This window comes from Ylistrum balloti, unplaced genomic scaffold (assembly GCF_031769215.1).
Source record: "Ylistrum balloti isolate Yb309-2 unplaced genomic scaffold, AGI_CSIRO_Ybal_v1 Utg369988, whole genome shotgun sequence".
Lineage (NCBI taxonomy): Eukaryota > Metazoa > Mollusca > Bivalvia > Pectinida > Pectinidae > Ylistrum > Ylistrum balloti.
Genome location: NW_026782072.1, coordinates 1,039,462 through 1,111,550, shown reverse-complemented (window position 1 = coordinate 1,111,550; position 72,089 = coordinate 1,039,462). Strand labels below are relative to the sequence as shown.

Here is a 72,089-nt window from a genome sequence, read left to right as displayed (position 1 = left end):
ATATTGTCGTTGGTCTATAAATATCCGTACATATTGTCGTTGGTCTATAAACATCCGTACATATTGTCGTTGGTCTATAAACATCCGTACATATTGTCGTTGGTCTATAAACATCCGTACATATTGTCGTGGGTCTATAAACATTCATACATATTGTCGTTGGTCTATAAACATTCATACATATTGTCGTGGGTCTATAAACATCCGTACATATTGTCGTGGGTCTATAAACATCCGTACATATTGTCGTTGGTCTATAAACATCCGTACATATTGTCGTTGGTCTATAAACATCCGTACATACTGTCGTTGGTCTATAAACATTCATACATATTGTTGTGGGTCTATAAACATTCATACATATTGTCGTTGGTCTATAAACATCCGTACATATTGTCGTTGGTCTATAAACATCCGTACATATTGTCGTGAGTCTGTAAACATTCGTTCATATTGCCAGACTCGGTTAAATATTTCAACATTTTATATAGTATTATGGTTCTACCCTATGTCATGACATATATATCCTTATAAAGACCTGTGCAGCCATCTTTTTTTTCTATTACAGTGTGCTTTTGATGCTGTTAATGCTGTTACACAAACGTTGCTATTTTGGTGTTATTCGTGTTAACATTGAACTTTCTGTGGTTCTTGTTCTGGTCATTATAACGGTCATCCGTTTCATTTCTCACGTAACTGACAACGTTCGAAGTAGGTTTCACGATGTTGCTTGTTCTTTAAAGCGTTAAGGTGTAAACAGTAAAATGTATCCATCAGTACGCTATATCTTGCTGAGTCCAATACCACCTACATTAAGTTTTTCCCTATTTTCTCGCTACGTGCTGTTTTCAGATTTTGACTTGACGACGTTTTTATTCTAGCTCCATGGAATAAAACAGAATCATTCAGTGCTTTATATTAACCTTCTATTTAATGTCTAGGAGTTATACATTTACCCTCTATTTAGTGTCTCGGAGTTAAACATTTACCCTCTATTTAGTGTCTCGGAGTTAAACATTTACCCTCTATTTAGTGTCACGGAGTTATACATTTACCCTCTATTTAATGTCTAGGAGTTATACATTTAGCCTCTATTTAGTGTCTCGGAGTTATACATTTACCCTCTATTTAGTGTCACGGAATACATTTACCCTCTATTTAGTGTCAAGGAGTTATACATTTACCCTCTATTTAGTGTCACGGAGTCATACATTTACCCTCTATTTAGTGTCTCGGAGTTATACATTTACCCGCTATTTAGTGTCTCGGAGTTATACATTTACCCTCTATTTAGTGTCTCGGAGTTATACATTTACCCTCTATTTAGTGTCTCGGAGTTATATATTTACCCTCTATTTAGTGTCACGGAGTTATACATTTACCCTCTATTTAATGTCTCGGAGTTATACATTTACCCTCTATTTAGGTTCTCGGAGTTATACATTTACCCTCTATTTAGTGTCTCAGAGTTATACATTTACCCTCTATTTAGTGTCACGGAGTTATACATTTACCCTCTATTTAGTGTCACGGAGTTATACATTTACCCTCTATTTAATGTCTAGGATCAATACATTTACCCTCTATTTAGTGTCACGGAGTTATACATTTACCCTCTATTTAGTGTCACGGAGTTATACATTTACCCTCTATTTAGTGTCTCGGAGTTATACATTTACCCTCTATTTAGTGTCTATAGGAGTTATACATTTACCCTCTATTTAGGTTCTCGGAGTTATACATTTACCCTCTATTTAGTGTCTCGGAGTTATACATTTACCCTCTATTTAGTGTCTAGGAGTTATACATTTACCCTCTATTTAGTGTCTCGGAGTTATACATTTACCCTCTATTTAGTGTCACGGAGTTATACATTTACCCTCTATTTAATGTCTAGGAGTTATACATTTACCCTCTATTTAGTGTCTATAGGAGTTATATATTTACCCTCTATTTAGTGTCTCGGAGTTATACATTTACCCTCTATTTAGTGTCTCGGAGTTATACATTTACCCTCTATTTAGTGTCTATAGGATTTATATATTTACCCTCTATTTAGTGTCTCGGAGTAATACATTTACCCGCTATTTAGTGTCTCGGAGTTATACATTTACCCTCTATTTAGTGTCTATAGGAGTTACATATTTACCCTCTATTTAGTGTCTCGGAGTTATACATTTACCCTCTATTTAGTGTCTCGGAGTTATACATTTACCCTCTATTTAGTGTCACGGAGTTATACATTTACCCTCTATTTAGTGTCTCGGAGTTATACATTTACCCTCTATTTAGTGTCTCGGAGTTATACATTTACCCTCTATTTAGTGTCACGGAGTTATACATTTACCCTCTATTTAGTGTCTCGGAGTTATATATTTACCCTCTATTTAGTGTCTCGGAGTTATACATTTACCCTCTATTTAGGTTCTCGGAGTTATACATTTACCCTCTATTTAGTGTCTCGGAGTTATATATTTACCCTCTATTTAGTGTCACGGAGTTATACATTTACCCTCTATTTAATGTCTCGGAGTTATACATTTACCCTCTATTTAGGTTCTCGGAGTTATACATTTACCCTCTATTTAGTGTCTCAGAGTTATACATTTACCCTCTATTTAGTGTCACGGAGTTATACATTTACCCTCTATTTAGTGTCACGGAGTTATACATTTACCCTCTATTTAATGTCTAGGATCAATACATTTACCCTCTATTTAGTGTCACGGAGTTATACATTTACCCTCTATTTAGTGTCACGGAGTTATACATTTACCCTCTATTTAGTGTCTCGGAGTTATACATTTACCCTCTATTTAGTGTCTATAGGAGTTATACATTTACCCTCTATTTAGGTTCTCGGAGTTATACATTTACCCTCTATTTAGTGTCTCGGAGTTATACATTTACCCTCTATTTAGTGTCTAGGAGTTATACATTTACCCTCTATTTAGTGTCTCGGAGTTATACATTTACCCTCTATTTAGTGTCACGGAGTTATACATTTACCCTCTATTTAATGTCTAGGAGTTATACATTTACCCTCTATTTAGTGTCTATAGGAGTTATATATTTACCCTCTATTTAGTGTCTCGGAGTTATACATTTACCCTCTATTTAGTGTCTCGGAGTTATACATTTACCCTCTATTTAGTGTCTATAGGATTTATATATTTACCCTCTATTTAGTGTCTCGGAGTTATACATTTACCCTCTATTTAGGTTCTCGGAGTTATACATTTACCCTCTATTTAGTGTCTATAGGAGTTATATATTTACCCTCTATTTAGTGTCTCGGAGTTATACATTTACCCTCTATTTAGTGTCTATAGGAGTTATATATTTACCCTCTATTTAGTGTCACGGAGTCATACATTTACCCTCTATTTAGTGTCTCGGAGTTATACATTTACCCTCTATTTAGTGTCTCGGAGTTATACATTTACCCTCTATTTAGTGTCTCGGAGTTATACATTTACCCTCTATTTAGTGTCACGGAGTTATACATTTACCCTCTATTTAGTGTCTCGGAGTTATATATTTACCCTCTATTTAGTGTCTCAGAGTTATATATTTACCCTCTATTTAGTGTCTAGGAGTTATACATTTACCCTCTATTTAGTGTCTAGGAGTTATACATTTACCCTCTATTTAGTGTCTCAGAGTTATATATTTACCCTCTATTTAGTGTCTCGGAGTTATACATTTACCCTCTATTTAGGTTCTCGGAGTTATACATTTACCCTCTATTTAGTGTCTCGGAGTTATACATTTACCCTCTATTTAGTGTCTCGGAGTTATACATTTACCCTCTATTTAGTGTCTCGGAGTTATACATTTACCCTCTATTTAGTGTCACGGAGTTATACATTTACCCTCTATTTAGTGTCTCGGAGTTATATATTTACCCTCTATTTAGTGTCTCGGAGTTATACATTTACCCTCTATTTAGGTTCTCGGAGTTATACATTTACCCTCTATTTAGTGTCTATAGGAGTTATATATTTACCCTCTATTTAATGTCTCGGAGTTATACATTTACCCTCTATTTAGTGTCTCGGAGTTATACATTTACCCTCTATTTAGTGTCTCGGAGTTATACATTTACCCTCTATTTAGGTTCTCGGAGTTATACATTTACCCTCTATTTAGTGTCTATAGGAGTTATATATTTACCCTCTATTTAATGTCTCGGAGTTATACATTTACCCTCTATTTAGGTTCTCGGAGTTATACATTTACCCTCTATTTAGTGTCTCAGAGTTATACATTTACCCTCTATTTAGTGTCTCGGAGTTATATATTTACCCTCTATTTAGTGTCACGGAGTTATACATTTACCCTCTATTTAGTGTCACGGAGTTATACATTTACCCTCTATTTAGTGTCACGGAGTTATACATTTACCCTCTATTTAATGTCTAGGATCAATACATTTACCCTCTATTTAGTGTCACGGAGTTATACATTTACCCTCTATTTAGTGTCACGGAGTTATACATTTACCCTCTATTTAATGTCTAGGATCAATACATTTACCCTCTATTTAGTGTCACGGAGTTATACATTTACCCTCTATTTAGTGTCACGGAGTTATACATTTACCCTCTATTTAGTGTCTCGGAGTTATACATTTACCCTCTATTTAGTGTCTAGGAGTTATACATTTACCCTCTATTTAGTGTCTCGGAGTTATACATTTACCCTCTATTTAGTGTCACGGAGTTATACATTTACCCTCTATTTAATATCTAGGAGTTATACATTTACCCTCTATTTAGTGTCTATAGGAGTTATATATTTACCCTCTATTTAGTGTCTCGGAGTTATACATTTACCCTCTATTTAATGTCTAGGAGTTATACATTTACCCTCTATTTAGTGTCTATAGGAGTTATATATTTACCCTCTATTTAGTGTCTCGGAGTTATACATTTACCCTCTATTTAATGTCTAGGAGTTATACATTTACCCTCTATTTAGTGTCTATAGGAGTTATATATTTACCCTCTATTTAGTGTCTCGGAGTTAAACATTTACCCTCTATTTAGTGTCTCGGAGTTATACATTTACCTTCTATTTAGTGTCTCGGAGTTATACATTTACCCTCTATTTAGTGTCTAGGAGTTATACAATTACCCTCTATTTAGTGTCTAGGAGTTACACACTTACCTTCTATTTAGTGTCTAGGATTAATACATTTACTATTTAGTGTCACGGAGTCATACATTTACCCTCTATTTAGTGTCTCGGAGTTAAACATTTACCCTCTATTTAGTGCCTCGGATTAATACATTTACCCTCTATTTAGTGTCACGGAGTTATACATTTACCCTCTATTTAGTGTCTCGGAGTTAAACATTTACCCTCTATTTAGTGCCTTGGAACTATACATTTACCTTATGCACTGACAAATTAACATTACCTTAAATACAACTTTTGAATTTGAGTAGTGCTAATTACTAAATTTAAGAAACTACATCAGCTGTTTCCTGGAGATGTACCTTGACCTTCTACGTTTGTGTAATGAATTAATACTACGTTTACAAGGATATTACTGTATCAGAGTCTGAGCTAATCCGCGGTGGCATTGTCCTCTCTGTTACCTTCTTCATTAGTGTTATCCAATTTTCGCTTCCTGGTCATTCTGTAAATAATACACTGTTGTCTTTTTCCCTGTTAACATGGTAACTCTACGTTATCCTACAACAGTCTGTCGAGAGTATCTGTCGTGACTTGTCAGCCTATCGTGGTCAATGGTATTAAGGTCTGCTACTTAAAATCAGATTACATTTAGAAAAAAAATGTGGAATGTATCTTTTTGTCTAACTTTTATACCTAACAGTAGTTTTTTGTAATCAAAACTAGCATAAGCCCATTGTCATGATACCGACCTATGTATTCTGTATACAACTTGAAATGAACATACTGGCTTGGTGATGGACGGTAATTACATTTCTGTATGACCTCTAATTACATTTCACCATTGTATAAGTAGTAAAGGATAGTAGGAAGTGTATTATAGTCACTTAATTACTTTACTTAATCTTCACATCGCTTAGCATCTTTTCAACAGTCCTGGTCATCTGAGGCCGGCCTGTCTATGTATGTGAGGTGAGTACATGTGTTGAGTGCCGGTGTCGGGTGGGAGGGGTCATGGAAGAATCCGTGATGTGGTGGTGTGGTGGTGGAGGAAGTAATGCCAACACACGGTCACATTACACGGAAGACGAACAAACAGGTCGTTACACCTCACCATTGCCAAGCTTTAAACAGTAAATAGTGACAAAGGCGTTGGAACAGAACGCGAAGCTTTCCTCACATGTGCCAAAAGTCCAAAACAGAAACAGTTTCATACATAAAAAAGTCTTTTAGAAAGAAAAGGTAATGTCCCAAACATAACTGTCTCATTCGATAGGGACAATACTGGGATATAGACCCGAGACTTAACATTCACTAGGTATGTACAAATACAACATCAGAGTACAGACATTTCGGGATATAGACCAGATATACAACATCAGAGTACAGACATTTCGGGATATAGACCAGAGATACAACATCAGAGTACAGACATTTCGGGATATAGACCAGAGATACAACATCAGAGTACAGACATTTCGGGATATAGACCAGAGACTTAACATTCACTAGGTATGTACAAATAAAACACCAGAGTACAGACATTTCGGGATATAGACCAGAGATACAACATCAGAGTACAGACATTTCGGGATATAGACCAGAGATACAACATCAGAGTACAGACATTTCGGGATATAGACCAGAGATACAACATCAGAGTACAGACATTTCGGGATATAGACCAGAGATACAACATCAGAGTACAGACATTTCGGGATATAGACCAGAGATACAACATCAGAGTACAGACATTTCGGGATATAGACCAGAGACTTAACATTCACTAGGTATGTACAAATAAAACATCAGAGTACAGACATTTCGGGATATAGACCAGAGACCTAACATTCACTAGGTATGTACAAATAAAACATCAGAGTACAGACATTTCGGGATATAGACCAGAGATACAACATCAGAGTACAGACATTTCGGGATATAGACCAGAGACTTAACATTTATTAGGTATTTACAAATACAACATCAGAGTACAGACATTTCAGTCTCAATTTCTGTATCAACCTTATTGTCGGTCATCTTATCAGTCAATAGAAAAGTCATAAAAACATATAAGTCACAATATCTCTTCTCTACCATCAAGAAAAATGTCCTGTCTGTTTTATCTATGACATTAATATTCCACTTGCTCGCGCCAATATAAAAGCAAATATGTATGACGTCTAGCAGTAAATAAGGTTTGCTTGGTGAATTAATGGCGAGAAAGCAGATTTGTATCATTTGTTAGTATACCTCTAGTCTCTATCTTAACTATCTGTTCATTATACGATAACAAATTGGTACGCCTCCCGGTAATTAATAGTCTAGTCCTCAGCTTTGGTGTGAAATCTTGCTTTCAGACCGAAACAAATAGTATAATGTACCACAGTATGATACTTTTGTTCAGTAGCGTTTATGACAATGCAGACATCACGACAACAAATCTGTATGACGTAGTTACGACCCAGCAGGTGCTTGTATACAAAAAATGGTGTTAACCTATTACTGACCGATATATCGTATTACGAGAGCTCAAACCATTTAACAAGTATTAAAATAATGAGCAGATTTACATGATACGGCTGTGTCTGACACGACTGACTTTTGCCAGCGATGTTATCATTAAAAGTGCTTCTTGCTCGAGAAATTCCAAACTATCAAAAACACAAAGCATAACTGGAGTTGTAATTGCGAGCAGTAGCGGAAGTCATCCGAACCCCTACAACCCATCAGGACCTTTTTTAAAAGTTTGTAAAATTACAGTATACCTACATACTAAACAAGATTTGGGCATTTTTTGTGAAAAGTCTACCCTCTTGACTTTAAGATGAGCGCTTCCTTGCTAGAGCTCCTTCAGTCGTGTTTTATTGTTCTTAATCAGGCAAAACAAAAATTATTTGTGGGAAGTTGGAACGAAAAAATAATTTTCAAAAGGTACGCAACCAATTGTGTGAGAATCCCCGTCGTAGTTTCTGAGATTAACAGCAGAAAAAGTCGCTAAACAACAATAGAAATAATAACTAAAATTCCAATTGCATGTAATAACGAAAGTGATCCCTACCCCAGATATGTATTTAGCCATCTTTGTCGTGTAGAATAAAAGCAAGTAAATCACTCTCTTCACTATATAGATATAAACATGAAAATAAGTTAATCAGTTAAATGTATTTAAGAATGACATGGAACCCGACTATAACTGTTGTTAATATAAAAAGTTCAGAGCGTATAAACATACCTTTACCTCCAGTTGGCTGGTGGTGAAAAGCCTATAGAGTGCAAAATGTTGGTATCCTTTCTGATTACTAACCCAGTACTCCTGTACAGAATCTGTATTGATTCCAGCATCAGTAGCTGTCTAGGTGGTGACCAAGCTGATTGGTACTCTACTCCCAGGAGAAAGAATCAGCAATGATCACGTGTCATTTTACCTGGGCGGATGATGCTGTCGTCTCGATCCCTCAGACTTACAAAGGATAAAGTGACGGGCGAGAGAAGTGAGAATGATGATGTTCCTAAAATACATTGGACAAGTCAGTTCCGTTTTATCCGGTCACGTCCACTTACTTTCCTTATCACACACGCCAATAAATTGAAATCTTGTGTAATGTTACCTAGAATCGTGACCAATACCAGACCTATGCACGAATGGAGGGTATTCTGACTTCGTTTCTGTTGGTGACATTTGATCATGTCGGACAGTTTGAAACCTTAATTATACAAACACTAGTTTCCTTTTGCACATCGTCCTCGTAAGTCAAAAGCGTTCGTCCAAATAAGATTGCATGCACGACTGAGTGTTGTGGAGTCAGCTGGTATGTCCTTGACAATATAATCATTTTTTTTAATCTGTCGACACATCTTTTCAACATCAGAATTACAGAATTGTCCATAATAACTCACTTCTCAATTTAAAGTTATAACAGTTTGCATTGCAATATTAATTATGATCTAGATCACAGTGACGCCCACTATTTACCATCCATCATGAGATCGTATAACTACACACGCTCATGAAACATCCTTGGAGAAAGAATCTTGTGGTTTTTCACATACGTAACCCTGTGGCGAAAGATAGATGTAAATTACTCGGATAAACTTGAAATAATTTCGCCATGACCAGGTAGCTACGGAATTCATTTTTTTATTCATTTTTTGATAAATCTTAAAAATTACCTTTGTTTACCAGGTGCTCATGGTCTTACTTTCTATGTACATTTTCAACGGTCCCATGTCAATCGATTTTTGTTAATATTTGCCCTTATTTTGAATTATTAGATTCTGCTGACACATAGGTGTTTACTTTGTTGCTTCTTAAAGTGGATCACAACCATTATCTCAATTCACACGAGCAAATAATGGAATTATGTTGCCCAATTCGTTATGAATTAAGTACATGGACAACTTCGTTACAATCGACGCTAAGTGGCACAAACTCTCCCTAACATAAAATGAAGTAAGTATGTCTCAGCAATGTCATTGTGACGATCCTGGTAATACAGAAGATGAAATACAATACAGGTAAATACAGGAAAGTATTATTACTTATCACAACAACCCCACAGGTGTGGTGCTAGGTGTCAATGACAGCTGTATATAGACGTACACGAAGGATATGTTACACAGAAAGCCACCATATTCTGTATAGGATATGCCATCAATGATTGATGTGGTGATAATTAGCAATTTCGCTTTCACTTATTCAGGAAAAACCTTAATATGGTTCAATTTTAAAAACTAATTTTCTATGGAAGCCCAGACATCCATTTGAGTACAAAAATGATAACAAATGTAGGTTTAATTTATTTTTTCATTGGTTAAAGTTTATGTGAAAATTTTAGCAATACTCTATTGTACATCACTGAAGTGACTTTATTGTTGAATTTCCTTCACCATCTAATAAAGGTTCTTTATGTGTCAACATTTGTTGGGTTTCTGTTTTTGTTTTTATGGTCTTTTTCCTATTTCTATACTTTTCAACATTTTAAACTTTTGTTTATTTCAAAGTGAAATATATAACTAGAGATTTTAAAAAGATAAAGAAAAGGATGTTTGTTCATTGTAATTCGAAGGAACATTCTGTCCAGAATGAACTAGATTCATTTCTGTCCATCAAGGTAAAATATTCATTATTTTGTCAACTTCTTATCATTTGAAGGAAAAGAAAATGTTTAAATTCCAACCTTTACCAATCAGATTTCATCTCAAGTTTATAAGACTAACAATGACAGCCTTGACATTAAGTAAGTGTAGACTGAATCCTGAAGGAGGCTAGGTAATTCCTAGATCAACCAGAGTAGCCAATCCATTACAACATGCTTACTTCACCACTCACTATAGAAAATATGAATGTACAAAGAAATAAGTATTTCCTTGGATCATTTCAGTTTTACAACAATGTTCATTCCTCTTTATATCACACCATACATGCATTTATCACATATTCCACATGTAATTCAGTGTATTCACCTTAGTAATAGTTTTTATTACATATATTACTATGTAAAACACCTTGAAGTGTTTCTCGGTGGCTGCACAAGATAGAAATTGACTATGATGTCATAATATGGACAACCACGATATGTTTTGAATTGAAAATGGCAACAAAATGACTGCTGCCTTAAATTTTATCCCCCATACTTTCAATTTAAAATCTATCAAAAAGGTGTCTTCTCTGAGTAATGTGATAAAATTTTTCTTTTCAGTTTGTATGAAATGTCATGAAACTCACCTAGGTTTGCAAATATAGAAACTCTGAAGACTTGTTTCATATGATCTTACATGAAATGATGACTCATTTAAGATTCCTTATATACAGGAGTATGTTTATTGCATTTTTAAAAGTAAAACATCATAACAGTGTAATCAAAATATATTTATTCATTTTCAACCAGAAACCCATGGACCAAATGGTTCAGGAGGGTAATGTATGTTAACCTATCATGTGATAACTAAAACATGGTGGGTAGAAGTGTACTCAACATCGACCAGCTTCACAAGGTTAAGTAGGTAGAATACTTTTTATTATTTACCGAACAGATTCGCCAGTTATGGATCATGATGTAATGTTACATGGTTGATCACTGACCTAAATATAAACATCCCTGTACCCAATATCGCACATAAAACATCATCAGGCACCATTTTGTTTTGAGCAATGGGATCAGGTCTACATTAATATGATATATGATTGTAAACTTGGTAGGGACTGGCTTTGTGCCACTCACCTTCATTCGATACATTATACATTTCTGTGACAAGAAAAGTGTGTCAGTTTCCGCCATATGTTGTATTGATATTAGTTTTTCTTAAATACACATATTGAGCTTTGCAGCAATGAGTTGGATTAGGTATAACACTTTATCACTTGCATGGTTTACTACAAGCCAAGGATGGGCAAAAATAAACTTTTCGTGTTGGTTGGCATACATCTTAATTATTCTGTCAGCTGATGTAACAATGTTTTCCATTGGTTTAGATATATTATATCAGCTGACGTAATCATACTCTCACTGATGTACATTGACCTTACCATACTGTAATGTCACCACTCTTATCATGCCATGTGATTTGATCTACATGGTTTTATATGTTTATTTCTTGACATCTGGTTTCCACAGTTACAGTTCGTGTTAGCAAATTTACAATGTTTTCTAGCCCCTAAAATACCTTCAAACTGGTACCCTGATCATATGATTAAATTGTTCTTAGGGGCTAGAAAACTGGCAAGGCGGAACTGGCAAAACCAGTCACAGTCATAACATTAATATGGAATAGAAATGCTGTATAAATTGGCCTTTTATAGTGAGTTAGTACCTACAGATATCCAACTGCATATTGATAAACAAATATGTCAGTTACACTTCCTCAGTGTGGAATGTTTCATCTGCTGCGGCCAATACAATGATGTTCGGACAGTGATGGCACAGACCTCTTAAAGTGAGTGAACCTGGAGCCAGTCAATAGGTGTTGGAGATTGCACTTGAAAGTAACCATCCTATACTATCACCTTTGGAACTGCAGTAATCCTGCATTAACAAGCTTCTGAATCTTTTCCTGTTTGTCTCTGTCAGCCTCTTGAAGAAACCTGTAGAAAAATCATTTATATTTGTACTCATTTTAAAAATAGCTACATTCTGTTAACAATTCACAGGTCCCATTTCCCAAATAATGTCTCAGATTTTCCCATTAATTAAATGTTTTCCTGAAGAAAAAAATCAGAAAGTCATTCTTTCCTGCAAGAAGAAATTAGGTAGTGTGTCATCCCACTGGATAGAAATTTCTATTTCTTTTCTTGATCAAAAAGAAAATGAATCAGCTCTCAATTAGTTTACTCCATTAAATAGATTGGAAAGGGAATTAATCAGATGTAAAAATAATTCACTCCATTAAACAAATCAAAAGTAGTTAAATAAACAGATAGAAAAGAACATAAATTGAATACGAAAAAGTTTATTTAACCGAATAGATCAAAAAGGAGTATAATCGGTTATCAAACTCCACAATACTCCACTAGTTGGAGAAGATAAAGTCATATATTATATGATAATTTTCACTAAGCTGATTAAATGAGCCAATCGCTAACATGTAAGAAGAATGCTGGTCAATATTGTCCATGAAAGCACTTTCTGATGGCAAGCGGACTGACTGTTACACTGATATAAAAAAGTTCACAAAGTCTAGATATTGTATGACATAAAGATCAGTTACAGTATATCAGACCTATATAACCTAAAAAGTCATTATACACACGTGTTACCTAGATATCTCCTACAAACAGTACTACAAAGACAACGTATGTGGTGAAACATGTTCCTATCAATGTTCATATGTATTCTGTGACAAATAGAAAACCAGTCTCTACATTATAGCTTCTGTTTACTTGGATGAATAAAACACCATCACACAATAAGAGTAACACTTGATAAGTAATGTGTTAGTGGTCAAAAGTTCAATGATTGAAGTAACTGTCATGGAAAAAGTTTCTGCTACATTCATTAGGAGTATCTTCCAGTAAGTCATAGGAAATGTTTACACTACATTCATTAGGAGTATCTTCCAGTAAGTCATGGGAAATGTTTACACTACATTCATTAGGAGTATCTTCCAGTAAGTCATGGGAAAAGTTTCTGCTACATTCATTAGGAGTATCTTCCAGTAAGTCATAGGAACAGTGTCCGCTACATTCATGAGGAGTATCTTCCAGTAAGTCATGGGAAAAGTTTCTGCTACATTCATTAGGAGTATCTTCCAGTAAGTCATAGGAACAGTGTCCGCTACATTCATGAGGAGTATCTTCCAGTAAGTCATGGAAAAAATTTCCACTACATTCCTTTCTTTCAGTCAATCATAGAACACATATGACTTTTGCTTTGGAACATGTTTGCTTACACATACAAAGTTATCTAGTACCAATCAATAATCCCTTACTTAATCACTTGCCATAAAAGCATTGAGCCCTTTGTAATTTTTTATCATTAGCTTATTTTCTTTAAAATTTAATCTGAGAGGTAGTGTTAGGGCACCATTTCCATTTTTCATATGAGACTGGTTATAAACAAAGTAAAGACAATTAAGTTAATACCTTTGTCCACTGACAGGATCAAACCTCATTTTCTCAAACAACTTCTGTATCCATGGATCCATCAGGATCTCACGTGTTTCAGGATTGGATAATATCTCTTGCATTTTTTTCTCATCAGCAGCTGTTGGTTGATTTGGGTTAGTAGAACTTCTAACTGACAGGTCAGCTCCACCTCCAGGAGTTTTAGTGTGAATCTCCTGGACCTTAGGTGGCGGGTTTGGTACAGTGGGTGAATTTTCTCCCATTTTGCTAAAATGGTTACCTGCAATAATTTTATAGAAGATGTAAATTTTCATGGATACTTTTATACCAATTTAATATCTCAAATCTGTTACATCTGTGATTTTAACAACAGTGAAGCTTGTTCCTAAATGATATATCAGTATATTGATCATTTTATTTCTCTTCTTACATACATTATTGAAGTTTTGGTTATTGCGTAAATCTGATAAAATGACACCCTGTCTGTTCTTCATATATCATATCTGCCCTACATACATTTCCTCTTCTACACATATCCTGTCTGTCCTACATATACCCTGTCTGTCCTACACACACCCTGCCTGTCATATGCACAGCCTGTCTGTCCTACATACACCCTGCCTGTCCTACCCACACCTTGCCTGTTCTACACACACCCTGTCTGCCCTACCCACACCATGCCTGTTCTACACACACCCTGTCTGCCCTACCCACACCCTGCCTGTTCTACACACACCTGCCCGCCCTACATACACCCTGTCTGCCCTATCCACACCCTGCCTGCCCTATCCACACCCTGCCCGCCCTACATACACCTGCCCGCCCTACATACACCCTGTCTGCCCTACCCACACCCTGCCTGTTCTACACACACCTGCCTGCCCTACATACACCCTGTCTGCCCTACCCACACCTGCCTGCCCTAAACAGATAATATCTGCCCTTCACAAATAGTGTACAAATACTGTTCATGATTATTCAATATTTCAAATTACTTCAATAAACAAAAATAAGATTGAAACAAATACACACCCATTAATCCACAAAAGTCTTTAAAAGTTTCCTGGAATTCTGGATTGTTCTGATATTTTATAGCAGCAGCTTGAGGGTTGGTCTGGAATTCTGCCAAAGCACGAGCAAATGCTGGGTCCTGGAGGCTTCGTGTAAGGCGTTCATTCTTCTGGACGTTCTCCAATAGTTCGTCAGTTACCCACTCTGTAGATCAGGATACAAATCATAGGACATAAATTAAGTATACCAGCTTACCAACTTTATAGAACACAACATCAGACTGATACCACTGTCACCCTCTCTGTAGAGGACAATATCACAGTAAATCACCCATTTTTATGTTTTTTAGAAAAAATGTGTCAAGAGTTTACAAAACTAATTAAATAGTTTGGAAATTTCATTTTTTTATTATATTTCACCTGTATAATGAAACATATTAATGACTTAAGTGAAATCCTTAATGGAAATAAATCTTGATCAAGAATAATTAAGTTTTTAACTCTATTTCAAACCATAAAATGTCTATTACCAACATTTCATCAGAATATATTTTCAAGCTTTGTGTTATATTGAATATGACATCACTTACATATATTACCTTTATTGTCTAGAAGACTAGATGTTTGACTCATTGCCTTCTCTACTTCTGGAAACTGAAACTGTGCTGATGATTCCTTCTCATCCTTTTTTATAAATGTTAAATCATCCGAGTCTGTTTTTGTTTCCTTTTTGTTAACTGCTGTACTTTTTTTTGGCGTTGACTTAGATGAAGTTCCACCAAAAAGAAAGCCTTTTCTCATTCCACCAAATCCCCCTTTATTTTCTCCCCCTGATTTCGCTGCAGCTTTGTCTTTCTGTTCAGAAACAGCTGTGGTTTTGTTGCTGTGTTGTTTTACTTCTGTTATGTTTACATTTGATCCATTCTGTCAAAATAAAACAGGTGTTTTTACTAATGTAGTTGTGGTAATGCACAATACACCAAAACCTTTGAATGCACATAGTGCATACATCATGCACACACTGTATTGTATCATGCTCACAACTATTTGAAAGGATTGCACATTTGTGAAGTTTGGTAAAAATGGTTGGCTAATATTACTGATTGAGAATTACACGGAAAACTTGTGTAGTCATGGCTAAACAGTGATTACAAGCACATTCAAACTGATTAATTAGTCTTACTGTAAAGAGTTTCACACCTAAAAGAGTGGCGAGTGGTGTCGCCCAAAAAAATACTATTTTGTAATAAATGAAAATACCAGGAGAGGGCTAGTCAAAATAAGCAAGTGAAATAAAAACCTGTGTGTGTGATGTTCCATTGTGCTGAGGGTTCTTTTTTTTCTTTTCTCTTTGTTCCCTTAGTTGCTCAACTTGGTGTAACATTTCCGACATATCCTCCAGTGGAGGAACATCATCTAAAATTTTTAAAAAGCAAAATTTTAATTGTCTTTTCACAGCACTTTTTTATGATGAATCATTACCAACAAAACAAAACAAAAAAACAAAAAAAAACACACACACAAACAAAAATAATTGTTTGTGTCATCAGTTCTCATGATAATCCAGGTGACAACTAAAATACTGATGCCTAACCCATAAAGAGGCAATTCCTTAAAATAAGCAAGCAGCATCCATATTTGAGGTGAGGAAATACACCTTTACATTTAGAAATTTTGAATGTTTGGAATGACAATATTCGAGTTTCGGACTAACAGAGAGTATGAAGTCATTTTTTTCCCTCACAGAGAATTGGTCTTTAGACTTCGCCATATTAAGTCTAAAGATTGATTGGCTTTAGTAGATTAAATTTCCTAGTAGATTTAATTTCCATGTAGAATTTTTTTTAAATTTCAGTTATGGTATGAATCTGTTTGTCCCGTTTAAGGTTGGATTGTATATAGTGATGCCTTGGTATTTTTTTCCAAGTCTGCAATTTAAGGGTATGTCCATGTGAAGCTGAGACTTCGATGCAAATCTGCTTTGCCGTCGGTTTAGAACTATCAGGACAATACATTTATCTGGGTGAAAACGCATCAACCAGTTCCCTTCCCATTTACCTGCAGATGTAAGACCGGGCTTGAGTTTACTGGTATCTTCCAGTATTTTGATTGTTTGGCATATATTTGTTTAGCCAGTTACAAAGAGGTCTTCGAAATAGAACTTAATACATTTTGTAAATTTTAAAATACACATTATTCTAGTAACGATATGTCTATAGAGACATTGTATTCATAAACCATATACTATTGTATCCTAATATAACGACATGCATACACATGACCGAATACATGCGAATGATTCAGATATGTTGATGCAACAGTTTAGAAATTAAACGATTTTATATGCAATGGAAACTTCTTCACACTTTGGCTTTTTATTCTTACGCGTATATCTGCTAATAAATCATTTGTTTCATCAAACTATCCTGCTATTTCACTACAAAATAACAAGCTGCGTAGACGCGTCATTAGAAACGTACCTGCTTCAGCCATGTTTTATGGAATGTAAACGATCCTTGAAATGTTTGTTGCGTACGTGGTATAACACATCTACCAAAAGTCAAGCGTCATCGGAACGCTGTTAGAGTCGTAATTCCAACCTCTCCTATACAAATACTTTTTAATGTCTCTTATAATAAAGACTAATATTTTACTATTGTATGTGTTCAATTAGTGTAAAGAAATACCTTTGAATTGTAAATTACCATCCGCAACTATGTAACGACAATTGCTTGCTTTTTGGTATTCAAAAATCCAACATGGCTTCCGGTGAGTTAAAAAGTCTTAAGCACGTGGTGTAACATGCCGTTTTATTTACATTTGTTTTACATTGTGACTGTAATATCTGTCAGGTCTGGAATAAATAATACTGCATATGACATGCTGAAATTAAGAAAGTTTCCATACACGATCGCAGCCATACTATCATATTTACAAGACTGTTTACAGTTGATCAGCTGGTGACTTAGTGATGCTAACTTTGTGAGACTAATATTAATGGCAGGATGCTTTCATTTCCCAATATATTTGTCCATATTGTGAATTACAAAATTGACAAAGTATATGAAATAGGAAGAGTACTTACGCAGACAAACAACATAACGCATTTTACATTTCCTTTTACATTATTTATGTATGAAGTGGTTGAGCGGTTGATAATTAGCCGTACACCCCCCCCCCCCCCCCCCCCCCCCCACCCCACATCTTTCTCTAAAGGCATTGCCCTCTCTCTCCAATCACGCAAAAACCAACAATCAGATCTGCAAAGTCGGTTAGATTACATAGAAGTTCAGAGTACAGGTCACATTATTCATTGATTAGCCTTAGCTGGTGGGAATTTCCCTCAAGTCAAATGGTAGAGTGGCCATTGAAAGACTGAAAGGTGGCATGTCTAAACCCCATTTCGGCCAAGATGACTTTCATTACTCCTTCCTGTTATACTTTACACTCACAGTCAGATGTTGGTAATGATGGTTTATATAGTGATTTGGCATGTAGATGGATTTATTGTTTGAAAATATTAATTCATTGTTTCTGTACATATACATACATCATGTCACTGCTGGCTACATTCTACTGTATAGAAACATGTATGTATCAGTCTACAGGGATAATGCATTTAGCTTTGGGTCGTGGTAAATCTTTGGATTTGATATTTGGACAAACTAAAACATGCTCATACGTTGTAGTCACATGATACATGTATCAAATACAAATACTAGTATCACAATTATGTGTGCTAATAAACTGTAATAGTTACACATACCTGGAATGGCTGTTTCCATTATTCCGTAATAGCTTCACAGCATATATGGTAGTATACGTAACATGTAAGTGTTTATAGCAAATACTGACACCATTCACGAGGCACCTTGATTAAGGTTTCAAACGAAGGATTTGCATGTAAAGTTTTGTCTGTTATTTTACAGAAATGAAGAAGTTGAACAATCTTAAGAAGAAACAGAAGATGAAAGCTAAAAAATCAAAAACACTAAAAGGTAATCAGTAATAGATCCATGTTTTTTTAATAACCTGCTAGTAATGTTATATCATTTATGGGTCTTTCTTCATTTCCATCTGTAGTAAAGCTATTCAGTTAGTTCACTGTTCAACAGTAACAGACCCTCTATAATCTTATGTACTAGCTATCAATATAACAAGCCTTTTCTCTATCAATATTCATGAAATTTTGTACATATGATCAATACCTAAAGTAATTGTATGATTAATGTGAGAGTTAATGTTAGAATTTACTTAAAAATAACTTAATGTCTTGTTTACATGTTTAAATGTCTTTACAGTGACAGATGATTTTGAGGATTCTAATGACACAGAAAACATAGAATCACTGAAAGGCATAACTCATGTTCAACAAAAATTGAAAAAGAAGAAGAAGAAAATGAAAGTAATAAATGGAAGTAAGTGATGCCTAGATATCTGTATTATCACACAGATAGTTCACTCAGTAATCAAATTATAAAATTTCTGATTTTGATTGATACATTATGACGACAATAGAATAGAAGTTCTTGTAACACAACAATGAGATCTTCTGTTCTATTGACCAACCTGAAGAAAATGTTTCGAAATATTACAAGGACAAATTTTCTGATTTCACACCCACATGATCTGTTCTGAAAACAATATCAGGTTACTTTTTTCACAGGTATAATATACTTGTTAACTCAATTTTTTTCAGCAGCAGAAAGTGGAGAAACACACTCAGAGACAGCAGATGAAATATCACAGAAAAAGAAGAAAAAGAAACGGAAACTAGAAGAAACAACAGAGGTTCCGACCAAGAAAGTAAAACAGGAATATATAGAACGTCATAGTGAAGAAAATAGCTCAAGTGGTGAGGACGAAGATGTTTCACAAAATGATGAAGATGACAGTGAAGGGTTTGTAGATGATTCTAGTGAAAAGGATGAGACAACTGAGGATGCTAACAATGTTGAATCCAAATGTAAGTTGAACAATCATGTACTGATCAATGATCTATTGCCTAATGCTAAATTTTATCTTTAAAATCAGACTCATAGACTATTGATGGGCTTATTACAGGGCAGTTAGTTTGCATTTGTTTGTAATTGAACTGAACAGCCATAGATGGAGCTTGTTACCAGGCATTGGCCTAATGCCAGATAATATGTTTTAGTGAGAAATTGTGATGCATAATTACACCTGCTCAGGCATACATCAACATCTACAATGCAATATACATGTATATGATAATGTTAGAACAAGTTAGTGATTCATTAAAGTGATAATGTCTTACTGTGTATTCCAGTGCCTGGGTCAGATTTGGGAGCTGGTATCCTGTCAGACACTTCATTCACATCTTTAGAAGGCAAGGTATCAGAACAGACCATGAAAGGAATACAAGATATGGGTTTTACACATATGACAGAAATACAGGCCCAGACTATACCACATCTGCTGGAGGGCAGGTAAAACTCAGAAACATTATATCACATCTGCTGGAGGGCAGGTAAAACTCTAAGAAGAGTTGGTTAAAATGCAAACTCTTGGATTGCAGGTCATCAAGATCCTACTACACATCTGTAAAGTAATCTAATATAAACCTCTACTTCCCTAGAGTAAAGTTACTTAGTCCAAACCTAGTACAGACCTCTCACAGGGCAAGTTATGCCTCAGGACCTCATTTTCTGCAGGTCAAGTAACCCAGTTTCACATACAGTCTTGGAGGAGCATTAACCCATTCAATATACACTTTACCTCCTGACTTGTAAACCATCCCAAAACCAACCACCTTGAGAGGCAATAAACCAATTTTACAATTCTCCTCCTTCAGTTGCATGTTATCCATTTCACAACCTACCTCTTTGATTGACAAGTGATTGTTCCGGACCCCACTCTCTTATGCAGCAAATAAACCACTGCATAACCTTCAACAACACATTCCACAAGAGGTCCTTCAGAGGCAGTCAGTAAATATTAGTGTTTCCTCCTGGCTCTGAAGGGTGAATGGTACATGGAATGATTGATAAGTTGTGAGCCATGTAGAAGTTAAGCAGGGATGTCCTTTTTCAACCCTAGCTACTATTCCCTGACTTTTAATGTCTGTGTACCGACTGATGTCATTAGATAAAATCATGTCGAAGAGGTGGCACTCTAAAGTAAACAAGGCAAGTGACTTTTGCAAAATGGACAAAATTGCCGAAAGCAGTGATTCAATATTTGCATAAGAAAGGTCTAGCACCTAAGGATATCCATACTGATATGGTAGCTACAGTGAAAAGGTGGGTGGCAGAAAGCCTTAGGAATGACTCCCATCCTGGAAGGCCTGTCACTGTTGCAACCCCAGAAGTGGTTAACAAAGTCTGACATTGTTATGGCTGACAATGAAATTACATAGATATACAGTCAGTACAGTTGGGATTACACAGGAAAGAGTACATTCCGTTCTTACAGAAGATCTTGCAATGAGAAAGCTCTCATCCATTTGGGTACCAAGACTTCTGACAGTTGATCAGAAGCACACTAGGCAGACTTTGTTGCCTGCTAATCTGAACCTTTAAGAGGTAGATCCTGCTAATAATCTGTAGAGGTTTGTGACTATTATTGATACATGGGTCCATCATGTCACCTGAGAGGTCAAAAACACTCAAAATAATGGATACATCCTGGTTTACCCTCGCCAATGAAGGCAAAGACTGTTCCATCAGCTGGAAAAATTATAGCCACGGTTTTCTGGGATGCAGATGGATAAAAATCTCCAAAAGGGACAAACAATCAATGGCACATATTATGCATCACTTCTTAGGTAGTTGAGAGAAAATATTAAACTCAAGCACCATGGAAAACTAAGTAAAGATGTATTGTTCCACCAGGACAATGCCCTTATTCACAAGTCAGCCATTGCCATGACTGCCATTAACAATTTTGGCTTTGAACTGATTGAACATCTGCCTTTTTAATCTGATATCACTCCATCAGACTGTCATCTATTTCCAAAATTGAAAAAGACCATCTCTGGTGCCCACTTTCATTCAGATGATGATGCCATACATGCAGTGGAGATCTTTCTGAACCTACATCATACCCAAATGTGTATTAGAGAATGCAAGTTTCATGATCTCTCGATCTGAATGATGCTTGAAATTTTGTCTTTACCTTCCATGAAATCATCATTTCTAGATTTAGAATGTATAAGAAACAAAGTCCCATCATACAAACCTACTTTTGTAAGAAATCTAGTATTTGTTGTCAAGGTGTGGATTCTTTTTGAGATGTTTTTCTCTTTCAACGTGTGCATTACATGACATGATTTTGGCTACCCGTATTTCCTTTCAATGTGTGCGTTACATGACATGATTTTGGCTACCCGTATTTCCTTTCAATGTGTGCGTTACATGACATGATTTTGGCTACCCGTATTTCCTTTCAATGTGTGCGTTACATGACATGATTTTGGCTACCCGTATTTCCTTTCAATGTGTGCGTTACATGACATGATTTTGGCTACCCGTATTTCCTTTCAATGTGTGCGTTACATGACATGATTTTGGCTACCCGTATTTCCTTTCAATGTGTGCGTTACATGACATGATATCCCGTATTTCCTTTCAATTAATGAATTATGATTTAATCAATTTTGGAAATGGTAGTCAGGCACCCATATGTGCTCTTTTGTTGAGAGTTCCATGTAAAGGAGAATAAGTTGTATAGCTTAAAGTGATGTAGGGCACAGATGTAGGAATAGCATAGTGTACAGGGCAGCATGGCAATGAGTAAAGCAAAATAGAGTTAGCATAGCACTGACGTCATGCTATTCATGCTCCGGTGAACGCTAAAGTCCACATCCATCCTTGAGGAACAAGAGATCTAACTTACACCCTGCTTCCAAGAGGGCAAGTGTGACAGCAATAAACTGTATAAGAATTTTTTACATTTTAGTAATCAAGTATATTCTCAAGGTTTCGTCAGCTGTATAAAATACACATATTTAGTTCATCATTGTGTATTATATGCAAAATTATTCAGCCCAATGCAAAAGATTGTTAAAGTTGTTTAAACACATTGTATCCATAAGCTTTTTGAATCTGCATCATTAGAAACACACTTCCCATCATTATAAACCCATGGGACTCTGCTCTGTGCTTTGAGTCTAAAACTCAAACGACAGAGCAGAGTCTTGTGGGTTTCTGACTTTGTATACATCTCTACATTTGTTGTCTTAAGTTTTGCAATCTGTTTTGTAAGGTGAGACTTTTTATTATTTTAGAGATCTGATGGGAGCAGCTAAGACTGGCAGTGGTAAAACATTAGCATTTCTAATCCCAGCTGTGGAGCTACTCAACAAACTTCGCTTCCTACCCAGAAATGGTATGTACTTTCCCTTGATATGAAAAGATAAAGGCTATTACAGTAAAAGTCTTTTCCACTCCAGGTTTTGTTTAAGGGTATACATGTAAGTACACATTGTAAATTAGATTAAAGTAATAGGCAGGACACTGAACCATAGGTAGAAGTGATGTATTTTGGAGACCTGGGGTCAAGCAGATGATTTACTGATCAACACTAATTGTCAAATCTGTATATTCTTAATTCTATATTGATAGTGGGATATTTCTTAGGTTCATTTCAAAAATTAATATATATATGTTATGGACCCTTGTAATAAAAAATTGATAAAAAATGCTTTTGGTCCCGCAGAATAGAACGTATTAGCAGTTAAACAGCAATCTTACATGGTTAAGTTTTTCTTTCTTGTTTTATTGTAAACATCAGTAGTCGTTGTTTAAGTTTTGTATGTTATAGGTAAAGAATGTATGATTTTCTCTCCCTCTGAAGAGTTTCATGTGTTTTAATTATACGATGTATAGTTATCTCCTCAACACTAGGAGTATAATTATCTCCCCTACTTTGGAGTTTTGTTTGTTACAGACACAGGGTGTATAGTTATCTCCCATACCCGAGGAGTATAATTATCTCCCCCTACTTTGGAGTTTTGTTTGTTACAGACACAGGGTGTATAGTTATCTCCCATACCCGAGGAGTATAATTATCTCCCCCTACTTTGGAGTTTTGTTTGTTACAGACACAGGGTGTATAGTTATCTCCCCTGCCTGAGGAGTATAATTATCTCCCCCTACTTTGGAGTTTTGTTTGTTACAGGCACAATGTGTATAGTTGTCTTTCCTTCCCAGGAGTATAGTTATCTCCCCTAACCGAGGAGTATAATTATCTCCCTCCCCCCTACTTTGGAGTTTTGTTTGTTTCAGGCACAGGGTGTATAGTTATCTCCCCAACACGAGAGCTGTGCATGCAGAGTTTTGGTGTGGTGAAGGAACTACTGAAACACCACTTTCATACATATGGTCTCATCATGGGAGGGACTAACAGGGCTGAAGAAGCCAAAAAACTCTCAAAGGGTGTGAACCTGATTGTGGCTACTCCTGGACGGCTCCTTGACCACTTACAGGTGAGAGGGCAGAGTGAGAAGTTTCTGATTGAGCATTGTTTGACCTACTGATGAAAGCTGACTGAGTTATAACAGACGTCTGGCAGCCTCAGATTAACCCCTTACTGATTATCATCTTGGACAAATTAAGATAACAGATATTCCTCTCTGATACTTGACCATCTTAATTTACTTGACAAACATTTAATTTATTCCAGATTTTCACAACATTAGACTTTGTTTTAACTGACCTCAATACATTTCTGAGGATCCTGACTTTGATGTGATACATACAGTTGTCATCCTGTTTTAATAAAAAAAATATAATTTCATTTGTGGCTGTCACATTCGAAATGTGCAGTGTTTAGCCGAAAACTTGGAAATCACTCGAATATTTTGTCATTTACAGAATACTCCTCACTTCATGTTCAAGAACCTTCAGTGTCTTATAATTGATGAAGCTGACAGAATTTTAGACATCGGTTTTGAAGAAGAGATGAAGCAGATCATCAAACTTTTACCAAGTAAGGACAATACTTTCCTGTTTTATGTAGTACACGTTGTTGATTCACTCACATAGATAAATACAATCCTGTATTTTCTTTATAATTGGTTGACTTTTTATCAAAATAAACTATCATGTTCAATCACAGAAAATGTTTTGGTAAACCTTCATATGGACATGATCACATCTGTATGAAAAAATAGTTGAATTACTTTCAGATTCATGAGAGTGTCCCATGTTTTTGTTAGAAATGATAGAAATGTTAAGGTTGATCACAGTCGTTTAAAAGCTTGCATGGCTTCCTATAAAGTTCTTCATTCATAAAATTAATACATGCTACTGGTTTCCACTTGAGTGTTTCATTTCCCGAGCATGAACTCTTCAGAATCTGACAGGATCCCTCTGCGTCTGGGATCTGAAGTTGATTTAGGGGACAGCAAATTTTTTCTAACAAACTGGATGAATAAACATATAATAGATGACACAACAAAGAGTTTGTAGATTGTTCAGTTTTGAAATCCTAACAGAGATGTAATGGATATTGATCCTCATTCATTTTTGCAATTTACAGAAAAAAGGCAGACCATGCTGTTTTCAGCGACACAAACACGGAAAATTGAGGACCTAGCAAAAGTCTCTCTTAAAAAGGAGCCATTGTATGTTGGTGTGGATGATGGTAAAGAGAAAGCTACAGTGGAAGGCCTTGAGCAGGTGGGTCACCATGGTCATCTCCCTTTGATAATCCACAATAATTGTGATTGTTTTAATATACAAGCTGGGAAATAATTTTCTAGCATATTGTGTATATGTTGTCAATGACCAATTTTTGACACAAAAAGTTACAGAGAAAACCGTGGACCTGACAAAATATTTTTGATAGAAGCAAGCATCATCATATACTTTTGATTTATTTTGAATATAACAAAACAAAAATGATCGCAAAAGAAATTCTTAGGACTTATTCATGAAAAAACAACATTGTTTTAAGATATGTATGACTTTTACGGACTTCTGGTGTATAATGGTAAATATAACTCAATTTGTGAAACTGAGTGGATGTCAATGTTTACCTTGTAGTGGCTTCTGGTGATGTCAAAGTTTACATTGTAGAGATTTCTGATGTCAAAGTTTTAACGTTGTAGTGATTCCTGGTGATGTCAAAGTTTTAACGTTGTAGTGATTCCTGGTGATGTCAAAGTTTAACGTTGTAGTGATTCCTGGTGATGTCAAAGTTCAACATTGTAGTGATTTCTGGTGATGTCAAAGTTCAACATTGTAGTGATTTCTGGTGATGTCAAAGTTTAACATTGTAGTGATTCCTGGTGATGTCAAAGTTTAACATTGTAGTGATTTCTGGTGATGTCAAAGTTCACATTGTAGTGATTTCTGGTGATGTCAAAGTTTAACATTGTAGTGATTCCTGGTGATGTCAAAGTTCACATTGTAGAGATTTCTGGTGATGTCAAAGTTCACATTGTAGTGATTCCTGGTGATGTCAAAGTTTAACATTGTAGTGATTCCTGGTGATGTCAAAGTTTAACATTGTAGTGATTTCTGGTGATGTCAAAGTTCAACATTGTAGTGATTCCTGGTGATGTCAAAGTTTAACGTTGTAGAGATTTCTGGTGATGTCAAAGTTCAACATTATAATGATTCCTGGTAATGTCAAAGTTAACCTTGTTATCAATGTTATTGTTGTATATGTTGATTGTAGTCATTCACGTCTTGATTTTTTTCCTTCTATATCTATGTTATTTTAGTCCCTTCAATTGTAAAGCAGGAAAAAAGTCATGTGTTGTCTTGAATTAATTTTTGTCAAAACATTGGCATGTCTTCTGATGAAATTGGTTAATACATCCACAAAAGTAGAAAGTCACCTTTGCATAAGACATGGCTAATCACAGTGTATCTGTCCATTGTACACACAACACTTAATCTCTGGTGATTAATTACCAGTTTAATTATCCAATTAAAGGTTGACTTCTTAGTTAGTGTAACCATTCTGTAGCAGTCACTTACAAGTATGTTAAAAAAGTAGCGTGTTTACACAAAACATGAAAACATTTAGTTTGAGTTTGTTTACTATAGGACTGTGATTAGGCACTTTGCCAGATTTATTTTTTGGAAAAATAAGCGCTGAAAGTATTTTTTCATTGATAGAGTCTACATCTGTGCATTATTTGTTAGGTCTAGTGCTTGTATAATGCTTTTCCAGGGATATGTGGGTTGTCTGTCAGATGTCAGACAAAAGGTTTTTACTTCTGTTTACTTTTCCAGGGATATGTGGTGTGTCCGTCAGACAAGAGGTTTTTACTACTGTTTACTTTTCCAGGGATATGTGGTGTGTCCGTCAGACAAAAGGTTTTTACTACTGTTTACTTTTCCAGGGATATGTGGTGTGTCCGTCAGACAAAAGGTTTTTACTACTGTTTACTTTTCCAGGGATATGTGGTGTGTCTGTCAGACAAAAGGTTTTTACTTCTGTTTACTTTTCCAGGGATATGTGGTGTGTCCGTCAGACAAAAGGTTTTTACTACTGTTTACTTTTCCAGGGATATGTGGTGTGTCCGTCAGACAAAAGGTTTTTACTTCTGTTTACTTTTCCAGGTATATGTGGTGTGTCCATCAGACAAAAGGTTTTTACTACTGTTTACTTTTCCAGGGATATGTGGGTTGTCTGTCAGACAAAAGGTTTTTACTACTGTTTACTTTTCCAGGGATATGTGGTGTGTCCGTCAGACAAAAGGTTTTTACTTCTGTTTACTTTTCCAGGGATATGTGGTGTGTCCATCAGACAAAAGGTTTTTACTACTGTTTACTTTTCCAGGGATATGTGGTGTGTCTGTCAGACAAAAGGTTTTTACTTCTGTTTACTTTTCCAGGGATATGTGGTGTGTCCATCAGACAAAAGGTTTTTACTACTGTTTACTTTTCCAGGGATATGTGGTGTGTCCGTCAGACAAAAGGTTTTTACTACTGTTTACTTTTCCAGGGATATGTGGTGTGTCCGTCAGACAAAAGGTTTTTACTACTGTTTACTTTTCCAGGGATATGTGGTGTGTCCGTCAGACAAGAGGTTTTTACTACTGTTTACTTTTCCAGGGATATGTGGTGTGTCCGTCGGACAAAAGGTTTTTACTTCTGTTTACTTTCCTGAAGAAGAACAGAGGGAAGAAAATCATGGTGTTTTTGAGCTCCTGTATGTCCGTCAAATTTCATCACGAACTTCTCAACTATATAGACCTGCCTGTCATGTGTATCCATGTAAGTACCATTGAGCTTGTTTAATTTTACATTGAAGTCAGAAGTTAGTAATGATAAGTATACAGGAATCACACTGTTTGTCTTTCTCTATGAAAAGTGTAATTCTTCCTTTTTGTTTCGGACATCAACATTAAAAAGTGAGGGTACATTAAATTTTGGTTTGCCTGAAGGAAAAAAATTGCACAATCGACTATTCATTCTGTAGATGGCGTGTGACACTAAGAATTTATTCTCAAAAAACAGAGATTATATTCCGTTTAATGGAACAATACTGCACTAAATATAAGGATTTTTATCCTCTGAGAAACACATTTGGGGGGATTTTAATTTGTCCATCCTTGCGTGCATCCATCCGTTAGAGGGCTTTTCCGGGCTATAACTTCAAAACAGTTCAACTCAACTTAACAAAACTTGCTGTATAGTGAAGGCTCTAGTTGTGCCTTTTGCTATGGAAGACATCTCATTTATACATTTTTTCTGTTACTGTGGAAACATGATAAAAAAACCACAAAATTAATATTAACTTTCCTTTTTGGGTTTCAACTTTGAAAACTATTCCATTTTACTACACAAAACTTTCTGCATATATTAGATTAGTGCCCTAGTTGTGGCATATGCTATTGACAACATTTCAATTTTCTATGTTTTTTTTGTTAACATGGAAACATAGTCAAAATCTTTAAAAATTAGTGTGACTTCTTGTATTACTCCAGAGCTTATAGAGTGTTGTATAAATTTGTTCATGGACAATACCAAGCTGTATTCAAACAGTCAAACACTCAGGATCTACATCAAGAAGTAAACTCTTACAATAAGGTTGATAAACAATGTATATATCTATATTATATATCAGATGTTAAGTTCAGGAGATGCAAGGAAATTTAATTGATAATGACAAAAGAAGACGTTACATTTTGCAGTAGCACTTTCACTGATCTTCAGGTGATAGTAGGTAATTGAGTGATATCAAAAACTGTTATAGCAGATATATATCATGTTTGGGTTTTTCACAACAGCTGGGTGCAGGGGGATAATTCCACGATTTGGAGCTCCTTGTTGTATCTCAAGATTACAAATAGCATCATATGTTTATGTAAATGAAGGAAGGTGGGTATGATTTATCGGTTATTGGTGAAGTTATGACCTCTGACAGTTAAAATCTCTGGTCTAAAACCTTGTTACGACAACTCCCTGTCATGATGTATTTGATTTATTGGAACTTGCTACAATGATACTATGTCATATGTGCACTTAGGATTGAAAATACATGACAAATATTCTGATAATGCAATGGTTTATGCTGATCTGACAAGGAAACTCAATGTCTATGTATAATGATGTAATTTTTGAAAACAACAATGATGATGTACACATGTTACACTAAAAGATTTTGCAGAATACTTCGATCTTCACACTGTGATGAGTGTACACAATTACTTTTGTGAGGATGATACTAGTTATAAATTTTCATCGTTTTACTTCAGTCAGATCTGTTTGTAGCACCTGTAACTGGAATACTTTGATATATACATTACATTTCCTTTAGTAACGACTTTCATTTGTTGGCAATCTTAGCACCTTGATAGGTCCTGAGGAATCTCCAAGGCAATCAAAGATCTGTTGTATATTGTATGCAAAGTTTTCGTTTCATTTATCACTGACCTCCATATGAGAAATAATGAGTCAATAATGTCACACCTGAAACATCGAACTTACACATAATGTAATCTAGTCTCTTTTGTTAAACATTTTCAGTCAAATGGCAAATGAGCAACACATATATTACATTGTTAGCAATCGAGGCTTTAAAACTATAGTTTTGGATTTACAGCCATGACTAGGCATTAAAACTATATGTTGGCTCCAGACCTACAGTACTAGCTATGCTTTAAAACTTTATATTTGTTCTTGATCAAAGCCCTAGCTACACTTTTAAACTATACTAAAAGGATAAAGAAACACAGGGTGAACTTTAAACCAGAAATTAAGTATGATATCGGACTTCATTTAAAATGAAATTTTGTATACTTACAGATAAATTAAAGCTTAAAAATTTCCAAAGTCTGTATTTTACATCTGACAATTGGTTTAGAGGTACTAACGATTAAATTGAATGGACCCATAGGATTTTGAAATTGAGTCATCAATATCTTGTGTGTCCGCCATTTGCTGTGGTCACGGCCCTTATTCTTCTGGTCATAGAGTTCATGAGAGCGTTAATCCGTCTTATGGGAATGTTGTCCCACTCTTCAATCAGAGCTCTGGTCAACTGCTCTCGAGTAGCAGGCGGTGGCTGGCGCTTTCGAACCTGTCTATCCAACTGGTCCCAAAGATGCTCGATCGGGGACAAATCAGGGCTATATGGCAGCCAATCTAGTGGTTGAATGTTGTTGTTGGCCAGAAAGACTTGGCAAATCCTTGCTACGTGGGGCTTAGCATTATCTTGCTGGAGGGTTAGATTATGCTGCTGTAAGAAAGGGATAACATGGGGTCGGAGGATCTCATCTCTATACTTAGCTGCTGTTAAATTGCCATCAATAACAACCAATTGTGATTTTAACCCGTGTGAGATTCCTCCCCACACCATTACTGAACCGCCCCCAAACCTCTCCCTCTCTACAACGCAAGCTTCCGTAAAACGTTCGTCACAACGTCAGTAGACACGTTGACAGCCGTCAGATCGAAAAAGACAGAATCAAGACTTGTCCGTGAAGAAAACTTGTCTCCACTGCCTCAGTGGAAACCGTCGTGGAGCATGTGCAGCGACCCAGGCCCATGATTTCCACGAACATTAAGTGCACTCTCAACGGCAGTAAGGTGCCGATTACGCACATGAGAGACAATGATATAGCGATCCTGACGTCGTGACGTTACGTGCGGACGTCCTGACCTAGGTCGATCGGCCAATCGCCCAGTTTCCCGTAGACGTCTTACAAGACGTTCTATGGTGGAAACATTAACACCAAAGTGCCTAGCAACCTGATTTTGCAGCTGTCCTTGCATCAGCATCTGAATGGCCTGACCTCTCTGAACTTCTGTGAGTCATGCCATTCTTAAAACAAATCAAATTCTCAATTAATTTTAGGGAAGCAGTTGGTCTGTATAAAGACTAATGAAGAGTGACTTGACCAACGCTGCATGAGACCAGAACAACACGATGCACAAGATTCTTGTTTTTTCCTTCCTCCATTTACCAGAGCTGCGCACTGTACCGTGACTAAATTTTCGATACATGACAAGGTGTAATATGACCTAATTACTCAATCCACAAAGTTTCACTTTATTTGGAGAACGCCTTTTCAAAATATCGGAATAAATATTACCCTGCATTTCTTTATCCTTTCAGTGTATATATTGGTTCTGGATATGTGGTAATTGCAGTATAGGAGTTATCTCCCTTCAACCAGAATAAATTGGTCAATGTGCTACTTCTGAAGGAAATCTTGTACTCAGACAGGGCTTTTGCTAATGTCAATAAGTTAAATGGATGATCCTGAATAAAATTTTGACCATTGTGGATTTAACAAACCTACTATTTAAACATTTTGTGACTGCTGTTACATAGATGTATTGTGACAGGACTGCCAGTATTGAGTTTTCGATGATCACCATACAGTCAGCCCTAGATAAAATTTGGAACTGTGTGTAAATTCAAGATGGCTGGCTAATGTTGAGCATCTTGAAAATCTTGTAATTGCTACTTCTTCTGAATGTGATATTGAGACAGATCTTGTACCATTGAGTTGTATACAGTTTTACATGTGGTACTAATCAGAATAAGAGCCTGTGCTGTATTCAACATACCCACAGTTTCAAGATGGCATGTGATGTCATGATATGTAGCTAACACATTTTGGAATCAAAATTCTTAACTGGAAAGAAAAGTCGGTTCAAGACCGGATTAAAAAAAAAAACACCTTTAAGAATAAAAATTCAAAAGTCAAAACTATAGATAATTAGGAATATGAAATGCTTGACACCAGTATTTAGTCCATGACAACCACTCATTAAGGAAGTTTAATCTGAGAGGAATATTTTGATTCCCTGTATTACTTTTCAAAAGGTCAAGGTCACTACTCCTTTTTTTGCATTTGATCCCTTGTCCACTGTTGTTGACACAAGGGGCCCAATTCTTTCCCCACCATCCCCTCTCCCCTCCTCCCCACCATCCCCGCCTCCACTCCCCCCTAAAACAGAGACTTTTACAGAAGCATTTGACATTGTATTTATGTGACCTTTGACATATTTAACATAATTCATTGTAGAAATTTGATTGGTCTATCGATTGAGGTACCATATCACTTGTAAAGTAACCATAGTTATGATGATCTCTACCTCTTTGATGCTTTTGTTTCTTCACAGAGTTCAATGTGTTTACCATAGATTGCTTGTTATTTTGATTTCCAGCCCTTTAGCGTAATAAATAACAATATAGGACTGCAGCTATTGTTGTAACTCAAGCTTGCTTAATTTATAGTTCTGAGTAGAGATAGATTTGAACTCTTCATTGTTTTCCGGTACCAAGTGTTAGGTTGTAGAGCTGTGTGAGAAAATGCAGGCCTGCAAATGAGCCAAATCACTTTGTGGATGAACAAACATGTTTTTTGATGGTGTTACAATTAGTCACGTTGTGCTTTTTCAGAAACTCCTGCTTTTTACATTAGACGGATGGATGAGTGTGTTGTTACAGACTTTGTAGATGTAAAACACAGCGTTCCTTTTCGTCAGCTCTATCATCAGTTGGTTATATATGTATCACTCTTTGTACAATAACAGCAATATTTACCAAACACCAGTATATCATGTGTTGATACAAACTGCAGTTGTATTAATGGTCAAAAAATATTGCAGAAGATTGAAACTCCTGCCAAGATAGTTTGTGTCCTTGAAATTGCATTCTTATAATGTAGGACCAATGTTGTTTCAGTGCCATAGTTTGTAGTCACTGTATTTCAGTGTTATGGTTTGTAGTCACTGTATTTCAGTGCTATGGTTTGTAGTCACTGTATTTCAGTGTTATGGTTTGTAGTCACTGTATTTCAGTGTTATGGTTTGTAGTCACTGTATTTCAGTGTTATGGTTTGTAGTCACTGTATTTCAGTGTTATGGTTTGTAGTCACTGTATTTCAGTGTTATGGTTTGTAGTCACTGTATTTCAGTGTTATGGTTTGTAGTCACTGTATTTCAGTGTTATGGTTTGTAGTCACTGTATTTCAGTGCTATGGTTTGTAGTCACTGTAGTTTCAGGGCTATTATTTGTGATCGGTGCTATAGGCTATGGTTTGTAAACTTTGTAGTTACATGCACTAGTTTCAGTGCTTTGGTCAGTTGCCATTGTAGTTTAAGACTTCTTACAATACCAATGCATTGTTTAACAGGTCAAAGGTGAAGGTCACTTTGGGTCATATGTAACAAAATATAGAAGCAAGGGATTGCTCTACTTTTCCGTGTTCTTGTATGATACTAAGATTTATCAGTATAGTTGAGTTCTATCACTTAAGAATGGTGTGTCTAAGGAACCTGTTAGAGAGAAATTTAAGAATAAGGAGGAGACCTTGAGCAGTAACTATATAGGAATTCATGATATTACTATAATTCATTGTAGAATTCCATTACAGTTATCTCCTAACTCAGATCTGATGCTATGTAATTGGTGGCACATGTAATTGTCCTGATAGGGCCCTATAAGTGCTACCATTTATCTCACTGTCTACAGGAACACTACCTTAATTGATTTTAGATAGGGAAACTTGTGGTATAAACTGTAAGTAAGCAGTTAATTAGATGTTTATCGCAGTGTTGTGAAGCTGATGGGGCTGTGTGTGTACAGTACTTTGTGGTACCAATTACTTGTATAACTTTAGATAGTGTTCATACCTACAAGGAACTAACTAGTTCCTTACCAATTTCTCTAGTTTGATGGATAGCTTGAGGGTAATGCAAGTAAAATTTAATTTGGTTACCACACTGTAATCAACTGTATTCCATCAGATGAAGAACTGTATCACTGCCTGTAACACTTACATACATACACATACCTGGTAAAGTGGGCGTTACCTGATTTTCTTAATAAACAGCATCACTTTTAAAGATTAAAGAATGTTTTCTAACTTTATTAACGACTCTCTCATATAAAGCAAGCAGACTGCTAGGAAAGTCATTAGGAGATCGCAGGTTTAATTTTCTGGTTGGCCACAAAGACAGTCTTGGAGATAATGTCCTGGAGAATTGCCACCTTGTATTTACAGCAGCTGAAAGGCAAGATTTCACACCCAACATTGTACTTTACAGAGTAATCATTGTTAAATTAGAAGTGATGACTACAGCTGAAAGCAACACTCTAATATATACATAGTACTAGTTAATAGGTTATTATTACAATATGTATTGTGTCCAGACTTTCTTATCAAAACATGTGAAGTAGGAAGATATTAATTGACTTTGGTAGTATATACATAATATGTTTAAAGTATGGTGATATTAATGAGTAAGCTGTTAATATAAACAGGTGGATTGTCAATATTTTGTAATTATCTAGTGTACATGGAAGTACCCAGCAGGCACGGTCTAAGAGCTGATTTATTGATGTATAGTAAGGTATTATGCTGAAAAAAGCAATGACCTTCTTTCTGTTGTTCTTTGTCTATTAAGATATAAATCTTGGTTACCTTTTGCTTTCCTTAATTTGTAGAGGATGTCACTTATTCTCTACGCCAATCATGATCTTACATCCTTTTAGAAAATCGTTCCTAATTAACACATGCATTCCTAATGACCTTTCACCCCATTGTACAATATTTGTTTACCTACACCTGTTTAAGGTTTATAATTTGCTTTAAAAGTTAGTTGATATAACCATTTTGAAGGACAATATCTTATAATTTTGTTGTTTCTAAAGTTCTCATATGTTAATCAAACTACAATGATGACCTCTTATTATAAATATTTCCTCAAAGTTACGACCAGAAACATAGACATTTTTATGTTTTTGTTTTATACCAAAAATGTGAAAATACAGTTGCATGCAACATTTGGTGAAATCTCACCATAATGGTGAAATGAACCAAGGTTCTTTTTACCACGGGATTCTTGTTATCATGCTACACTGGGTTAAAAATGAGCTTCAGTTGATCTTGGGGAATTTGTATCACTTAAGTTGCTTTTGTTTAAGATTTAAGGTATTTTTACTGTTTGTAAATTGTGATAGAGAATGAACTATTTTGTATACAGACTATAGCTGCTGAAGATCACCACACACACTTATCTAACATCTGTCAGTATGATATAACAATATCACTTGATACTAAGACACACTGGAGTGGGTACATTGTATGTTGGACCTCCCACTGCTCTGCTGTGGCAGTTATCTAAAGCTGATAACATTTGTATCTGATTTCATCATCGTACAATTATTTTGACAATGAAACACAGGTTATGAAATCTCACCTTTGTATTATTATTTTGACAGATTCTGCATTTATATGAATGGTGTATATAGCATTAATTCTGTGTAATCTAAACTGTGGTGTATTTGAGTTTCTCAAAAATTGTCAAGAGAGCAATTTCTGAAAATTATTTGTCTGGGGCAATATTTTGTTTACATATAGACTAGGATAATGAAACTTAGTGAATACATTGGTCATACTAATTAAGGCCATAAACACAGCTATATAGTTATACTGACTTTGTCTGGTGTGATATAAACACAGCTATATAGTTATACTGACTTTGTCTGGTGTGATATAAACACAGCTATATAGTTATACTGACTTTGTCAGGTGTGATATAAACACAGCTATATAGTTATACTGACTTTGTCTGGTGTGATATAAACACAGCTATATAGTTATACTGACTTTGTCAGGTGTGATATAAACACAGCTATATAGTTATACTGACTTGGCCTAAGTGTGATATTAACACAGCTATATAGTTATACTGACTTGGCCTAAGTGTGATATAAACACAGCTATATAATTATACTGACTTTGTCTGGTGTGATATAAACACAGCTATATAGTTATACTGACTTTGTCTGGTGTGATATAAACACAGCTATATAGTTATACTGACTTTGTCAGGTGTGATATAAACACAGCTATATAGTTATACTGACTTGGCCTAAGTGTGATATAAACACAGCTATATAATTATACTGACTTTGTCTGGTGTGATATAAACACAGCTATATAGTTATACTGACTTTGTCTGGTGTGATATAAACACAGCTATATAGTTATACTGACTTGGCCTAAGTGTGATATTAACACAGCTATATAGTTATACTGACTTGGCCTAAGTGTGATATAAACACAGCTATATAATTATACTGACTTTGTCTGGTGTGATATAAACACAGCTATATAGTTATACTGACTTGGCCTAAGTGTGATATTAACACAGCTATATAGTTATACTGACTTGGCCTAAGTGTGATATAAACACAGCTATATAGTTATACTGACTTTGTCTGGTGTGATATAAACACAGCTATATAGTTATACTGACTTTGTCTGGTGTGATATAAACACAGCTATATAGTTATACTGACTTTGTCTGGTGTGATATAAACACAGCTATATAGTTATACTGACTTTGTCTGGTGTGATATAAACACAGCTATATAGTTATACTGACTTTGTCTGGTGTGATATAAACACAGCTATATAGTTATACTGACTTTGTCTGGTGTGATATAAACACAGCTATATAGTTATACTGACTTTGTCAGGTGTGATATAAACACAGCTATATAGTTATACTGACTTGGCCTAAGTGTGATATTAACACAGCTATATAGTTATACTGACTTGGCCTAAGTGTGATATAAACACAGCTATATAATTATATTGACTTGGCCTAAGTGTGATATAAACACAGCTTTATAATTATATTGGCTTGGCCCAAGTGTGATATAAACACAGCTATATGATTATATTGACTTGGCCTAAGTGTGATATAAACACAGCTATATAATTATATTGACTTTGTCTGGTGTGATATAAACACAACTATATAATTATATTGACTTTGTATGGTGTGATATAAACACAACTATATAGTTATATTGGCTTGGCCTAAGTGTGATATAAACACAACTATATAATTATATTGACTTTGTCTGGTGTGATATAAACACAACTATATAGTTATATTGACTTGGCCTAGTGTGGTATAAACACTACTATATAATTATATTGACTTGGCCTAAGTGTGATATAAACACAGCTAGATAATTATATTGACTTTGTCTAGTGTGATATAAACACAGCTATATAATTATATTGACTTGGCCTAAGTGTGATATAAACACAGCTATATAATTATATTGACTTGGCCTAAGTGTGATATAAACACAGCTATATAATTATATTGACTTTGTCTAGTGTGATATAAACACAGCTATATAATTATATTGACTTGGCCTAAGTGTGATATAAACACAGCTATATAATTATATTGACTTGGCCTAAGTGTGATATAAACACAGCTATATAATTATATTGACTTGGCCTAAGTGTGATATAAACACAACTATATAATTATATTGACTTGGCCTAAGTGTGATATAAACACAGCTATATAATTATATTGACTTGGCCTAAGTGTGATATAAACACAGCTATATAATTATATTGACTTTGTCTAGTGTGATATAAACACAGCTACGATATAAACACAGCTATATAATTATGTTGACTTGGCCTAAGTGTGATATTAACACAGCTATATAATTATGTTGACTTGGCCTAAGTGTGATATTAACACAGCTATATAATTATATTGACTTGGCCTAAGTGTGATATAAACACAGCTATATAATTATATTGACTTGGCCTAAGTGTGATGTAAACACAGCTATATAATTATATTGACTTGGCCTAAGTGTGATATAAACACAGCTATGTAATTATATTGACTTGGCCTAAGTGTGATATAAACACATCTATTTTATGATTAATGCACCATTATTGCTTCGATATGAGAATTTATGGAGTACAAAATGAAATATGGATTGAGGCTGGAATAGTGCAGTAATTATTTTATTACATTTCATTTGGTTTTTTCTAACCATCCATCTCATATTTAACAAGCTTCTTCGTTGACATCTTGCCGGCTTTCTGCCTCCATGTTTACAATCAAAAACCACGGGCACTGAAGAAATAATTTTTTTTGATTGGTTAATAAAGATGCATGATTTGAAATAGAAATCCCCTTTTATTAAAAATAGAACAAAGTGGTGCAAATTGATAAATTGATGTGTCCGTTTTACAGTGCAATATCAATAAAAGTCATAGAACACATGACTGTCTCGACAAATAGAAATGCAGAATTATAACAAAACCAAAATAAATAGTAATATTGACTTGGCCTAAGTGTGATTTAAACACAGCTATATAATTATATTGACTTGGCCTAAGTGTGATTTAAACACAGCTATATAATTATATTGACTTGGCCTAAGTGTGATATAAACACAGCTATATAATTATATTGACTTGGCCTTAGTGTGGTATGAACACAAGGCAGAGTTAGCTTTGCCTAATGACTATAATGTATGTCAGTCACAATTTAGTAAAGGGTAATGTGCTAAAGGGTATGTCCTTAATTACATTAGTACTAGAGCTACCTGAATGTGTAGTACCTGATTACCTGAGTAATTGGAATGGGTGTGATGCTGTGACAGCTGTGTTTAAATGAACCTGATAGCTCCATGAATGTTAGACATTACTGAGGTGGTTACAATCATTCAAGTCCTCCACACCATAGTGCGTTATTGTACAATCATAATAGTTTGTTGGCTAAATTTTCAGGGTTTTACAAAAATATGCATTTTTGTTGGCACTTGATTTCTTGGATCATTGTTATGAAATGAAATAAAATCTGTGTTAATTTTCATCAAATCATTGACACATATACAGATGGATTAATATAAATGTGACACATACACATGTGGATTAATATAAACGTGACACATACACAGGTGGATTGATATAAACGTGACACATACACAGGTGGATAAATATAAACGTGTCACATACGCATGAGATTGATATAAAGGTGACACATACACAGGTGGATTAATATAAACGTGTCACATACACATGAGATTGATATAAAGGTGACACATACGCAGGTGGATTAATATAAACGTTACACATAGGTGGATTAATATAAACGTGATACATACACAGGTGGATTAATATAAACGTGACACATACATAGGTGGATTAATATAAACGTGACACATACACAGGTGGATTAATATAAACGTGACACATACACAGGTGGATTGATATAAACGTTACACATAGGTGGATTAATATAAACGTGATACATACACAGGTGGATTAATATAAACGTGACACATACATAGGTGGATTAATATAAACGTGACACATACACAGGTGGATTAATATAAACGTGACACATACACAGGTGGATTGATATAAACGTTACACATAGGTGGATTAATATAAACGTGACACATACACAGGTGGATTGATATAAACGTTACACATAGGTGGATTAATATAAACGTGATACATACACAGGTGGATTAATATAAACGTGACACATACATAGGTGGATAAATATAAACGTGACACATACACAGGTGGATTAATATAAACGTGACACATACACAGGTGGATTGATATAAACGTTACACATAGGTGGATTAATATAAACGTGATACATACACAGGTGGATTAATATAAACGTGACACATACACGGGTGGATTAATATAAACGTGACACATACACAGGTGGATTAATATAAACGTGACACATACACAGGTGGATTGATATAAACGTGACACATACACAGGTGGATTGATATAAACGTGACACATACACAGGTGGATTAATATAAACGTGACACATACACAGGTGGATTGATATAAACGTGACACATACACAGGTGGATTAATATAAACGTGACACATACACAGGTGGATTGATATAAACGTGACACATACACAGGTGGATTGATATAAACGTGACACATACACAGGTGGATTAATATAAACGCTCACAATATCAACAAAAATAAAATCTCCACAAAAATTTCTGATTTTGCAGTTCATGTACTCGAGTACAGTCAGGTTGAAATTCTGTTGTTAATTATACTATTTGTAAAACTCCTGTGTAGTTATAGAATTAAAAAGGATTTCCTGAGGATGAAAGAAAACTTTTTATTCATCAGTTATATTATTTTTGTAAACATTTTTTCCATTAAGACTGACATTAGGCCTGACTACATGTTTTATCTAATTAATTGTCTAGCTTTAATCTGGCTGTTTCTGCTGCCATTAATCTGTAGCTATGACTCTAATAGAGGCATTACTTAGTGTATCATATTGATTTTGTTTGTGTAATCATTTCAGTGTCTGGACTTATACAAACTTTCCATGATTTGATGATCATGGGGGAAAATCACAGATATTAGCTGTCAGGAAATATCTCATAAAAGATATGTTGATATGTTGGAAAGGTTGTCAGAGTTGTTCCAAGTCTGGCAGGCATACTTCATACATTATATAAGTAAACCTAACCTATAAGAGATACTTCAATGAAAGGGAATTCCTGTCTAAATTTAAATGTAAATTTTTCATTTTATACAATACCTCTCCTTGATGTTTATACTTAGCTTGCAGAACTGACCAGAATATTTTATACACTTTATTTTAAGGAAATTAATTACCTCTCCCTGAAGTTTTTACTTAGTCTACAGAACTGACCAGAATGCTGATGTCTGCTTGCCGTGAAATTATTCTTCTTAAATGTAACAGTTTCTATTTGGAGTGTTCACATGACATGAACGCAATATTACTTTCTAGCCATTGAATTAGAACATAATATCTGTAATGCAATAGACTCTATTAATGTTACTAATTTGTTGAGCTGTCAGTGCCACCTGAAAGTTAGACTTAGTAATACTAAAAAGCATCAGGTATTAAGTTTTTGATGGATGGATAATTTACACACACTGGTTATTGGAAATATTCTATAAATTGATGATGATGTTTTGATTTATCTTGTGCCTTTCAATTGTTGTAGGGTAAGCAAAAACAACAGAAGCGCACACAGACATTCTTCCAGTTCTGTAATGCCAAAGAGTCCATCTTATTATGTACGGATGTGGCTGCCCGTGGTCTAGACATTCCACGGGTGGATTGGATTGTGCAGTACGATCCTCCAGATGATCCAAAGGTAAGTTTACAAGTATGAACTATTTTTCCTGAACAAGTAAAGAAAACACCTGTGACATGATTTTTATTTCTTGGACAGATGAGTAAAATGTACGTGACAGCGATTGTGATTTAATGAATAGGTAAGTAAAACATATGTGACAGCGATTGTGATTTCCTGGACAGTGAACTTGATAAGTTGTAACGGCCAGAGATTAGTGGAAGACATGTTGTATTTCTGCTTGTTCTTGGACAAGTAATTAAAACACATGTGACATAATTTTGATTTTCTGAATAGGTAAGTAAAACGCATGTGACATAATTTTGATTTTCTGAATAGGTAAGTAAAACGCATGTGACATAATTTTGATTTTCTGAATAGGTAAGTAAAACGTATGTGACAACAATTGTGGTTTGGTGGACAGTGAATTTGATAAGTTGTAATGTCCCGGGATGAGTGAAAAACATTTGTGTTTTATTTTTAATTCAAAAGCTGTTTTTAACACTTTACAAAGCTAGGTTTAAAATTAACAGGGTTGATATTATCTTACATTTCATTCTTGATAGAATTTTAAAGATTATGCATTGCAGAATTAGAATGCCCTGATTTAGATTGTAAAATTTGTTATGCATTTAAATTTGAAATTACAGTAGTGCATATGTTGGTTTTTGTCACATCCTTGGTCCACTTTGTCAGTGTGATATTGTTTCCAATAACTTGTCTTTATTGAGGACATTGAAACTCCAACCTCGATGCATTGCAGGTCCTCTGTATTCATTGATGTCCCTAGTGATATTCAATTTAGGTGATTTGTAGACAGCATTACAGCTGTTTTATAACATAATGTTCAGTTCCTTTCTTACTTGTTTCTGCAGTGGAAGAAATATTGTGAATGTGGTTCTAATGATATATGAAGTTGTAACCAAAACTGACAAGGTTATGCTATTAAAAACGTTCATTGTACAAGCAAGAAGAGACTTACTGATGGTGTGGAACTGGGTAATTGCAGAGCATAGAAGAACATTATCTCTTCAAATATAACTACTATCAAACTTGTATTAAAGGTGATCTCTATATAACACAAAATACATTTCTGAAAGGTCAGAAAATTTATTTTAATTCCTATTGCAATAACATTGTCCTGTCTAAATAAAGGCAGCTTTACTCTGCTCACATGATAGGCGTAAGGTTTGACTACCTTTATCCTATCTAAAAATACGACAAGTCAGTTGTTGTTTGTGTTACAGCTTGTTCAAGGATATCATTAAACATGTACGCCATTTGTAAGGTCTTCTTTCAATAACTGTTATAAGCAAGTAATTCTTGTTGTTCTTCAATTATAAAACAAAATATAATATCATTCTATGAAACACAAATTACATTCTTTTTCAGGAGCATAATATTCTTCTGTAAACACAACATAATATTCTTCTGTAACACAACCTAATATTCTTCTGTAAACACAACATGATATTCTTCTGTAAACACAACATGATATTCTTCTGTAAACACAACATAATATTCTTCTGTAAACACAACATAATATTCTTCTGTAAACACAACATAATATTCTTCTGTAAACACAACATAATATTCTTCTGTAAACACAACATAATATTCTTCTGTAAACAAAACATAATATTCTTCTGTAAACAAAACATAATATTCTTCTGTGAATACAATAAAATATTCTTCTGTGAAGCACAACAAATAGCACAATTCTCTTATGCCCAAATATTACTGTATTCTTCATTAACATACAAAATTCCATTCTTCTGTTAAACTCCAAATTACATTATCATTTTCCAGTAAAGCCAAAAGATCTCTAGGATACTCGAAAAGGTTTTCTTTGTAAAATTGTAGCAATGGTCCCAGAGGAAGTGTCTTTTTGTACAATAAGTAAATCAGGGGCCTCGGGGAGCATGTGAGGTCAAATGATAGTGTCTGTCTTACAGAATTCAATCAACCAATGTTCTGATTAATACAGCTGTGAGGTAGCCAAGATATTTTAGACAAACTAAGGAAGTATGGTTATAAATATAGCACTTGTAGGAAAATAAGATAAAATGGAGCATATTTTATCACAGGTAGAGCTAGAACCGAATTATTTTCATAAAGATTGACGTAAAAGGGTATTTTATAATTTAGTTGAATTACAAAAATTGCTGAAATGGTTTTAGAAATGAGAAAGAAATGTGATAAGGTTTTTTTACTGATAGGGCATAACTAAGATAAAAATTGCCTTGAAAACAAAAAGAGATGAGATAAATATTGTCCTTGAAAACAAGAAATGGATGGAAAATTCATTATTAAATGTTAGCATTGATCTGAACACTTAGGCTGTCAACAGATGACCTAATAATACCCAACAGAAAGATGATACGAAAGCAAGTAATAAACATCACCAATTTATAATCAGCACACTATCAGGCAGCGTGATATGATATTTAGGGAACACAGGCAGTGTGAGAATCACCATTATACAGAGTACAGATTTGTGTGGAGAGATGAAAACGATGTATAACATTAATATTAGTGATAAAAGGTTTCATGTACACAGAAGCAATTAGTGCCATGTTCCTCTAATAATGCTAATAAGATGGAAAATAATGCAGATTTTCCACAACAAATGAAAACAAGTTTGAAACCTTGCGATGCACCAACAACAACTTCAGATATTCTATAGGTGCCAATAAATGGCAATGTGTTTGGGGAGCAATATCACAATCAAAGTGAATTTCCCTTTGAGATGAAACCATGACCTGCAGTTCTCTGTTAACTAGGAGGAAAAGAATTTTAGATTCTTAATTCTGCAGCTTTGGTCCTCTGAGTGAAGTGTATTGGCATTGTGGGACTGTAATTGGTTTGCCCGGAGTTGACTCCCCTTGCTGTTTTAGTTCAGTACGGAGATGTAACAGAAATGATCTTCCTGTATAAAGTTGTTTGTATTTCAAGGTAGATAACTCTCAATCTCTGTCTTATATCATTTAGAATATCTGGTAAACCAAACTCAACAGCATTCATCTCTTACTCCATACTAACACAGTGGGTGTATCATCATGTGTTACTTCAGTGTCAGATCATGATACACAAATTATGTACCATATCTCAGTTAGACCATCAATGGAAGTTAATATACATGGAACTGGAATGTAAAACTCAACAGAAACTTACTACTGATATTGTCAGTATTGGGTTAGCCTTTCAGTGTTATGGTTCTTACAGGTGTTAGGAGGAACCATTGCTTCAAAAACATTTACTGAACCATTATTAAGTTGTCAACAAGTCTTTATAAAAGCAAGCTCAATAAAACTCTGAATGATATAAATGTAATACAATAAGTTGTTGATGTGAGTGAATCTCCTGCAAGGAAATACCACATGTACTTTATCCTTCTATTTTGGGGTAAATGAATTAACTTAGGGAAGTGTTTTCTCTTTATCATTAATGGGCCTGAGGTTAATGTTGTAAAGGTGTGCCCATCAGGTTTTCAGGCAGCCATCAGTGAAGACATGTCCATTACAAGTTGCTTTAGATTGGTTGATGCACACTTAATGCAGCTTCTGAAACCATTCCACCTGAGACAGAGTGAGAAAGCGAGGCAGCTGTCATGTACGGTTGATTTTAGGACCAGTGATGGACTATATTTGATCTAATTACATAGGCATCGCTGCACTATTCTGCTTTAGCGATCACCGTTCTGAAGTCCATTACTCCTCAATTAGCTTCTTACTGTTACAGAATGTATTAATTGGATAAAATATTTGTTTAGCCTGACACACTGTTTTATAATGATGATTATGTAATAGTCCACTGACATGTGTCACGTGAACACCGATGTTCTATAAAACCACAATAGCATAACATGGAATGTTGAAATCTGTACAATTGTACAATGTTGTTATGCTTAACCACAAAAACAGAACCAGGATGGAAGGTGGATATCTGCCATTGTACAACATTGCTATACAAATAACAATGACAGAACCAGGAAGGTGGGTACCTGTACACTTGTACAACATTGTTATACAAATCACAATAACTGACCCAGGAATGTGGGTACCTGTACACTTGTACAGCATTGTTATACAAATCACAATAACTGACCCAGGAATGTGGGTACCTGTATACTTGTACAACATTGTTATACAAATCACAATAACTGACCCAGGAATGTGGGTACCTGTACACTTGTACAGCATTGTTATACAAATCACAATAACTGACCCAGGAATGTGGGTACCTGTACACTTGTACAGCATTGTTATACAAATCACAATAACTGACCCAGGAATGTGGGTACCTGTATACTTGTACAGCATTTTTATACAAATCACAATGACAGAACCAGGAAGAAGGGTACCTGTACACTTGTACAACATTGTTATACAAATCACAATGACAGAACCAGGAAGGTGGGTACCTGTACACTTGTACAGCATTGTTATACAAATCACAATGACAGAACCAGGAAGGTTGGTACCTGTACACTTGTACAACATTGTTATACAAATCACAATGACAGAACCAGGAAGAAGGGTACCTGTACACTTGTACAACATTGTTATACAAATCACAATGACAGAACCAGGAAGGTGGGTACCTGTACACTTGTACAACATTGTTATACAAATCACAATGACAGAACCAGGAAGGTGGGTACCTGTACACTTGTACAACATTGTTATACAAATCACAATGACAGAACCGAAAAGGTGAGTACCTGTGCAGTAATTGTATAAGGAGTATGTGATAGTGATATACTGAAGGATGTGAATGATAAATGAAAGAAGTCAATGTTGATCCAGTCTTCGAACAATCCTGAAATAGTGTGCTTCTTGAAATATATGGTATGTGGGATAACCATCTAAAATTGTTACAAAATGGCAGGGAAAGAAGTTCTCACAACCAATTTTAAGTTAGGTTAAAGATAGATGGATCACTTAATATTTTAGTGACTTATTTTACCAGAAATCACTCCTCATTGCAGAGATACAACATAAAACTGCCTCATATTATAAACTCAATTTCAACCAAAAATTTTGGTTTATTAAACTGACTCATTGACAACTTGCTAAAACCCAGACTGTGAGGTGTTGAAATACTGTTGTTATGGCTCTGATGTAGCCATCTGTGAAGTCTAATAATGTTAGTCAAGTAGAAACATTGATCATATTCAAAATGATCTCAAAATATTAACACTGAGCAGATGACTTAATGACATGGAGATTGACATGCACCAAAATTTGTTAATACACTGCATCCAGCTCAGATGCGTGCCGGCAAAAATAAAGGAAACCAAATTCAGTCTCCAAAAATCTTAAAATGGAGAAAAATGAGGTCAGCTTATCAACATGAATATTTGAAATGAAATGAATGGTTTTAGGAGCTGAAAACTGTTAATTTAAATTGCATTATGTTACTTTCAAATCTCAGCTGAAAGTGACTCACCATTGTCTTTAGAACCGCCAGGAAATTTCAAAAGAATACATTATAGTCATGTTTCTTGTTCAGAAATAACTGCGATGCTTTTGAAAAATTCTCCAATGCTAGGAAAACTGTACTTTATCATCAGGTTTTGTCACTTTTGAGAATAAGCAGGATTAGAATAGATTTATGGTTGTCATGCTTTCAACTATTACGGTTAATATACAGCCTTTGTATACAGTGATACAAATACTGTGATTTCACATGAAAATGCAATGTGATGTTCTAATATGCAATAGGGATTTAAAAGTTTCAAAGGTGAAGGTTGCTGTTACTGAAAATAGAACAGGAAATGTACAGTCAATAATATATAATTATGAATATGTTACATTGTTCTTGTAAATTATCTTTTTGAACTTTAAGAAACAGCTTGACTGAAGTCAACTGGTAAGATGCCACTCAAGGCCAACTTGTCACAGGGTCAAACGTCAAGGTCAAATATTACATATTTTTACTGAAAAAAACTTTGTGATAATTTAATGAATCAGAAAAATCAATATAGAACAAGAATGTGAATGTGTATTCTGGGATTTTTTTTATTTTCGTTCCATTCAAGTATTCTGATGCACATCTTGGTGCAAGAATTCTGTTAAGAATATGACAGTTTTAGATAAAATATTGTGCACTTTATACACCATTTTAAAAAAACATTGAAGTTCTTCAAAATTCTATTTGGGATTTGTTGAAACCATGTTATTCCGATTTCATTGGCAAGCCAATCCTAAAATTAACAGTATCGACATTGCTGCCAGAGACATGGATTTCCATTTCCTTATTGCATTAACTTCATCAATGTATTACAGACATAACGCTTCCCTACGTGCAGTGCTGTTTTGTTTTGTTAGGTTTTGCTCTCTTTCCATTTCAAAACTTGGTTTAGAACATAGTATTATAGAATTTAATGATACAAATACTTAGATTTTATGATTTACTTCAACTGTGAGATTGAGTAGTGAAGGGCATTCCAAGTAAGGAGAGGAAGGTTAGATAGGAGGTGTGATGGGAATGATGAGAGGTTAGATAGGAGGTGTGATGGGAATGATGAGAGGTTAGATAGGAGGTGTGATGGGAATGATGAGAGGTTAGAAAAGGGGTGTGATGGGAATGATGAGAGGTTAGATAGGGGGTGTGATGGGAATAATGAGAGGTTAGATAGGGGGTGTGATGGGAATGATGAGAGGTTAGGTAGGGGGTGTGATGGGAATGATGAGAGGTTAGATAGGGAGTGTGATGGGAATGATGAGAGGTTAGATAGGGGGTGTGATGGGAATAATGAGAGGTTAGATAGGGGGTGTGATGGGAATGATGAGAGGTTAGGTAGGGGGTGTGATGGGAATGATGAGAGGTTAGATAGGGGGTGTGATGGGAATGATGAGAGGTTAGATAGGGGTGTGATGGGAATGATGAGAGGTTAGATAGGGGGTGTGATGGGAATGATGAGAGGTTAGGTAGGGGGTGTGATGGGAATGATGAGAGGTTAGGTAGGGGGTGTGATGGGAATGATGAGAGGTTAGATAGGGGGTGTGATGATGAGGGGTTAGATAGGGGGTGTGATGGGAATGATGAGAGGTTAGATAGGGGGTGTGATGATGAGAGGTTAGATAGGGGGTGTGATGATGAGGGGTTAGATAGGGGGTGTGATGGGAATGATAAGAGGTTAGATAGGAGGTGTGATGGGAATGATGAGAGGTTAGATGGGGGTGTGATGGGAATGATGAGAGGTTAGATAGTGGGTGTGATGGGAATGATGAGAGGTTAGATAGGGGGTGTGATGGGAATGATGAGAGGTTAGATAGGGGGTGTGATGATGAGGGGTTAGATAGGGGGTGTGATGGGAATGATGAGAGGTTAGGTAGGGGGTGTGATGGGAATGATGAGAGGTTAGAAAAGGGGTGTGATGGGAATGATGAGAGGTTAGGTAGGGGGTGTGATGGGAATGATGAGAGGTTAGATATGGGGTGTGATGATGAGGGGTTAGATAGGGTGTGTGATGGGAATGATAAAAGGTTAGATAGGTGGTGTGATTGGAATGATAAGAGGTTAGATAGGAGGTGTGATGGGAATGATGAGAGGTAAGGTAGGGGGTGTGATGGGAATGATGAGAGGTTAGATATGGGGTGTGATGGGAATGATGAGAGGTTAGGTAGGGGGTGTGATGGGAATGATGAGAGGTTAGATAGGGGGTGTGATGGGAATGATGAGAGGTTAGATAGGGGGTGTGATGGGAATGATGAGAGGTTAGATAGGGGATGTGATGATGAGGGGTTAGATGGGGGTGTGATGGGAATGATGAGAGGTTAGATAGGGGTGTGATGGGAATAATGAGAGGTTAGGTAGGGGGTGTGATGGGAATGATGAGAGGTTAGGTAGGGGGTGTGATGGGAATGATGAGAGGTTAGATAGGGGGTGTGATGGGAATGATGAGAGGTTAGATAGGGGGTGTGATGGGAATGATGAGAGGTTAGATAGGGGGTGTGATGGGAATGATGAGAGGTTAGATAGGGGATGTGATGATGAGGGGTTAGATAGGAGGTGTGATTGGAATGATAAGAGGTTAGATAGGTGGTGTGATTGGAATGATGAGAGGTTAGATAGGAGGTGTGATGATGAGGGGTTAGATAGGGGGTGTGATGGGAATGATGAGAGGTTAGGTAGGGGGTGTGATGGGAATGATGAGAGGTTAGATATGGGGTGTGATGGGAATGATAAGAGGTTAGGTAGGGGGTGTGATGGGAATGATAAGAGGTTAGATAGGAGGTGTGATTGGAATGATAAGAGGTTAGATAGGTGGTGTGATTGGAATGATGAGAGGTTAGATAGGGGGTGTGATGGGAATGATGAGAGGTTAGATAGGGGGTGTGATGGGAATGATGAGAGGTTAGATAGGGGTAGTCAAGGGCATGATGAGAGGTTAACTGTGGATAGCCAAACACCTGACACTAAAGAGCTTTGATAGGAGTTGTCAGGGGTAACCTTTCTCAATATTTCATATAACAATATATACACAGCCAAAACATACATGTTGGAAATGTCAGAACTGGATTTGAGCTATCACTGTTCCTACAGATCACATGGAATAACACTGTGACAGAATATTTGAGATGTGTTTCTTTCACACAATTTGTCGCATCAGAATTTGATCAAATGATGTGAATCATTGAGTCATTCAGTCTGTCATAAAATTTAATTTTGGAGATTCAATTCATTTTGTATTCCTTAGAATGCTTCTGCATGTGAAGTGTAGCATATTAATGCAAGATGTTGAAATCAAATTTTGTTTAGAATGTGTTACACTGGTTTGGACTCATCAGTGATTTTCCTCAGATGAGGAGACGATAGAAAATTTCAAAATTTGGTAGCTTTCATGATCAGAAGGTTAATCACACAGCTCTTGTTTATGTAAACATACCAGAATTTTTGGTAGCTTTCATGATCAGAAGGTTAATCACACAGCTCTTGTTTACGTAAACATACCAGAATTTTTGGTAGCTTTCATGATCAGAAGGTTAATCACACAGCTCTTGTTTACGTAAACATACCAGAATTTTTGGTAGCTTTCATGATCAGAAGGTTAATCACACAGCTCTTGTTTACGTAAACATACCAGAATTTTTGGTAGCTTTCATGATCAGAAGGTTAATCACACAGCTCTTGTTTACGTAAACATACCAGAATTTTTGGTAGCTTTCATGATCAGAAGGTTAATCACACAGCTCTTGTTTACGTAAACATACCAGAATTTTTGGTAGCTTTCATGATCAGAAGGTTAATCACACAGCTCTTGTTTACGTAAACATACCAGAATTTTTGGTAGCTTTCATGATCAGAAGGTTAATCACACAGCTCTTGTTTACGTAAACATACCAGAATTTTTGGTAGCTTTCATGATCAGAAGGTTAATCACACAGCTCTTGTTTACGTAAACATACCAGAATTTTTGGTAGCTATCATGATCAGAAGGTTAATCACACAGCTCTTGTTTACGTAAACATACCAGAATTTTTGGTAGCTTTCATGATCAGAAGGTTAATCACACAGCTCTTGTTTACGTAAACATACCAGAATTTTTGGTAGCTTTCATGATCAGAAGGTTAATCACACAGCTCTTGTTTACGTAAACATACCAGAATTTTTGGTAGCTTTCATGATCAGAAGGTTAATCACACAGCTCTTGTTTACGTAAACATACCAGAATTTTTGGTAGCTTTCATGATCAGAAGGTTAATCACACAGCTCTTGTTTACGTAAACATACCAGAATTTTTGGTAGCTTTCATGATCAGAAGGTTAATCACACAGCTCTTGTTTACGTAAACATACCAGAATTTTTGGTAGCTTTCATGATCAGAAGGTTAATCACACAGCTCTTGTTTACGTAAACATACCAGAATTTTTGGTAGCTTTCATGATCAGAAGGTTAATCACACAGCTCTTGTTTACGTAAACATACCAGAATTTTTGGTAGCTTTCATGATCAGAAGGTTAATCACACAGCTCTTGTTTACGTAAACATACCAGAATTTTTGGTAGCTTTCATGATCAGAAGGTTAATCACACAGCTCTTGTTTACGTAAACATACCAGAATTTTTGGTAGCTTTCATGATCAGAAGGTTAATCACACAGCTCTTGTTTACGTAAACATACCAGAATTTTTGGTAGCTTTCATGATCAGAAGGTTAATCACACAGCTCTTGTTTACGTAAACATACCAGAATTTTTGGTAGCTTTCATGATCAGAAGGTTAATCACACAGCTCTTGTTTACGTAAACATACCAGAATTTTTGGTAGCTTTCATGATCAGAAGGTTAATCACACAGCTCTTGTTTACGTAAACATACCAGAATTTTTGGTAGCTTTCATGATCAGAAGGTTAATCACACAGCTCTTGTTTACGTAAACATACCAGAATTTTTGGTAGCTTTCATGATCAGAAGGTTAATCACACAGCTCTTGTTTACGTAAACATACCAGAATTTTTGGTAGCTTTCATGATCAGAAGGTTAATCACACAGCTCTTGTTTACGTAAACATACCAGAATTTTTGGTAGCTTTCATGATCAGAAGGTTAATCACACAGCTCTTGTTTACGTAAACATACCAGAATTTTTTGGTAGCTTTCATGATCAGAAGGTTAATCACACAGCTCTTGTTTACGTAAACATACCAGAATTTTTGGTAGCTTTCATGATCAGAAGGTTAATCACACAGCTCTTGTTTACGTAAACATACCAGAATTTTTGGTAGCTTTCATGATCAGAAGGTTAATCACACAGCTCTTGTTTACGTAAACATACCAGAATTTTTGGTAGCTTTCATGATCAGAAGGTTAATCACACAGCTCTTGTTTACGTAAACATACCAGAATTTTTGGTAGCTATCATGATCAGAAGGTTAATCACACAGCTCTTGTTTACGTAAACATACCAGAATTTTTGGTAGCTTTCATGATCAGAAGGTTAATCACACAGCTCTTGTTTACGTAAACATACCAGAATTTTTGGTAGCTTTCATGATCAGAAGGTTAATCACACAGCTCTTGTTTACGTAAACATACCAGAATTTTTGGTAGCTTTCATGATCAGAAGGTTAATCACACAGCTCTTGTTTACGTAAACATACCAGAATTTTTGGTAGCTTTCATGATCAGAAGGTTAATCACACAGCTCTTGTTTACGTAAACATACCAGAATTTTTGGTAGCTTTCATGATCAGAAGGTTAATCACACAGCTCTTGTTTACGTAAACATACCAGAATTTTTGGTAGCTTTCATGATCAGAAGGTTAATCACACAGCTCTTGTTTACGTAAACATACCAGAATTTTTGGTAGCTTTCATGATCAGAAGGTTAATCACACAGCTCTTGTTTACGTAAACATACCAGAATTTTTGGTAGCTTTCATGATCAGAAGGTTAATCACACAGCTCTTGTTTACGTAAACATACCAGAATTTTTGGTAGCTTTCATGATCAGAAGGTTAATCACACAGCTCTTGTTTACGTAAACATACCAGAATTTTTGGCTGCAATGTTAACCTGTTGGTTTTAAGGTTTTAGATTTCTTCGTCAATATCACCTGATTGTCTTTGGTTACCATTTCTATGTTTTAAATTGTGGCTAGCGACATTTTCTCTATCCATTTTAATTATTGATCGTATCATTCCATGCAGGAATGCCATTTTATACATGGTAATGTACTTATTTCCTCTAATTTTTGCTGTTCTATATTCAGAAGGTTTTAGTTTGTAAAAGATACGGATTAAAAATTCAGATTTGTTATAAAATTCTCTGACATTCTTTTTCTTTGTGACCTGCAATATGTTTTCACAAAAATGCTAACCTCCTAATTAGAAATAAATGAACAATAGATGATAGAATTTTCTTACTTTAAAAAGGTTTTGATATGTATTCTATAGAATTTAAAAACTGAACATATTGATTTTTTCATGTTGTTATATTGTGCCTCTACATAGGGATGGAGTGGGGGAGGGGGCTGGGGACAAATTGTATCACTCATGTAACATTCTCTGTGGAATCAGTGTTATAACAGCTGGTTCCCAACAAATTTACCTCATATTATCTTCTTCGACATTCTAACTATTGTGTTGGTCATCGGTCAGGGCTAAAGGGTCAAAGGTCATATTTAACAACTATTGCAAGTTATTCAAACAATTCTGTTTATGCCTAGAAGTGATAACATTCATGTCTAACAGAAAGTTTAGTGTAACAAGTGGTAATCTGTTGTGTCCAATTGCTACCTCTTCCATACATTGATTTCCTAACGCTGGCAAATTATTCAATACAATATTCTCTGGGTTCATTTTTTATACTATATGAATATCTGAAAAGGGAAAATCCCCAGATATTTTCGCCGTCTTTGTGTACAGGATAAAGAAATGTTTGTCGTAATGATTCAGCAATTAATGCTCACCTGTTCCTGAATCTATCAAGTCATAATTTTTAAGATAGGGTCAAGTACACTTGTCCCTCTTCACCTCCCCCTCTCTCCAGGGTCAACTACACCTGTCCTTCTTCACCTCCCTCTCTCCAGGGTCAACTACACCTGTCCTTCTTCACCTCCCTCTCTCCAGGGTCAACTACACCTGTCCTTCTTCACCTCCCTCTCTCTCCAGGGTCAACTACACCTGTCCCTCTTCCCCTCTCCCTCAATGCAGGGTCAACTACACCAGTCCCTCTTCCCCTCCCCTCTCATCAGGGTCAACTACACCACTCTCTCTTCACCTCCCCATCTCTCCAGGGTCGACTACACCATTCCCTCTTCACCTCCCCCTCTCTCCAGGGTCAACTACACCATTCACTCTTCCCCTCCCCCTCTCTCCAGGGTCAACTACACCCATCCCTCTTCCTCTCCCCCTCTCTCCAGGGTCAACTACACCCATCCCTCTTCACCGTCCCCTCTCTCCAGGTTCAACTACACCCATCCCTCTTCCTCTCCCCCTCTCTCCAGGGTCAACTCTGTACCATTCCCTCTTCCTCTCCCCCTCTCTCCAGGGTCAACTACACCTGTCCTTCTTCACCTCCCTCTCTCCAGGGTCAACTACACCTGTCCTTCTTCACCTCCCTCTCTCCAGGGTCAACTACACCTGTCCTTCTTCACCTCCCTCTCTCTCCAGGGTCAACTACACCTGTCCCTCTTCCCCTCTCCCTCAATGCAGGGTCAACTACACCAGTCCCTCTTCCCCTCCCCTCTCATCAGGGTCAACTACACCACTCTCTCTTCACCTCCCCATCTCTCCAGGGTCGACTACACCATTCCCTCTTCACCTCCCCCTCTCTCCAGGGTCAACTACACCATTCACTCTTCCCCTCCCCCTCTCTCCAGGGTCAACTACACCCATCCCTCTTCCTCTCCCCCTCTCTCCAGGGTCAACTACACCCATCCCTCTTCACCGTCCCCTCTCTCCAGGGTCAACTACACCCATCCCTCTTCCTCTCCCCCTCTCTCCAGGGTCAACTCTGTACCATTCCCTCTTCCTCTCCCCCTCTCTCCAGGGTCAACTACACCTGTCCCTCTTCACCTCCGCCTCTCTTCAGGGTCAACTACACCATTGCCTCTTCCTCTCCCCCTCTCTCCAGGGTCAACTACACCCATCCCTCTTCCTCTCCCCCTCTCTCCAGGGTCAACTACACCCATCCCTCTTCACCGTCCCCTCTCTCCAGGGTCAACTACACCCATCCCTCTTCCTCTCCCCCTCTCTCCAGGGTCAACTCTGTACCATTCCCTCTTCCTCTCCCCCTCTCTCCAGGGTCAACTACACCTGTCCCTCTTCACCTCCGCCTCTCTTCAGGGTCAACTACACCATTGCCTCTTCCTCTCCCCCTCTCTCCAGGGTCAACTACACCATTCCCTCTTCCTCTCTCCCTCTCTCCAGGGTCAACTCTGTACCATTCCCTCTTCCTCTCCCCCTCTCTCCAGGGTCAACTACACCTGTCCCTCTTCACCTCCGCCTTTCTTCAGGGTCAACTACACCATTGCCTCTTCCTCTCCCCCTCTCTCCAGGGTCAACTACACCTGTCCCTCTTCACCTCCGCCTCTCTTCAGGGTCAACTACACCTTTCCCTCTTCCTCTCCCCCTCTCTCCAGGGTCAACTACACCATTCCCTCTTCCTCTCCCCCTCTCTCCAGGGTCAACTACACCCATCCCTCTTCCCCTCCCCATCTCTCCAGGGTCAATTACACCTTTCCCTCTTCCTCTCCCCCTCTCTCCAGGGTCAACTACATCATTCTCTCTTCCCCTCCCCCTCTCTCCAGGGTCAACTACACCCATCCCTCTTCCTCTCCCCCTCTATCCAGGGTCAACTACACCATTCCCTCTTTTTCTCCCCCTCTCTCCAGGGTCAACTACACCATTCCCTCTTCCCCTCCCCCTCTCTCCAGGGTCAACTACACCCATCCCTCTTCCTCTCCCCCTCTCTCCAGGGTCAACTACACCCATCCCTCTTCACCTCCCCCTCTCTCCAGGGTCAACTACACCCATCCCTCTTCACCGTCCCCTCTCTCCAGGGTCAACTACACCATTCCCTCTTCCCCTCCCCCTCTCTCAAGGGTCAACTACACCAGTCTCTCTTCACCTCCCCCTCTCTCCAGGATCAACTACGCCCATCCCTCTTCACCTTCCCCTCTCTCCAGGGTCAACTACACCATTCCCTCTTCACCTCCCCCTCTCTCAAAGGTCAACTACACCAGTCTCTCTTCACCTCCCCCTCTCTCCAGGGTCAACTACACCCATCCCTCTTCACCTCCCCCTCTCTTCAGGGTCAACTACACTCATCCCTCTTCACCTCCCCCTCTCTCCAGGGTCAACTACACCCATCCCTCTTCACCTCCCCCTTTCTGCAGGGTCAACTACACCCATCCCTCTTCCTCTCCCCCTCTCTCCAGGGTCAACTACACCCATCCCTCTTCCCCTCCCCCTCTCTCCAGGGTCAATTACACCTTTCCCTCTTCCTCTCCCCCTCTCTCCAGGGTCAACTACACCCATCCCTCTTCCTCTCCCCCTCTCTCCAGGGTCAACTACACCCATCCCTCTTCCCCTCCCCCTCTCTCCAGGGTCAATTACACCTTTCCCTCTTCCTCTCCCCCTCTCTCCAGGGTCAACTACACCCATCCCTCTTCCTTTCCCCCTCTCTCCAGGGTCAACTACACCCATCCCTCTTCCCCTCCCCCTCTCTCCAGGGTAAACTACACCCATCCCTCTTCACCTCCCCCTCTCTTCAGGGTCAACTACACTCATCCCTCTTCACCTCCCCCTCTCTCCAGGGTCAACTACACCCATCCCTCTTTACCTCCCCCTTTCTGCAGGGTCAACTACACCCATCCCTCTTCCCCTCCCCCTCTCTCCAAGGTCAACTACACCAGTCCCTCTTCCCCTCCCCACCTTCTCATGTGTGTTAAGTTACTTATTATGTATTGGATGTCTCTCAAGAATATTAGGCGGAGTTCCAATAATAGATATGGGCTTTGTAAGAATGTATTCCATCATTATCACATGCTCGTTTTTTCACTGTAAGAAAAGGTGTTATATACATGTATTTGTCTTCTTTGTTGCAACTTTTGAAGAGTTAAGCTTCAAATAATGAGTACTTTAAGGATGACTTTTGGAATACATTCAAATTTGGTTAATTGGAAAAAGTCATTAAAAATCTGTACCGATGTGTTGTGCTTAGGTCAGACCTGACATTTCAGTAAATCGTCCATTCTGTTTCCGGATAATTAAGTTACGGATGGTAATGTAGGCAGTGATGTACATGTGGTTATTAATTAAATTATCATGTTTTAAGCACATTAGAGCAGATGAAATGCATTTTTTAGTTCATAGCAAGTCTGATTACAAATCCGTACCCAACGATATTTTAGTATTTAGTTATAGTAGACATATCTAATTACGGTGAAAATTAGACTGAAGCATTAATGTGTGCCAAACTGTGTCTGTGATCACCTGGCATGTCTCTTGAAATTCTGATTGGTCTGGTAATTCATCTTAAGATTTGGTAAAACAAAGAAAATAGAAATGAGAAAGTGTTTCCTTGTGGTCCGGTAATTTTAAGAAAAGTCTTCGTCACCCTGGCATTATTCCCAGGACTTAGCTATTACTCGACGTTTTCCATTCCGTGAGCTCACTCGCTTTATTGTGAAGTGTTTCTCCTGCTGAAGAGCAGTTTCCAGGTGATGTAAAGATTTTAACATTCACTTTATAGTCTAGAGTAGAATATGTATTCAATGTCAGAATCCAGGGCATCAAATTGACAGAAAAGTCACCATCTCAAGTGCACTGCACCATTATTATTGGTGCTTAAATAGATTTCAATTTGAAATGGGCAAAGTAATGGTCACAGTTTTTGAAGTTGTTCTGTAATGTTATTACACCGACGGGAACACATGCCATGCTGTTAGGTAATTCCACTCAAGTATTTTTCTCATGTATGCTACAACAAAGAATTTTACTGAATTTTACAGTTGTTTAGAGGCATTCACTTGATTTGAAATTTATGGCGTGAAAATGTCACTTATGACAGAAACATCAGAAATATCTACATTTTCAGGTGTTAAGTGTTCTGTGTGGATGCAATCTACCTTCCAGTGATCATACAGTGTGTTTCTTTCCATTCCCAGAGAGACAATCAAATCTTTATAGCCTCAAAGACAAACCCAACATTCTCTCAACTGATAACAGGTCCATAGGAGGAAAAAATGTATCTGTCTGATATTTAGGAGAGTTTTGTATGATCAAAGTCATCAGCTTCATCACTGATCACTTTGGAGTGGTTTTTACTGTATCACATTGATCACAAGGGGTGTCAGATGCTAAAATGTCTGCTTCTATTCATACTAAATTCCATCATTTTACTTTATGAAAACTGGCAAATAGATAACAAAAGGTTTGCATATTGAAGTCTGGTGAAGATCTAGCACAACATATATAGTTTTCTGTTTATTTCATACTGAAAACTTTCCTAACTGAAGGCAGTATTACCCAATAGCTACTGTTTTAAGGTTGTCTGGGAGTATACACACAACAGAAGAGTTTTCAGATTCTCCAATTTATTGGTGTGTAGTAAATGGACATTAAGCAATAATTGTTTGAGTTTGATGTTTGGAGTCATTGATAAATTGATTGCTCGTAAACGAATGCAGTTTCATTGCATTTCTTCAATGAAGTTGGAGTTTAATGGACACAATGGTACAGAATTTATTACGCATTAAGATGTTTGAATTAGCGGAGAAATTAGGCAATTGTTTTGTAACATTAATAATAATACATCATTAATGCATTGTACTCTGGTTAGTATACACAGGGGACATGTGTCTTGTGATGCACTGCTATCTTGTCGTGCACTGTTGGTAAGTAGAGGCTGGGAACATGTGTCTTGTGTTACACTGCTGGTAAGTTTAAGTTGGGGACGCTAGTCTTGTGAGACTTCAGATGGTTATTGAGTCAAATCAAACAGCACTGATAGAAAACCAAATCGGAGGATTGGATAGCATGACAGAAATTACAGGCGAAACAAGAAAAAAAAAGGAAGAAAGAAAAGTACAAAAGAGTTCCCACCATTTCACTAATTGCTGATATGATAAATCACACAATGGCTTTGTTTCATATTATATAGGTAGTCAGATAGCAAAGTTATCTCACTGATGTTGTTATCTCACTGATGTTTAGCTCTTTAATAGTGGGAGTGAAATGGTGAAAATTTATAGTGTACAAGTCAATGGGTATATATATTATGATACGACCAGAATATACACGTATATGTACTTGACATTCTTCTGAAATGAACAGATATATGGAAATTGCAAAATTGATTAAATCTTATGTTTTATTGTAATGGGGCTAATAGATTTTGATATCTCCTTCATTCACTTTCACTTTCAGTCGCCTCACAGCTGTATGATGAAATTTTCATTCTTTATTTTAGCTCACTTGATCTAATTCTTTAGTATAAAAAGGTGCTGTACACTGTGTGTTTAAAATTTGTTATAGTATTGACTGAAACTGACCGTTTGTTGTACAGGAATACATCCACAGAGTTGGACGGACAGCTCGGGGGGATGGAGGAATTGGTCACGCCCTTCTCATTCTGCGCCCAGAAGAACTTGGTTTTCTTCGCTACCTCAAACATGCCAAGGTACCGCTGAATGAGTTTGAGTTTTCCTGGAGCAAGATCTCAAATATACAGCCACAGGTAATCATTTACATATAAAAACATAGTATTGTATATTAATGAGTTTGCTCTTAAGTAAACAGATATGAAATATATTTAAATAATTTGCATTTTTTGTCAAAACTGTTAATTTTGATATTTCTTTCTCAATGTGTTTGTAGTATTTACATGTCATAATTTTTCATCACTTGAATAGTACAAATGTGACATTGTGGAAGAGGAACTTGTCTAAAATAATCTTACCTTGTTTTACAGCAAACAGGAAAAATTATTTATGATTAAAGATGTTTGAAAATGCCTTTTAATTTATTAACCCCAGAATTTCATGCCCCCACCATAAAATGGGGGGTATATAGGGTTGCCTATGTCCGTTGCTACCCATCTCAATTCAATTTAAACACTTAGTGACTTCAATCCTTCATGATTTTTTGTCAAATTTTATTCAAAGATCAGTTATGAGTATTACTTCAGATATTGTTGTGTTTCAGGGACCCCATGTCAAATCATAGGTCCCCCACCTCCCCAGGTAGAAATCGTTCTTTCATTGAATTTGGTCAAATTTTATGCAAAGGTCAAGTATGGGTATACTTTGGTCATTATCAAGGCCTTGGCCATGGGAGAATGGGGAAATTTATGTCTTACAGACATTTTCTAGTTTATTTTATGAAAATGTCAGTTGTAATAATTAGTTTTGTCAACATGAAATGTTTGGCCTATAAAACCACAGAAAACTGAATGAAAGAAGTGATTAATTGTCTAGACAAATCTTCTCATTGAGCAGAGGGAGACAAACAACAAAACAAAAAATACACATGTCTGAGAGATGAAATAAATCCCTGTCAGAAATATAGAAGAAGGCAGCATGGATGACGCCTTATTTCATGGAGCAAAATGGTGTGTCTATTTTTACCGAATACATCTTACTGTTTCTACACATTAGTCCATTAAGGTTGGCCTTGTGATGGGTGGCTCCTCTCCATCAGGAACAATTTCTTAATGAGTTCCACAACATTTATCCAGTTTCTACAAAACAGTCCATTAAGATTGGCCATATCACAGACCCACCACCCCTAGATCTACTGTTTAACTCCTTGGACACGGCTCTATCTTCATCCATTTTACACTAACACTTACTTTCTTCATGATAGATGATGTTTTTAGGAAACCTGTTACGACTCGAGTCAATTACTTGGAATTACATATGCTTGTAGTTTGGCCAAACCTATTTATTACCCTTCAGCAAATTACTGCACTTTTTTGTCTGCGGAATCACTAGTGATAAAACGTCCCGTTCTGTAATGTCATGCTTCAAACAGAGCTATAGACTTGGCGCGGCGGTGCACTGGTCTGATGCTAGAATTAATGATACTGTTGTACTGTAAGTACAAAGAGAGCAATCATATCATAGTACAAAGATAATAAGTCTTGCTCCTACTAACTCAGGAAATTAACACACAGTATTAACTGTATAGGAATTTATCACTTTGTGCGACACCAACTTCATTCTTTGCACCAATGGTGATATGCCAAAATTTCTCATTCATAATGTTTTATTTTGCATTTGAGAACGTAAAATTCGCATTTTCATGGTGATTATTCATAGAATTAAAAGCAGCAGAAGTTTTTAAGTTTGGAAATGAGTTACCTCATAAATCCTCATAAAGGGACGATGTACCAATAGACACTTACATTACATTGTGTATCTTAATTCTCAAGTAAGGCAGCCAATGGAAGTCCTGCTAAAGGGACAATGTACCAATAGACACCTACATTACATAGTGGATTTTAATTCACAAGTAAGGCAGCCAATGGAAGTCCTACTAAAGGGACGATGTACCAATACACACCTACATTACATTGTGTATCTTAATTCACAAGTAAGGCAGCCAATGGAAGTCCTACTAAAGGGACAATGTACCAATACACACCTACATTACATTGTGTATGTTAATTCTCAAGTAAGGCAGCCAATGGAAGTCCTACTAAAGGGACGATGTACCAATACACACCTACATTACATTGTGTATCTTAATTCACAAGTAAGGCAGCCAATGGAAGTCCTACTAAAGGGACGGTGTACCAATACACACCTACATTACATTGTGTATCTTAATTCACAAGTAAGGCAGCCAATGGAAGTCCTACTAAAGGGACGATGTACCAATACACACCTACATTACATTGTGTATCTTAATTCACAAGTAAGGCAGCCAATGGAAGTCCTACTAAAGGGACGATGTACCAATACACACCTACATTACATTGTGTATCTTAATTCACAAGTAAGGCAGCCAATGGAAGTCCTACTAAAGGGACGATATACCAATAGACACCTACATTACATAGTGGATTTTAATTCACAAGTAAGGCAGCTCGGAAAGTGAAAGTTTAATGTTAAATTAACTGGCTTTTCTATTTTTTGAGAGCTTCATATAGATAAATGAAATTACAAAAGTGAGGGTAGTGGAATCCTGTACAGATAAACAAGATTAAAAAATAGAGGTTAGTGGAGCCTTGTAAACATAAACAAGATGGAGAGAGTGAGGTTAGTTGAACCTTGTAAATATAAACAAGATTAAGAAATAGAGGTTAGTGGAGCCTTATAAACATAAACAAGATGGAGAGAGTGATGATAGTAGAGCTGTGTACAGATAAACAAGATGGAGAGAGTGAGGTTAATGGAGCCTTGTACAGATAAACAAGATGGAGAGAGTGAGGTTAGTGGAGCCTTGTACAGATAAACAAGGTTAAGAGAGTGAGGTTAGTGGAGCCTTGTACAGATAAACAAGATAAAGGAGTGAGTTTAGTGGAGCCTTGTACAGATAAACAAGATGGAGAGAGTGAGGTTAGTGGAGCCTTGTATAGATAAACAAGATGGAGAGAGTGAGGTTAGTGGAGCCTTGTTCAGGTAAACAAGATAAGGGAGTGAGGTTAGTGGAGCCTTATACAGATAAACAAGGTTAAGAAAGTGAGGTTAGTGGAACCTTGTACAGATAAACAAGATTAAGAGAGTGAGGTCAGTGGAACCTTGTATGGATAAACAAGATTAAGAGAGTGAGGTTAGTGAAGTCTTGTACAGATAAACAAGGTTAAGAGAGTGAGGTTAGTGGAACCTTGTACAGATAAACAAGATAAAGGAGTAAGGTTAGTGGAGCCTTGTATAGATAAACAAGATGGAGAGAGTGAGGTTAGTGGAGCCTTGTTCAGATAAACAAGGTTAAGAAAGTGAGGTTAGTGGAACCTTGTACAGATAAACAAGATTAAGAGAGTGATGTCAGTGGAACCTTGTATGGATAAACAAGATTAAGAGAGTGAGGTTAGTGAAGTCTTGTACAGATAAACAAGGTTAAGAAAGTGAGGTTAGTGGAACCTTGTACAGATAAACAAGGTTAAGAGAGTGAGGTTAGTGAAGTCTTGTTCAAATAAACAAGATTAAGGGAGTGAGGATAGTTGAACCTTGCATGAATAAACAGGATTAAGAGAGTGAGGTTAGTGGAACCTTGTACAGATAAACAAGGTTAAGAGAGTGAGGTTAGTGGAGTCTTGTTCAAATAAACAAGATTAAGGGAGTGAGGTTAGTGGAGCCTTGTACAGATAAACAAGATGGAGAGAGTGAGGTTAGTGGAGCCTTGTTCAGATAAACAAGATAAGGGAGTGAGGTTAGTGGAGCCTTGTACAGATAAACAAGATGGAGAGAGTGAGGTTAGTGGAGCCTTGTTCAGATAAACAAGATAAGGGAGTGAGGTTAGTGGAGCCTTGTATGGATAAACAAGGTTAAGAGAGTGAGGTTAGTGGAACCTTGTACAGATAAACAAGGTTAAGAGAATGAGGTTTATTTAGTGGAGCTTTGTACAGATAATATAGTATAAACTTTATTTATTTTACAACAATTGCGAAAGAAGTTATACCAACTTCTACTAATCACTCTTGTTGGCCCAGATGTAAGTGTGCGAGGGGTCTTATAGTGGGAGGAAACCGGAGTACCCGGGTCGGGCAGGTGACCCCTAACCTTTTCACGTCCGTTTCGGGAATCGAACCCTGGTCGGCTAGGTGAAAGGCGAGTGCATTACCGCTGCGCCACCCAACCACCCCAACCTTGTATGGATAAACAAGATTAAGAGAGTGAGGTTAGTGAAACATTGTATGGATAAACAAGATTAAGAGAGTGAGGTTAGTGAAACATTGTATGGATAAACAAGATTAAGAGAATGAGGTTAGTGGAACCTTGTACAGATAAACAAAATAAGAGAGTGAGGTCAGTGGAACCTTGTACAGATAAACAAAATAAGAGAGTGAGGTCAGTGGAACCCTGTATGGATAAACAAAATAAGAGAGTGAGGTCAGTGGAACCTTGTACAGATAAACAAAATAAGAGAGTGAGGTCAGTGGAACCTTGTACAGATAAACAAAATAAGAGAGTGAGGTTAGTGGAACCTTGTACAGATAAACAAAATAAGAGAGTGAGGTCAGTGGAACCTTGTATGGATAAACAAAATAAGAGAGTGAGGTCAGTGGAACCTTGTATGGATAAACAAGATTAAGGTTGTGAGGTTTATTTAGTGGAGCCTTGTACAGATAAACAAGATTAAGAGAATGAGGTTAGTGGAACCTTGTAGAGATAAACAAGGTTAAGAGAGTGAGGTTAGTGGATCCTTGTACAGATAAACAAAATAAGGGAGTGAGGTTAGTGGAACCTTGTACAGATAAACAAAATAAGGGAGTGAGGTTAGTGGAACCTTGTACAGATAAACAAAATAAGGGAGTGAGGTTAGTGGAACCTTGTTCAGATAATCAAGATTAAGGTTGTGAGGTTTATTCAGTGGAGCTTTGTACAGATAAACAGCACCATCATGGTTAGGTTTGTTAATTAGTGATGATTTATCATTATTATCTTTTTTCAGCTGGAGAAACTGATAGAAAAGAACTATTTCCTGAATAAGTCAGCAAAGGAGGCATACAAAGCCTATGTGAGGGCTTTTGCTTCACACAGTTTGAAGAACATCTATGATGTCAACAGTCTTGACCTGTTGAAGACGGCACTGTCCTTCGGCTTCAAGGTGCCACCTTTTGTGGACTTGGGTATCCTTTTATGAAAACCTTTATAAATCTGATTTCCAGTCAAGAACTAAATTTTTTTTTAATTTCATATGCATTTATTTTCAAAAATTAAAATGTTGGCAGTCGATATAATCCTCTTACATTTTCCAGGAGACGTATATCAGTGAAAGTTTTATGAAGCTCTTCATATATTTTAATAATCTCTTCTTTTCAGACGTAGCTCTATCATAACATATTTTGATAGATGAAAAATAATTGATACATGTTTGTCCACAAAAGTGAGATGAGTGAAAAGTGAGTATTGCTGTTTCATGAAACATTATACCAGACATGGGACATTAACTGATGAAGTGTTATACCAGACATGGGACATTAACTGATGAAGTGTTATACCAGACATGGGACATGAACTGATGAAGTGTTATACCAAACATGAGACATTAACTGATGAAGTGTTATACCAGACATGGGACATTAACTGATGAAGTGTTTTACCAGACAGGAAACATTTACTAATGAAGTGTTGAACCAAACATGAGACATTAACTGATGAAGTGTTTTACCAGACAGGAAACATTAACTTATGAAGTGTTGTACCAAACATGAGACATTAACTGATGAAATGTTTTAACATACATGAGACATTAACTGAGGAAGTGTTTTACCAAACATGGGACATTAACAGATGAAATGTTTTACCTGACCTGGACATTAACGAACTGATGAAGTGTTTTACCAAACATGGGACATTAACTGATGAAGCGTTATACCAGACATGGGACATTAACTGATGAAATGTTATATCAGACATGGGACATTAACTGATGAAGTGTTTTACCAGACAGGAAACATTAACTAATGAAGTGTTGTACCAAACATGAGACATTAACTGATGAAATGTTTTAACATACATGAGACATTAACTGATGAAGTGTTTTACCAAACATGGGACATTAACAGATGAAATGTTTTACCTGACCTGGACATTAACTGATGAAGTGTTTTACCAAACATGGGACATTAACTGATGAAGTGTTATACCAGACATGGGACATTAACTGATGAAGTGTTATACCAGACATGGGACATTAACTGATGAAGTGTTTTACCAGACATGGGACATTAACTGATGAAGTGTTAAACCTGACCTGGACAATAAAAACTGATGTAGTCTTATACCAAACATGGAACTTTAACTGATGAAATGTTTTACCAGACATGGAACATTGACTGAGGGGTGTTTTAACCAGACAGGATACTTCAAAAGTTAAATAAGGTTTGAACTTTTTGTAAATTATAGAAAAGAAGCTTTCGATAACATTTCCTTAACTTATTTCTAGAAGTATATGGCAGCAAAGGTAGGAAGGTCCAGAAACGAGGAGGAGGAGGAGGAGGAGGCTTTGGTTACCAAAAACCACAGAAACACAACAGCAAAAAATTTGTTTACAAACAAGTGAAGAAAAAATAGCAAGTTGAGGATGTTTTATGTATTGTGTGGAAGTCAAGATAGGGAGGTTATAAATGATCACTAACACAACTTAGCATATATTTCATCACTTTGTATGTTTGATAAGGATATGACTAGAGGCTACACATAGCATACCATATTACCATATTGAGAGGAATTTGAATATTTTTCACTTTAATGTGAATGAGGCAGTTAGTAAAATGGTTTAGACTGAAATGTTATTTACTTACTGGTCTTACCTTTTTTCTGAACTTGAGCCAACAAACATTTCTTTTTTATCGGAAACATGTTTGTTATGTGGCTTGCCCCACGGCAATGTACTGTATTGTACATGTTATCCTGTTTAATTACATAGATAACTTGGTTGGAGCCAAATGTTTTAATGTTACAAGAATTATTACTAAATCAGATTAGATAAAAGCAAAATAAAACAAAACAGACAGTTTGTGTAATTATAAACAGGTTGTTGAGTATTGATACAGCTATACTTTAAATAATATAATACATATAAAGATATACCTAATATTGGTAAAAGTGCATTATCAACATAATGTACAGATTGTATAAATGATTTATACTAAGTACACAATGAGAATGATGATAAACAAACAAGCTGCATTATCAAAATATGTGTAAACCCAGCCTAAGGGTGTTTGATGCAAAGGATACACTATTATGTAATGTTAGTGTTCAGTTTTCATGTAGAACCTTTTTGACTAGCATAGTACATATGTACATCATTTTATTATTAACATACCTAATATGTTACACTGTTTCAAATGTTACGCTGTGTTAAATGTTACACTGTGTTAAACGTTACACTGTATAAAGTTTTACACTTTGTAAAATGTTACACTGTTAAACATTACACTGTGTTAAATGTTACACTGTGTTAAATGTTACACTGTGTTAAACATTACGCTGTATAAAATGTTACACTGTGTTAAATGTTACACTGTATAAAATGTTACACTGTGTTAAACATTACACAGTTAAATGTTACACTGTATAAAATGTTACACTGTTTTAAATGTTACACTGTGTTAAATGTTACACTGAGTTAAACATTACACTGTGTTAAATGTTACACTGTGTTAAACATTACACTGTATAAAATGTTACACTGTGTTAAATGTTACACTGTATAAAATGTTACACTGTGTTAAATGTTACACTGTGTTAAACATTACACTGTATAGAATGTTACACTGTGTTAAATGTTACACTGTATAAAGTTTTACACTTTGTAAAATGTAACTGTGTATTAAATGTTACACTGTAAAATATTACGGTATATAAAATGTTACAGTGTATCAGACAATTCGAGATCATTATAACTATACTTCAGTTTCCTATTAAAACATTGCTGGTACATCTTTTGGTCGGTCATGCTGTTACATCTATCAGAATGAGAGAACAAGATCACATAGTGAGGTAGACATGTTACTGTAAGTGTACAAATGTCAGTTTACCACTTCACACTGTAGTATAGTCTGTTGTTGATGAGTAAATGTATTATTTTCTCATTTCAATAAAATATGTCTAGGGAGTATACCCTGATTTTGTTTTGTTATTGTAAAAGAGGTCATTATTTATTTCTGTGCTTGAGTGAGGATTCAAACCCAGGACCCAACACTTACTAGTCCGACGCTCAACCAATTGTGCTAAAGAGAAGTTTTCTCTAGCCGAGTAGTATATTGTGGCTAGTATTTAACACACAACAACAGGAAATGTATCGTCCTCTTGTTTGCAGTGGTTACAGCAGAGCATTGCTAAGTATTATTCCTAAGTCCCTACATGGGTGCCAGTGTTACCTAGATCATTATTTATTTCAATGCCTCCGCAAAGATTCGCACCTGGGACCTCTAGCTTACTAGTCTGACACTATACCGATCAAGCTAAGTTTTCACTAGCTGAGCAGTGCATTGAAGCTAGTATTTACCATAGTTACATTATCCTTTCTGTATTGAAAGGTAAATCCTTTCATAAATATTGCATTTGTAATCATCGGTTCATCTAGTGGCATCAAGTATCTTATCACAGGTTTCTAACACACTATACATACACATATATTGGTGAGAAGACAGGAAAGGACCATCACCAATATCAGAATGTTTATTATAACTGTTGATGAAAAACATTTACGGTGAAAATGAAAGTATTTAGCTGTTTCATCTGGTATAATCAGATGGGTCAATTTATCATAGTTCTTGTGATTTACACCCGTCAGAAATTTTGACAGGACATATTGTGGTAAAACATTGTTTGTCTATCCGTGGTAATCTTTTATTTGTCCAAAGATCTCCTTCCACAGTTTTCAACCGGTCATTTGTAAACTTGGAAGGCATAATCACCATGACTTGAAGTTAAGTTTTCTTGAATGGTACTGTAAGTTGACTATATTTGGAAGAATTACAGCCCATTATTAATTCCATAATGCTAATCTTGTCTGACGATCTCCTCTCTCAGTTTTCAACCAATTTCTTTCAATCTTAAAGGCTTTATTGATATTACATGAAGATGTGTTTTCTTGAACAGCAGTTTGCCCAACAATATTTGGAAGAGTTACTGCCCCTTGTTGTTTTGATTGAATGGCAGTTTGATTCCGTGGTGTTTGGAAGGATTACTGCCCATTGTTTTTAGTGGTAATTATGTTTGAAGATCTTCAAATTTTAAAGACCTCATCACCGTGACATGAAATTGTGTTTTCCTTCAAAAAATATTATTCAACCAATTTTTGAAAGAGTTACTGCCCTTTGTTTTTTCAGCATTTTGATATTATACGCAGATCTCCTTCCTCAGATTTCCACCAATTTCTCTGAAACTTTGTAGGCTTCATAACTAGAACGTGAAGTTGTGAGTTCCTTTATGGCATTTTTATTTTACAGTAATTGGAAGAGTCATTGCCCTTCGGTTTTTTTTATTATTATTTTTAACATTTCAATTTTGTTCAGTTATGCGGTTCTTCAGTTTCTAACCAATTTCTTTGAAATATGGTGGGCTGGAAAATCACAACATAAGATTGCGTTGTAATGAACAAGATTTTTATTCAACAATATTTCAAAAGTTATAGTCCTTCGTTCCTTTTCAGTATTTAAATCTTGTTCAGAGATTTTCAATCTTTTACAGTTTTCATCCAATGTCTTTAAACTTTTCCTTCGTGACATTTGGACTTATTTTTACCATTTCCGTATTTGTATTCTTTTTTATACAAAAAGGCCTGAATATTTCATGACATTGGACGAGTGCATATTGTTCCGCTCCGAAGTGTTCTTATTTCTGAATCACAAGGAGCGGTGAATCGTTCATTAGATTATCAAAAAAATGCAGTAGAAAGAAGATACTTGTTCCCTGACTAATCTGAAGTTACCCGTCAGATCATCAGGATGACATAGCAACACGATGTAGATGTACCAGATCAGACACGCCTGAACGGCCGCTCGTAAAACATCTTACTGACGCACGCATGTTTAAAGTATTCCTGGTCAACGTTGGATGTGCAATGTACTTGTACATACATGAAAAACAATGGGCCTTTCGTGACTTGCCCATTAACTCACGGGAAACAAGACCTATTCATGTTAAGGATTTAAACATTCTCCTACACCAAACGATGCAAAATACAGTTTAGTGATGAAAACGAAATGAAGTTGGTAATCCCAATCTGTATTAATAAATAGTAAAACGTCTCTTTTTACGAAATATCTATCGAGACGATGGCAATATAATGAAAGAATTAAACCCCTTATAGAACTGAATGTTTAATTTCGATGTTGTTATGACATTGGCAAAGAAATTTACACAAACGTTATGTAGGCATTCTCCTACCAATAATAACATAGTACACGTTATGCTACTGAATTATTGAAAAAAAATATTATTTTAATTTAGATTGACACGTGTATCAACGCACGTCCTCCTTCATCAAAAATATGAATTCTTTAGTAACAAGGAGGTCCGTGTGAGATTCCTTAAACCGTGTAGAATGATGAAATAAAAACAAAATTACGTTTATATTCCGATTTTGTTCCGAAGTATGTAGTAGCATTTTCCTGAACAATGCCAGATTTGTAAAAGGGCGATAAGCTGCTAGTACCGTATCAAATGCTGTCACAAAAGCAATTGTAGACAATCATTTATACATAGGGAAGACGATATTTATAGTTGATGAAGAAGAATTCAGATTCGGCTGTCATTCCAACTGCAAGAATATCGGTATCTTCTCTTAGTCTTATATTATCAAAACCATTAAATCACACATCGGTATGATGTACAGGCTATTTATAATCAATGCATAAATATGCTGGAAGGGTCCGTCAGATTATTTTGAATAACCATGACACCAGAATCATACGGTTAGTAGCATGTTAGAGAAGATATAAAACCCTGACACCAGAATCATACATGGTAAGTAACATGTTAGAGAAGATATGAAACCCTGACACCAGAATCATACATGGTTAGTAACATGTTAGAGAAGATATGAAACCCTGATACCAGAATCATACATGGTAAGTAACATGTTAGAGAAGATATGAAACCCTGATACCAGAATCATACATGGTTAGTAACATGTTAGAGAAGATATGAAACCCTGATACTAGAATCATACATGGTAAGTAACATGTTAGAGAAGATATAAAACCCTGATACCAGAATCATACCTGGTTAGTAACATGTTAGAGAAGATATGAAACCCTGATACCAGAATCATACATGGTAAGTAACATGTTAGAGAAGATATAAAACCCTGATACCAGAATCATACCTGGTAAGTAACATGTTAGATTAGATATAAAACCCTGATACCAGAATCATACGGTTAGTAACATGTTAGAGAAGATATAAACCCTGATACCAGAATCATACATGGTAAGTAACATGTTAGAGAAGATATAAAACCCTGATACCAGAATCATACGGTTAGTAACATGTTAGAGAAGATATAAAACCCTGATACCAGAATCATACGGTTAGTAACATGTTAGAGAAGATATAAAACCCTGATACCAGAATCATACATGGTTAGTAACATGTTAGAGAAGATATAAAACCCTGATACCAGAATCATACATGGTAAGTAACATGTTAGAGAAGATATAAAACCCTGATACCAGAATCATACATGGTTAGTAACATGTTAGAGAAGATATAAACCCTGATACCAGAATCATACATGGTAAGTAACATGTTAGAGAAGATATAAAACCCTGATACCAGAATCATACATGGTTAGTAACATGTTAGAGAAGATATAAAACCCTGATACCAGAATCATGCATGGTTAGTAACATGTTAGAGAAGATATAAAACCCTGATACCAGAATCATACCTGGTTAGTAACATGTTAGAGAAGATATGAAACCCTGATACCAGAATCATACATGGTTAGTAACATGTTAGAGAAGATATAACATCTAGCTACGTGGATTTGCTCTCATAATGTTAATTAACTGCTTCAAGAATGCACTTGAATATCTTTGTTTTGTACATATTTTGCCCTAATTTGATTGAATTTGAGTTTGGATTATGATAATGATGACATGTTGGTATTGAAGATGCAGAACATTAAGCGGTGGAGATTTGTTGTTGACTCGATGTGCGACGTGTTTCAACAACTCAAACAGAAACTGCTCTGACCTATTGCAATACGCTGGATGTAAGATTATAAGCCTTTGAAGATTTTTATTACGAAAATGCATGAATTGTATTTGCGCGTTTTGAAAAAGATTGATAAATATGACAACTCTCCTTGGTTCGTGATTGTGTATTTATAAAAGTATAGTCATACGAGAAAAGACGACACGAACGTACCTAAATCGGAATGTTGATTAGTTCTATTGATAAACGTTACACATCCTAATGATGAGAGCAGGCAATAAATCAGAACATCATATTCCATCTCCAATCAAGAGGCGAACTTTTTATCCTTTGTTCGGAGCAAATCTGTTCATTTTAGTCCTATTTTCAAGACGTTTTGTGTCTTGTATCAAAGATGTTAGTAGAAATTGAGAGATGCCTTTCATCGACCAATCAGCAAGACCCGTTACAGGATCAGAATAAATTGGCTAAGGAATCCCAATCTTTGTAATCTATCTATAGCAGTCATATATACCAGATCACAGATAAAACAACCGCTCATAAAACAACATGCATGTCCTGACACGCGTGCACTTAAGGTACACGTGGTCAGCGGAGGAGTGCACTTTTATGTCAGAGACAAAAGGTGTGCTTTCTGACCATAAACAATCCTTGTAATCGGTATTTCTTGAGAAGAACTGGATGGAT

The 72,089-nt window shown here is 36.3% G+C and overlaps 2 protein-coding genes across 3 annotated transcripts; one reads left to right on the top strand and one right to left on the bottom strand.

Annotated features, from left to right (window-relative positions):
• Positions 1–11,062: 11,062 nt before the first annotated feature.
• Positions 11,063–17,208, bottom strand: LOC132547893 (uncharacterized). The gene is made up of 6 exons (XM_060211698.1): positions 17,196–17,208; positions 16,016–16,131; positions 15,315–15,639; positions 14,738–14,920; positions 13,724–13,985; positions 11,063–12,226 (listed from the first exon to the last, which is right to left on the bottom strand). The coding sequence occupies exons 1-6, from the start codon at positions 17,206–17,208 to the stop codon at positions 12,145–12,147; spliced, it is 981 nt and encodes a 326-aa protein (XP_060067681.1). The 3' UTR covers positions 11,063–12,144.
• Positions 17,209–18,646: 1,438 nt separating this feature from the next.
• Positions 18,647–67,345, top strand: LOC132547910 (uncharacterized). 2 transcript variants are annotated; one of them, XM_060211716.1, is made up of 13 exons: positions 18,647–18,713; positions 19,017–19,133; positions 19,418–19,681; positions 20,006–20,165; positions 22,964–23,064; positions 23,964–24,163; positions 24,552–24,666; positions 25,219–25,358; positions 27,750–27,911; positions 40,974–41,126; positions 59,126–59,296; positions 64,177–64,354; positions 65,674–67,345. In XM_060211716.1, exons 1-13 carry the CDS (start codon positions 18,647–18,649, stop codon positions 65,799–65,801), a joined length of 1,956 nt encoding a protein of 651 aa, XP_060067699.1. In that variant the 3' UTR covers positions 65,802–67,345. The 2 variants fall into 2 exon arrangements, with proteins under 2 accessions (XP_060067699.1, XP_060067698.1); XM_060211715.1 differs by having other exon boundaries at positions 19,415–19,681.
• The last annotated feature ends 4,744 nt before the right edge of the window (positions 67,346–72,089 follow it).

Coding starts and splice junctions, on each gene's coding strand:
- LOC132547893 (XM_060211698.1), bottom strand. Junction 15,640..16,015: donor ATGGAACATCACACACACAG/GTTTTTATTTCA, acceptor TTATTTTGACAG/AATGGATCAAATGTAAACAT. Junction 12,227..13,723: donor GATCCTGTCAGTGGACAAAG/GTATTAACTTAA, acceptor ATTTTTCTACAG/GTTTCTTCAAGAGGCTGACA.
- LOC132547910 (XM_060211715.1), top strand. CDS start 18,647: ATGAAGAAGTTGAACAATCTTAAGAAGAAACAGAAGATGAAAGCTAAA. Junction 18,714..19,016: donor AAAATCAAAAACACTAAAAG/GTAATCAGTAAT, acceptor ATGTCTTTACAG/TGACAGATGATTTTGAGGAT. Junction 19,682..20,005: donor TAACAATGTTGAATCCAAAT/GTAAGTTGAACA, acceptor TGTGTATTCCAG/TGCCTGGGTCAGATTTGGGA.